Source organism: Anolis carolinensis, chromosome 2, assembly GCF_035594765.1.
Source record: "Anolis carolinensis isolate JA03-04 chromosome 2, rAnoCar3.1.pri, whole genome shotgun sequence".
NCBI classification, from domain to species: Eukaryota; Metazoa; Chordata; class Lepidosauria; order Squamata; family Dactyloidae; genus Anolis; species Anolis carolinensis.
Genome location: NC_085842.1, coordinates 21850894 through 21921767, shown reverse-complemented (window position 1 = coordinate 21921767; position 70874 = coordinate 21850894). Strand labels below are relative to the sequence as shown.

The window sequence follows — 70874 nt, the reverse complement described above, 5'->3', positions numbered from 1 at the left end:
GGAAGTGAGCGAGAGAAGTCATGTGTTCACTGTGGCAAAGACTTCCAACTCAAGTGCAACCTTCAAGCTCACGAGAGAACCCACACGGGTGAAAAACCCTACAAGTGCTCAGTGTGTGCAAAGGGTTTCAGCACAAGAGCTTATCTGATCACCCACGAACGCATCCACACAGGGGAGAAGCCCTACCAGTGTTCGGACTGCGGAAAGAGCTTTTGTGACAATTCGAATTTAATAGTCCATAAGCGGACCCACACCGGGGAGCGGCCCTACAAGTGCACGGATTGCGGGAAGAGTTTTCGGGAGAGGCCGGTCCTTATCAGACACCAGAGGATCCACACAGGGGAGAAACCCTATAAATGTCGGGACTGCGGGAAAAGCTTCAGCCAGAGCTCAGGGCTCCTGGTGCACGAACGGACCCACACACGGGAGAAGCCCTACACCTGCACCGACTGCGGGAAGAGCTTTGGTGGCAACTCAAATCTGAGGGTACACATGAGAATCCACACTGGGGAGAAGCCGTTCCGATGTTCGGACTGTGGGAAGATTTTCAGTGACAGGTCGCTTCTTGTTAGGCATCAAATAACCCACCAGGAGGAGAAATGTTAAGAAAAACAATAACCACAGACTTATTATCTTAGTAGAAACTGTGAAGGTTTGTCTAGAGTATTGCTTCCTAAACTGTGGGTTCCAAACCCTAATGGGCTCCTCTTAGCTCAATGTTGAGGTCATGAAAAATTTGGCAACAGTAAAAGGTTTCGGAACATCACCCATTTACATGTATCTGTTAGCAACAACATGCAGTGTTTACAATGGACTCTGCAGAAGATGCTTCAGCTGTACTCCATAAAAAGGAAAATCACCCTGTTTAGCAAATCTTGCAAAAGCTGATTCATTATCAGTAAATGTTTAATTTTTATTCCTATTTGATATAGCAATATACCTAGGGCCACGTAAAAATTTCTCAAGCGGAAAGGGGTTGCAAATGGAAAAGTTTTACAAGCCCTGATCTAGGGAGCTAACAACCACGGACTTGTTATCAATAAGCAGAAGCTGTGATGGTATTTCTGTGTTGTCTAAAATGTTAAGATACTGATATACAGTTGGCCCTCTACATTTGCAAGTTTCACTTTGGGGGGATCTCTGGTCCTCTAGCATGATTCTATGGTCAACATTTACTGGACGTTAGCCACAAAGTTATCTGGAACACGTAGCGAGAACACTTCTCTGGGCACTTACAGGTCCTCCAGCATGATTTTCTGGTTCCGAAGAGGTTGCCCATAGAGCTGTATGGGAGGGCCTAGGGATTTCTAGAGAAATGTTATCACAGGTTTTAAAAAACTGTATTTTTAATTTGCATTTTTCCACTTTTGTGAAGCAGTCCTGTGCTCCCAACCGCAGCAAATATGGAGGGATGGCTGTAGAGTACAACATGTCTGTCCATGGTTTCTCTTACCCACACTCTAAATCATATCTTTTCCTGGAAGTGATTGTGGACCTCTCTAGGTCCTTCAGTGTGATTCTGTCCAGGCCAAGGATATACAAAATATAGGGTTCACTATTAGCCACAATTTTAGATATCTGCAGGGATCTTGAGGTATGTTCTTCATGGATAGGTAAAGGTAAAGGTTTTCTTCTGACATTAAGTCTAGTGTCAAACTCTGGGGGTTGGTGCTCATCTCCATTTCTAAGCTGAAGAGCCAGAGTTGTCCGTAGACAAAGTCATGTGGCCGGCATGACTGCACGGAGTGCCCTTACCTTCCTTCTGGAGCGGTACCTATTGATCTATTCACATTTGCATGTTTTCAAACTGCTAGGTTGGCAGAAGCTGGGGCTAACAGTGGGCGCTGACCCTGCTCCCCGGATTTGAACCACCGACCTTTCAGTCAGCAAGTTCAACAGCTCAGTGGTTTAATCCGCTGCGCGATTGGTGGTTCCCTCTTCATGGAGACAGGGGTCATATTTTACACATGTTATGGTCCCCAATTCCATGGGGAATGCGTAATCTCTATTCAGTATTATCCACAATGTTAGGAATCCAAGGTGGGTTTTGGAATGTATGTCAATGACTATTAGAGTTCTAATGTACACAATATGGTATAATCCTATGCATCTCTATTCAAAAGTAAGTCCCATAGTTTTAAGTAGGATTTAGACCACACTAAGCAGGAGTGTCAAAGTCATTTTCATGGAGGGCCACATCCGCCTTCAAAGGGCCATTGAATCAATGGATGGAGAACCCGTAGGTATAGAAAACTAACTATAATTTTTTCACATAGTGCTTGGTGCTTTTACCCAGTTTAGGTCTCCAGATGTTATTGAATGACAACTCCCATCACTTTAGATTATCTGCCATGCAAACTGGGAATAATGGGAATTGCAACCCAATAGCACTTGGGGAAAAGTTAAGAGATATTTTAAAGTCAGGCATCATATCTACAAGCCTTATATCTAAATTCATACCCTAATCTGACTAAACAGAGCAAACTTCAGCCTTCCAGATATTATTGCATCACAACTCTCAGCAGCTGTAGTCCTCACATCTAATGATAAGGAATAAAGAAATTGCAGAAGTTAGCTGCCATTTCATACATACATGCAATGTCCGGAAATGTATTTATTAGTTATTTATTTAGAGTATTTATACCCACCTCTTCGGCCCCAAAGGCTTTCAGGGCAGCTTATGGGACAGAGAAGGAAAAGGGAATGGCAGTAAGCAAGGGGATGCAAATGCACTATAGAATGAATGCGGTTTGATCCCTGTTTTAACTACCGTGGCACAATACTAAAGGAATTGTAGTTTTGCAAGGTCTTTAGCCTCCTTTGCCCATGGGTCCTGTGCCTTGCTAAACTACAGTTCCCAGGTTTCCACAGCATTGCTCCATGGCAGTTCAAGTGGTGTCAAACTGTGCTCATTCCACAGTGTAGACACACTATTTTTTATTTGAAATCCACTCCTTTCAAGGAGGAGGCTGCTATTTTGTCCTTTGCCTCAGGCAGCAAAATGTTTAACTAGTTCTGCCATATGGCACTATAATATCTGCAGAGAAAGTTCATTTAATTTTCTAGTAGGGTGAAAACGTCTAGGATGTTAAACTGTACTTTCTATAACTCCCTTGCCACTTTTTGGGGTGCAAGTGGATAAGGTCTGTAATAATAAACGATGACTTGTATATATGTGTGTGTAGGTTTATTTAAAACTAGGAATGATTCTCTCTCCATTCTTAGACTTCAGCTGCTCTTCCAACAGTATTTTATTTTTGTATTAGTTTTGCCTTCCAAGACATGAGGACTAGCCCTGTTACGAGGCTTGGTTGCATCTACATTGTAGAATTAATACAGTTTGACACCATGGTTCCAATGCTATGGAATGATGGGAACTGTAGTTTTGCAAATTCTTTGGTCTTTTCTGCCAAGGAGTGCTGGTACACCACCAAACTCCAGTTCCCAGGATTCCATAGAATTGAGTCATAGTGGTAAAGTGGTGTCAAGCTACATTAATTTAGCACTGCTGATGCAGAGTGGGGCAACTGACAGAACGGATATTAGGTTGCTTTGAGTTTTCCAGGCTGTATGGCTGTGTTCCAGAAGCATTCTTTCCTGATGTTTCGCCCACATCTATGGCAGGCATCCTCACAAACTCTGAGGATGCATGCCATAGATGTAGGTGAAATGTCAGGAGAGAATGCTTCTGGAACATGACAATAATAATAATAATAATAATAATAATAATAATAATAATTATTATTATTATTATTATTATTATTATTATTATTTTATTCTTATACCCCGCCCCATCTCCCCAAAGGGACTCGGGGCGGCTTACACGGGGCCATGCCCAAACACAACAGTATAATAACAACAGCAAGACAATAAAACAAATTACTCAACAATAACACATCAGCATCAATAAAACAGTCATAAAAGGTCAACATACAAATTAAAATGTTAAAAAACAGGAGATGAATACACGGATCTGGGCCAAAGTGCAGAATATTTCAGACAGCCGGAAAACTCACAGCAACCCAGTGATTCCAGCCATGAAAGCCTTCAACAACAGAATAGATCTTGAGTTATGTATCCCACCATTTGTCATCTGTCTTCTTCCCTCCAGATCCTCATGTGTTTTAAAGAAAAAGTTCGTATTCGCAATCCTTCAAACATAGGAGCTCCAGCTTCATCTGTAGTCAGGGATTCTGGGACCTGCAGTCCAAAAACACTTGGAGGACCCAAGTTTGAAATCCACTCTAATGGAAGACAGTGTCCTTTTGAAATAAAATCCAACAGCCAGTCTAGTTGGCGTTTGTAACATAGAAGCAAGTAGCGGATGGAAATAGGAACCAATGTATACTTTGCCTCGGGCAGCCAAATGTTTTGGGTTAGCCCTGAATGTAAATTTGTAATTAAAAAAATCTAACAAAAGCTTATTATTATTGGTGTTGTTCTGGCTAGCTAACAAAATCTTGCACACAGTATAAGGCACAAAGGTGTTTATATTGGATAAGTGAGACTCTACTGTATCTTTATTCAGGTTCAAGAGTCTATATATATAAAAGGTTAATGAAATTTCGGCCTAGGACAAAACAACAAAACTGCACATCCCATAAACACTAAACTTGGCAGCACAACCCCTCATCCATGCCTCTACGTTCATACAACAAAAAGAAAAGAAAAATAAAGTCTTAATTAGAGGGAGAGGAATAATTGTTTTTATCCAATTGCTGCCAGTTAGAAGGCTAAGCTCCGCCCACTTGGTCTCCTAGCAACCCACTCAGCCCAGGAGACAGGCAGAGTTAGGCCTCACTTAGGCCTCTTCCACACTGCCTATAAAATACAGATTATCTGATTTTAACTGGATTATATGGCAGTGTAGACTCAAGGCCCTCCCACACAGCTATATAACCCATTTATAATGGACTTAATGTCAGGGGAAAAGCTTTACCCTTTACCTTAACTACCACCAATTCCTCAATACTTTATTTCCCATACTACCATACTTCACCACAGCAATGCGTGTCCGGGCACAGCTAGTTCACATATATAGGGCAACAATATGTAACAGTCCTTTTAAATATGCCTCATCTCTTCTTCAAATAGTCAAACTTTGGAGAGCATGACAGCCATTACATTCCTGACCAAAAATTCCTGTCAGCTTCTTTTCTCCACTCTCCAGAAGAAGCAAAATATGAACTGTTAATGTCAGTTAGAAAAACCGTTGGTTTGCCTCTGCTAAGCCAGAGGCAGCAACCAATCAGAATGCTGGCTGGGTGAGCCAAGCAGCTGTCGCCATAGCAACCCTTTCCGGTGAACTCATCGCAATATGGAGTCTTTATTTCATATTCCCTCACAATTTGTATTACTCATTATTGCACTGAGATATCAGCTGTTGTATTGGGAATCACTGGGTAAATTCTTGGTCCTGTTGTCGACCGCGTTTTAGGGGATCGGGCCCTTAAGGAGAGACCCGACCCGGTCCTGAGGGAACGGACCTTGGCGAAGCCAAAAGGAGAATATAAGCCGCAATACAACCTGAAGCCGAAATGAAGAAGGTCCGCCAAAGTTGAAGGAAAATCCGCCAAGGAGTCTTTATTGAGCGATTCAGCTGAAAAGGACACTAGTAGCGATCATTCAGTCTACTAGCGTACCATATATCCAAAATAAAGCCATATTTATACAATGTTTCAGTCTGACAGCCCCTTGAATTTCCCGCCCCGCTCCCCCGCCCATCTGATCGCGGATAGGCTAGAAGGTTGAACGAGGCGGGCTTTCGTTTCCCGCCTTGCTCTGCTGGCCCAATGGGGAGCCGCTTTTTGTCCCCACTCGGGCCAATCAGAGAGGAGGAGGCGGGAGCTATTGAAACAATGAAGTGACAGGGCAGGAAATATCAGATTAGTCCTTGCCCGGCCGATTTCTAAAGGGATTAATGACAGTCATCAGGGGTTCCTGTCATGTACACTGATTTCAGATATGCCTTAAGGTGTCAGGGGGGAAGTAAGGATGGGTGGCAATGGGCGCAGCAGGGCGTCTTCCTGAGACGTCCTGGAATTTCCTGAGATATGACAATGTTTGCCCTGGGGGCTGAATCACCTTTAGGACTATACTCCGAATTTGGTGACTCAAGCCTTATATTGTCCATGCAATCTGAATTAGATTGGGTTAAGCTGTAGCAGATTATCCTTTTGTTTTTGGGAAGGGAGGCCTGGGTCATAGGGGCTAGGGTTCATGTTGGGGTCAAAATATTTCCCATTTGATTTCATGATTTGACAATTATATGAGATAGAATGAAAATTAAAATAAAGTTGGAACATAAACCCAGCTGGGAAAAACACATATTTTCCGGGGATCCCAAAGAGTACAAATACATATAGGCAGATAGATAGATTTCATGGAAATAAGGGAGAATCCATAAAAGTGAGTTACATTGCATAAAGGGGAATCATGAATGATATAAACAATTGAAAATATCTGATAAGAACGAAGTTCATAACATCTGGGGAACCCAATATGGAAATTCATAAAAGTGGAGTTTTAGCAGCATGATTTTACAATTCATGAAGTTGTTATCTCTTGCCTCAGAGTGCAGGGATAATCCACAGTAAACTCCAGTAAAAAGTCTCAATCACCTTCTACTATAAATATATGGAATATAGAACATAAAGTCTTGGTTTTTGAACTATCTTTTACAAAGTCCTGGGGGGGAGGGTGGTCACCTCGATCACAGTCCCACCACCAAGATTTAATTTTCTTCCTGAAGGTCAGGAAAGAGGGGGCTGAGGTAATTTCCCTGGGGAGGGAGTGCCATAGCTGAGGGGCCACCACTGAGAAGGCCCTGTCTCTTGTTCCCACCAGTCGCGAAGGTGGGACTGAGAGCAGGGCCTCCCTGGACGATCATAACCTCCGAGATGGTTCATAGAGAGAGATACGTTCGGACAGGTAAGCTGGGCTGGAACTGTTTAGGGCTTTTTATAGGCTAAAGCCAGCACTTTGAAATGTGCTCGGTAGCAGACTGGCAGCCAGTGGAGCTGACATAACAAGGGGGTTGTGTGCTCCCTGTATGCCGCTCTAGTTAGAAATCTGGCTGCCTCCCATTGGTCTACTTGGAGCTTCCGAACAGTCTACAAAGGCAACCCTACTTATATAGAAGAACTCACTAGACAGCAAAGAAAACAAATGGGAAAGTGAGGATCATGGAATATTTCCTGATCCCTTGAAGCATGGAGGTCTTTCAGAAAATTGTCCTTCTTTCTGGCTGGCTGAATAGGGTCATAGAAACCCTTGCCTTCCCCCATACTGAGTATGGGGTGCTTTACTCCCAGACAGTGAGCGTTCTAGAACACTTTTAAAATTCCCCTTTCCATCTTGGAATGCATCTACACTGTAGAATGAATGAAGTTTGGTTCCACTTTAACTGCTATGGGATCCTGGGCCATCAATACCTCTAGGAGAAAAATCTCAAGACCTAAATGGAGTACAGTAGAGTCTCACTTATCCAACATAAACGGGCCGGCAGAACGTTGGATATGCGAATATGTTGGATAATAAAGAGAGATTAAGGAGAAGCCTATTAAACATCAAATTAGGTTATGATTTTACAAATTAAGCACAAAAACATCATGTTATACAACAAATTTGACAGAAAAAGTAGTTCAGTACGCAGTAATGCTACATAGTAATTACTCTATTTACGAATTTAGCACCAAAATATCACGATGTATTGAAAACATTGACAACAAAAATGCCTTGGATAATCCAGAACGTTGGATAAGTGAATGTTGGATAAGTGAGACTCTACTGGTCTGACTTGGCCACGGTGGTCCACGCTCTGGTTACAGCTCGTTTGGATTACTGCAAAGCTCTCTACGTGGGGTTGCCTTTGAAGACGGCCCGGAAGCTCCAACTAGTACAACGGGCGGCAGCCAGATTAATAACTGAGGCGGTATACAGGGAGCGTACCACCCCCCTGCTAAGCCAGCTCCACTGGCTGCCGATATGCTACCGAGCCCAATTCAAAGTGCTGGTCTTGACCTATAAAGCCCTAAACGGTTCTGGCCCAATTTACTTATCCGAACGTATCTCCTCATATGAGCCAGCTAGATCCCTAAGATCATCTGGAGAGGCCCTGCTCTCGGTCCCACCTGCCTCGCAGGCGCGGCTGGTGGGAACGAGGGACAGGGCCTTCTCGGTGGTGGCTCCCCGGCTGTGGAACACCCTCCCCACAAATATCCGACAAGCCCCAACTCTTCTGGGTTTCAGAAAGGCTGTGAAAACATGGCTGTGTGCACAAGCTTTTAACGAGTAATATGATAACGTCGACATGGTCCGATTGAAGGCTGAAGCATGAGGTTTTTAGACAAATGGATCTAATTTACATATGTTTTAATTTTTATAATGTATTTTAATGACGTATTTTTATAGTTTTAATTGATTATATGTACTGTTTTTTGTTTTATTATTATGTTCTTGGCATTAAATGTTGCCAACTGTGTAAGCCGCCCTGAGTCCCCCCGGGTGAGAAGGGCGGGGTATAAATTCTGGAAATAAATAAATAAATACTGTAGCTTGCATTTGTCCCTGTTCAACTTCATTTTGTTAGTTTTGGGCAATCACCTCTAATTGTTAAGACCATTCTGGATTCTGCTCCTGTCTTCTGGAGTATTGCTTATCCCTCCCAGTTTGGTGCAAACTTGATGATCATGCCTTCTAAACCTTCATCTAAGTCAACGGTTCTCAACATGTGAGTCCCCAGGTTTTTGGCCACAATTCCCAGAAATCCCAGCCAGTTTACAAGCTGTTGGGATTTCTGGGAGTTGAAGGCAAAACATCTGGGGACCCACAGGTTGAGAAACATTGATCTAAGTCATTAATAAAAATGTTGAACATAACCGGGCCCAGGACAGAACCCTGCTGATGGCACTCCACTCGTCACTTCTTTCCAGGATGAAAAGGAAGCATTGGTGAGCGCCTGTTGGATTTGTTCGCTTAACCAATTGCAGATCCACCTAATCATAGTTTTGCCTAGCTCACATTTGACTAGTTTGTTTGCCAGATCATGTGGGACCTTGTCAACTATAGCTATGCTACATCCACGGTGTTCCCTGCATCTACCCAACATGTAACTCTATCGAAAAAAGAGATCAGATTAGTCTGGCATGTCTTGCTTTTGATAAATCCATGTTTACTATTAGCGATGACTGCATTTGTTTCTAAGTCTTCGCAGACCACTTCCTTAATGATCTTTTCCAGAATCTTGCCTGGTATCAACGTGAGGCTGACTGGACGGTAATTGTTTGGGTCGTCCTTTTTTCCCTTCTTGAAGATTGGGACCACATTTGCCCTCCTCCAATCTGCTGGGACTTGTCCCGTTTTCCAAGAGCTCTCAAAGATGATTGCTAGTGGTTCCAAAATTACTTCCTCTAGTTCCTTCAATACTCTTGGATATAGTTGATTTGACCCTGAGGACTTGAATTCGTTTAGAGCAGCCAGGTATTCCTGGATGACTTGTTTCCCTATTTGGGGTTGGATTTCCCCTAATCCTTCGTCCAATCCATGTTCCTGAGGTCGAAGTTATTCATTTCAATTGGGTTTGCTATTTTTTTAGTTTCCTGTTGCTATGGTAAATACAGAAACACATCTCTTGTGTATCTGGGGGTCAGACTACAGTATATGACTAATTCATAGCAAACAGACAAAGCAGTGAGGTGCTTAATGTTTCTATAGTGCATAATTAATTAATTTTTGGTATAAATTTTTATTGTGATATGAGAAAAAAATAACAACATACAATCAAAATATATGTATTATTTTCCTTGTCCCGCCACCTCCCCATTTCCACCTGTGATTTCTGACACCACATCATACGGAACTAACAAAAACCTGTCATCATTACACTAATAAATCCCCTGTTCAGTTATTTCGAAATCTATTTTTGTCTTCTTTTTTAAATACCCAAAGACCATTATCTATTTTCTAGCAAATTCTTCTTTGTTTCCTCCCCTTATGACATTAGAGATCATGGCCATTTGGATATACTCTATGACTTTTCTTCTCCAGTCGCCAATAAGTGGTTCTTTTTCACTCTTCCAATATTTTGCTATAAAGATTCTCACTGCCACATAACTATAGTGGCAAATAATGAATTATTTTTAATTGGATTCTCTCAAGTCTGTAAATCTATCAAAAGGTGTAGTGGAATGGCTCATGTCACTTTGGACTGCAGACGGGAGAGGATATCTTATTTTTAAATGTATTTCCTTGCAAAATTAATTTCTCAAGTTTAAAACTAAGCAACAGGCTTGGGTTTCTCCCTAATTGGCTCATTTGAAGGAGAAGGAAAAAAACAAGTAACCAAGACAGGAATGATTTCCTGTCATCGTGACCACTACCCATGAGACAGCATTAACAGTGAACATGAATGATGAGAACTGTAGTCTCACATTGGGAAGAAGATGGCTTCCATTTCTTGTTCTTTTACCTTGGTCGACAGGTAAACCAAATCAACTTGAGAGTAAGGAAAGAAATAGCATGCACTCCACTTTGAAACATCTTTTTTATTATTTATTTCATAGATAATTTACAAGTTGACCTTTACCAATAGGGAGTTGGGAGACAAGGGAGAGTTTACTAATACCTTCACCAGCACACCTTCAAACATAGGTAGGTCAGGCCATGATCCATTATAAGTTAATGTTTGTGTTTTTAATATCGGGCTGGGCCCAGCACAGAAAAACCAAAATTACATTAGGGGGTCGATCAATCCATTCCCATCCCACCCCACTACAAGGAGAGGCTAACACACAGGGAAGACTAAGTGAAAGTGTGCTACAAAATTCATTATGAATGGTATGGAGGAAGTGGACAGAGTTCATCTCTCTGTGTAAAATAAGAACTTTAGTTCATCCGAACGAAACATTCAATAGGTTCAGCCCGGACAAGGAAAAACAAAAGACAGTCCTTCATACTGCACATTATTAACTTCTGGAACTCATTACCACAAGACGTGGTAGTTGATGGCTTCCAAGGAGGATAAGACTGGCGTTTGCTGTCACGTCTGCACCCGATACAAAAATCTCAGGCTGCTTTTGTTGGGGCAGCCCTGAGCATCCCTTCTCCAAGGGGTAACATGAATGCATGTTGAGTGGGAAAAAAATCCCACTTCAAGTTGGCACGTTTATTACAGGGCCTTTCCCGCATGGCACCTCTTGTGTTTATTCAGCTGGATTTGATACATGAAGCTTTTCCCGCAATGTTCGCACTTATGTGGCTTCTCACCCGTGTGGGTGGTCTTATGCCTCTTGCAGGAGGTGCTGTCGTTGAAGCGCTTCCCGCACTCGGAGCACTGATAGGGCTTCTCACCTGTGTGGATCCTCTTATGCCTCCTCAAGGAGGTCCGGTCGCCGAAGGTTTTCTCGCAATCCGAGCATTTGTAGGGTTTCTCGCCAGTATGAGTCCGCCAATGGACCACCAAGTTGGTTTGCTGACTGAAGCTCTTGCCACACTCTGAGCACCGGAAGGTCCTCCCCCCTTCCATGCGCATTGCGGCGCATTTCGGAATTGGGACCCTAATCCCGTCAGATCCCTCTGAGGAAACGACCCCTTGGTTTTCAGTAGGAAAGCCCTTAATGTGCTGCTGGTGCTCCCGCTGCTCCCGAACATGGACGATCCCATGTCGAAAAAGGTACAGCGGCTTACTGAAGCTCTGTGCGCAGACTGAACACCCATACGGCTTTTCCCTGGGGTGCCTTTTCTCGTGTTTCATAAGCTCCGAACGGTGCAGGAAGCTCTTCCCACAATCCTCACATTTGTGGGGCTTCTTGGCCATGTGGGCAATCATGTGCCGCTTGATGCCCGTGGTGTCGCGGAAACACCGCCCGCAGTCCGCACACTCGTAGGGCTTCTCTCCTGTGTGGATCCTCTGGTGCCGCTTGAAGGACGTCCCGTCGCTGAAGCTCCTCCCGCAGTCAACACACTTGTAGGGCCTCTCCCCTGTGTGGGTCCTTTGGTGTCCGTTGAGGTGCGCCTGCTGGTTGAAACGCTTCCCGCAGTACGAGCACACAAAGGGCTTCTCCCCCGTATGGGTCCTTTCATGGATGATGAGCTTGGCTTTGGTGGAGATGGTCTTCCCACAGACCGAGCACCGGTGGGGCTTTTCTCCCGTCATTTTGGTGGGGCTCCTCACAAGAACTGGGCTCCAGCCAAAGTTCTGCAGACTTTCATAGCCATCCTCTTCCACCTCAGTCTTGATGATGCCCTGCTGGGCCAGGTAGTCCTCAGCCTCAACGTATCCTCCCGAAGAATTAATGAATTGGACTTTGGTTTCCTTCAGGTGATCACCAGGTGGCCGTTCGGAACCTTCTTCGGAATCGCTACCAAGTGTGGCCATCACTTTGGCTCTTCTCAGTAATGTCTCAAGAGTGTTCTGGCGGAGCGCTCCCTTCCCAATATCTGTGCATGTAATCTGTCAGAGGAAACAGAATCATAGCATTGGTTTTGTCCTTTACCTTTGGACAGAAAAGACAAGTCACATTTAAGAGAAATAATACAATATGACCCCCCAATATCCGTGGGATGGTACCCATGATTTTACTTACCCATGTCCAAAATAAATAGAAAGAAACAGAATCATAAAATCAGAGACCACATGGCTCATGCAGTCCAACCCGCTTTTGCATTGCAGGAAAAGTACAATCAAAGTACTCCTGACAGAAGGCCTTCCAGCCTCTGATTAGAAGCCTCCAAAGAAGGAGCCTTCTCCACACTGTGAGGCAGTGAGTTCCACTCTTGAACAGCTCTTAAAGTCAGGAAGTTCAGATGGAATCTTTTTTTCCTGCAATTCCAATCTATTGCATCATGTCCTAGTTTCTAGATCAGCAGAAAACAAGCTTGTCCCCTCCTCAGTGTGATATCCTTTGAAATATTTAAACATATTTCCTTCCTCTCAACCTTCCTTTCTCCAAGCTAAACATAACCCAACTCCCTCCACTTGGTTTCATCACTTCTTACCAGTTTGGTTGGTTTTCTCTGGACACATTCCAACTTGTCCACATCTCTCTTGAATTGTGAACTGGACACAGGGTTATTCCAGATGAGGTCTGACCAAAGCAAAATAGAGTGGGTTTATGACTTCCCTCCATCTAGACACCATACGACTATTGATGTAGCCACATTTTCTAGGTCCTCCAGGATGATTCTATAGTATTTCCACAGGAGGTTGCCCACAGAATCATGTTTCAGGACCAAGAAACGCTGTATCTAGGCATTTTCTAGGCATTCCAGCAATATTCTATGATATGCTTCGAATGGAAGATGAACATACAGTCACAGCGGAAAACCAAGAAATGCTAGAAGTATGTTTTTCTAGTCATTTTCTACATCTTCCAGTGGGAGTCTACGATATGCTTCCACAGGAAGTGGCTCATTTCTATACGGTTTGCTGTGTTCTGACGAGTGTAGAAATGTTTATTTCGGGGAATATCCTTTGCCTAAGAAACCCTACAAAATATGGGGTTGCCATAAGGTGACTTGAAAATATACACACAAACTTCTCCGGTGCTTTTGCTGGAGGGCACAGTGTAAAGACCCTACATAAACTAAATAATGTAGCAGGCTTTAATTTGAGTGCAGTTTTAGTTTTAGCATTATTCTGCTGTGTGTGACAGCTTCAAGTGAATAAATGATGCAGATTTCATGAAACAGGTGTAAACGAATACAGCAGAGTCTTGCTTATCCAACGTTCTGTATTATCCAACGCAGTCTGCCTTTTAGTAGTCAATGTTTTTGTAGTCAATGTTTTTAATACATTATGATGTTTTGCTGCTAAATTCGTAAATACAGTAATTACTACAAAACATTACCATGTATCGAACTGCTTTTTTCTGTCGATTTGTTGTAAAACATGATGTTTTGGTGCTTAATTTGTAAAATCAAAATGTAATTTGACGTTTAATAGGCTTTTCCTTAATCCCTCCTTATTATCCAACATTTTCGCTTATCCAACGTTCTGCTGGCCCATTTATGTTGGATAAGCGAGACTCCACTGTAATGAAAAAAAATGTGAGGAAAGGGCTAGGAAAATTCCTTCATAATGATGCAAAATATAATTGGGTCTTATATGAAAGACAAATATGAGACATTCAGGGCATCCAGTGCATGGTCTCCTTTACATAACACAGTGAAAACCTCTTGTTTTAGGTTTGCCAAATCATTAATTATGCTTTTTGTCTGATGAAATCATTTTTTTCACTGTGCAATCAATTGGTGAAATCAATTTCCTGCTAATCTAAGATCTTTAGATATAAAGGTGGGATTTAAATATTCATCACAAATGAAAATAAAATAAATAACTAAAACAGAGGACTTTACTGCCACAAAAGGAGTCTCCTTCTCTGGAGGTTTTTTAATAGTGAATGGACGGTCATTTGTCAGAAGTGCTTTGACTTTGTCTTCCTGCATGGCAAAATTGGGTCGGACTAGATGGCCCCTTGGGTGTCCCCTCCAACTATACGATTTTAAGTTAGCAACAGTACCTAAACAAGACAGATTTAAAGGGGGCAGGTCACATGTGTGGAAGATATCTGACTAACAATAGCTGCTTCTCATCTATACTACTGTCTCTCTGCATCCTCAGGTTCAAGCAACCATAACTAAAAAATATTCCAGGACAAAAAAATCCAAAGCAAACCTTGATTTCACCATTTCATATACATGATGTCATGTTACTACATACACTCATATAAATATGTGGGTTTTATACATATGCATATGCTATATAGATATGTGTATAGATAGATATAAATGTATTCATACGTGTGTTTATATAGATATAGATAGATATGCATATATGTGTGTATCTATACATACTGCATATGTATGCATACTATGTATGTATAGATATGAGTGCATATCTACACCTTATGTTTTATATATTTGCACATATATATATGTGCAATTATATACATATTTGCACATATATTTGCACCCTGCCTATTGATGGCATGTTGGCTTGCTGTCATTCTATGGACACAAACTTTGTAGTATGCTCATGACAACATCATCCTCATTGTTCTTATTTGTATCGATGTGCAAAGTGTTCATCGATATAATAGTGGATCCTGCTAAAGGCATACAATTATATATACATTAGCTGTTTTGAGTCTCCTTGTGGAGAGAAAATGGAGGGTATAAATAAACAGAAGAAAAAGAATAGTAATAAGAAATGTATATATCCATATGTACACACTACATATAGAGGCATATTATTTATATGTACATAGATATGTGTGTGTGTATATACACACACACACACACACACACATACAAATATATATTTGTTATTATTTATATATGCTATAGGCCCTCGGGGAGAAGGGCGGGGTATAAATGCATGTAATAAAATAAATAAATAAATAAATAAATATTATGCACATGTGCAGATATTATCATCATATTTATTTATATCCTGCTTTTTTACTAAAAGAGACTCATAGCGGTGGATTGTGGTAAGAACAATACTCATGTGAGCTATATATGCTTATATTTATGCATATTATGGATATATATCTTTATATATACACACACGTGTTGTATGTGTATATGTGAACATATGTTTAAATGTACTTATGTGTTCTCTCTTTCTCTCTCTCTCTCTAGACATATGTCTGTGCATGAATGTATATAGTCATGTTTTATATATGAATACATGTATGCATATTATGTCTATGCATAATTATGCATATACAGTACTCATAAGTTTCATATGTATATATGTGCATAAAGGTATGCATATTATACCTATGTGCATACACATACACAAATATTTGTTATAGTCTTATATTTGCATATACTGTATGTGATATATGTATGTGCATATATGCATGCACATTATGTTTATGCATAAACATAGTCAGATGTTTTATATGTGCATATATGTATGCATATTAGGTAGATATATAATGATAGGTAGATAGATAGATAGATAGATAGATAGATAGATAGATAGATAGATATACAGTTATAGGATTGTATGTCATATATGAATACAAATTATCTTCATGTATAACTATATAAATTTTCATGTTTTCTATAGGAATATATGTGCATATATGTTGGTACATTAACCACTACATAGATGTATAACTACATATATATTCATAGGTATATATGTGCATATATATGTGTTCATAGATATGCATATATGCATGCACATAAATGTGCTCATACATATTATACATACACATGCATTCATATAAGCTCATATGTGAGATATATATATATATATATATATATACATATATAGGCATATTATTATGTGCTCATATACATGTATATTTACAAGTACATATGTATTATATGTACACACATGCATTCATATATATATATATATATATACATATTCATATGAGAGTTGTGTGTGTGTGTATATATATATGCATATTATGTGCTCACATATATGCACATACACACGTACATAAATGTGCTTATACATATTATATGTACACATGCATTCTCGCATATGTGCTCATGAATGTTATATGTATACATGCATTCTTATATACTCATATGTGTCATGTATATATGCATGCATATTATGTCAATGCATTGATAAAAATATCCATAGACACACTGACACAGAAAGGTATATACAGATACATATGTGCACATATCTACATCTATCTATATGCATACATCTCTGTGCATACGTATATCATATGTATATAGATGCATTTAGATATAGATATGTGTGTGCTTCTCTCTTCCCACTTGCAGCCCCTTCCCTCCCTTTATGGCACCCCCTTCCCATTGACAACCATTGACACCCATAGCTTTCCTCCCTTACTCACCCATCCGCCCTGCAGCACCGAGGGCGGCCTCCCTGCCTCCCCTGCGGCCGCTCTCGCCCTCGCCCTCTCGCTGGTCAATTGTTAGAACTCCTGGCATTTCCGAGGGCTCAAGCTCAGCCGGAAGTGGCTTTCTCCTCCCAGGGTCTTCCTGTTTCCGGGGCTTTTCTAGCAACCAGAGCTCACTGGATTTAACCCTTGGAAGGGGGATAGAAAGTTAGTCCAAGTGGAGTGCTTCAAACCCTGGCTTTTCCAGACCTGTTGGACTTTATCTCCCAGAAGCCTAATCTGCTTTGGCAGTGATAAGGAATTCTGGGATATGAAGTCCAAAACCTCTACAAAGGCCAGAGTTTGGGGAACACACTGTCTACTGATGGCAGCTTGGCTTCCTGTGGTTCTTTGGACACAAGACTTTTGGCGGCAAACAATTAAATAGCCATGAAATCTGCAGTCAATCAGTGAGGGTATCTGCATAGAGGTCGCCTGGTTGTTGTTGCCTGGAGGCATCCTCTGTTTGGGAGGTGTTAGCTGGTACATTCTAAACAGAGGATGCCTCCAGGCAACAGAGGCCAGGCTACCTCTATGCAGATGCCCTGACTGATTGACTTTGCAGTTTCATGGCTACTCAATGCTATTCAAGCCTGCTCATTGCAACATTCACATTTGCTTTAAACAGACAAGTGTTCTTTTTCCCACCCTGGATATTACATATCCAGCCAGCACTACTAGGAGGTGGGGTTGGATTTTTGCCAGCCTGGGGCTCCCGGTAGCACAGCGGGTTAAACCGCTGAGCTGCTGAACTTGCTGACCGAAAAGTCACATGTTCAAATCCAGAGTGTGGGGTGAGCTCCCGCTGTTAACCCCAGCTTCTGCCAACCTAGCAGTTTGAAAACATGCAAATGTGAGTAGATCAATAGGTACCGCTCCAGCAGGAAGGTAATGGGGCTCCATGCAGTCATGCTGGCCACATGATCTTGGAGGTGTCTACGGACAACGCCAGCTCGTCAGCTTAGAAATGGAGATGAGCATCAACCCACAGAGTCGGACACAACTAGACTTAATGTCAGGGGAAAACCTTTACCTTTATCTATATCTATCTATCTATCTATCTATCTATCTATCTATCTATCTATCTATCTATCCACACACACACTCCACTTGCCTCACTGCTAACAAACCTCAGAGGATGCCAACCATAGATGCAGGTAAAACGTCAGGAAGGAATGCTACTGGAACATGGCCAAACAGCCCAAAAAACTCACAGCAATCCAATGATTCCGGCCATGAAATCTTTCAACAACACATTATTCTTATTTGTATAGCGCCATCAACATGCATGGTGCTCCACAAGTAAAACAACCTAAAATATCCTCTGTGTGTGTGTGTATGTATATGTGTGTGTGTGTGTATACACACACACACACACACACGCATACCCCATACATTTGTGGAGATAAACATTAGAAATAGTCATTGTTTGGTATTGGTTTTATAAATGTACTCATTGGGAAAGTCATAAGGATGTGGGTAAACTACTACCCCTGTCATCACCTGTAATTGCCTCCAAACTGCACCAGACCTTAAAATTGGTCATGATGGGTATGCATGGCAAGTTTAGCCCAGATCCATTGTCAGTGGGATTCAGAGTGCTCCTTAATAGTGGGTGTCCTGCAGTTCCCATAATCTGGGGTCCCTCCCCCCCCCATTCCACTAATATTTAAAGTTGGTTATGGGGTGCCTGTGTGCCATGCTTAGTCCAGATTAATTGTTGTTGGGGTTTAGAGTCGTCTTTAAATGTTGGTAAACTATAACTCCCAGAATCTAAGGTCTTATCTCCCCAAACCATTTCAGTGTTTTCTGTTGGACATGTGGGTCTGTGTGCCAGGTTTAGTCCAGATCAATTGTTGGCGGAGATCATGGCATTCTCTGAATATGGGACCCATCTTGAAAATTGCATACAAACATAGATATATACATATATAGAAACTTTTATTATATAGAGAGATTTTAGATTGTGTGTGTATATATATTTATTAATTAATTTATTATTTACAGTATTATACTCCGCCCTTCTCACCCCGAAGGACTCACTGCGGCTTACAGAACACATATACGGCAAACATTCAATGCCTGATTATACAATTAACAAGGACAGACAACACAGACAGTTGTAAAAGCAGTTTTTCCCATCTTATTTCCAGCATCTTGGAAGCTGTGGTCAACCCTGGCCATATTGGGGGGAGGGGGGGGGGCTGTTGCTCCATCTTCCATGTCGAGGAGCTTCCTCCCTACTAATGTCTTTAAGGGCACTTTCTTATTACCTCCCCGCTAAAAGCGGTTCCTATTTATCTATTCGCATTTCTGCTTTCGACCTGCTAGGTGGGCAGGCGAGCTGGGGCTAACGACGGTTGCTCACCCTGACCCGGGCTTGAACTCACAACATTTCAATCAGCAGGATTTTTCTGTAGCATAGCGGTTTAGCCCACTGGGATAAGCCCGTATGTGTGTATGCATATAAAATTGTGTGTATATATAAAACATACATACAAAAACATTTTTGTGTATGCCTGCATATGTGTGTGTGTGTGTGCATGCATATAAAGTCTTCACAATCACTTATGGAACCACTACCAAGATTTTCCTTTTCGCCCTCCATTCACGCCTCTTTGAATTTGGGGCTGTGCGGTGGTGGTTGGAGTGTTGGGGGATGGGTGTGTTGTCTGTCATGTGTGCTGGGGAAAGCATTAAATTCCAATGTACATTGATAATAAAGTTATTCTATTCTGTTCTGTTCTATTCTATTTTATTCTATTCTATCTTGGTCTCTCTACAAATGTCCCAGTCCTCAAACACTTGCTGCTTCATTCGAAAAAGGATGTGTGTCCCATAGATGTGAAAGTTAAAATGTAGTATGCAATCTTAGGGTTTGTAGCTTGGTGAGGCTAAGATCTCAATGATGGTTATAGCACTATAATTGTGCAGTATGGAAAGGCATTGGGTTTAGCCTACACTTGAATAGGAGAACTGTCCAAGGTGCTGAATGCATTTCTAGGCTGGGGTTCAAGTTGTGCTTTCCGGCTTCATCTACAGTGTCATTATAATGAAGGCTGAACTGCATTCTAGGGTTAGTGTGCTGTTGTTTATTTGTTCAGTCTCTTCCGACTCCCATGTCAGAGTTCCCTGTCGACCCCCAGCTCCTTCAAGGTCAAGCCAGTCACTTCAAGGATACCATCCATCCATCTTGCCCTTGGTCTGCCCTTATTCCTTTTTCCTTCCTTTTTTGCCAGCATCACTGTCTTCTCCAATCTTTGCTGTCTTCTCATCATGTGGCCAAAATACATCAGCTTTGCCTCTACTATCCTTCCCTCCAGTGAGCAGCCGGGCATTATTTCCTGGAGGGTGGACTGGTTGGATCTTCTTGCGGTCCAAGGCACTCTCAGGATTTTCCTCCAGCACCAGAGTTCAAAAGCGTCTATCTTCCTTCGCTCAGCCTTCCTTATGGTCCAGCTCTCCCATCCATAGGTCACTATGAGGAATACCATTGCTTTCACTATGCGGACCTTCGTTGCCAGTGTGATGTCTCTACTCTTCACTATTTTATCCAGGTTGTTCATTGCTCTCCTCCCAAGAAGTAAACGTTTTCTGATTTCCTGGCTGCAGTCTGCATCTGCAGTGATCTTCGCACCTAGAAATATAAAGTCTGTCACTGCCTCCACGTTTCTCCCTCTATTTGCCAGTTATCAATAGGTGTAGTTGCCATGATCTTGGTTTTCTTGACGTTTAACTGCAACCCAGCTTTTGCACTTTCTTCTTTCACTTTGGTTATAAGGTTGCTCAGCTCCTCCTCGCTTTCAGCCATCAGAGTGGTATCATCTGCATATCTAAGGTTGTTAATGTTTCTTTCCACAATTGTAACTCCAGCCTTGGATTCCTCAAGCCCCGCATGTCACATGATGTGTTCTGCATACAAGTTGAATAGGGAGGGTGAAAGTATTCAGCCCTGCTGCACTTCTTTCCCAAACTTGAACCAGTCTGTTGTTCCGTGGTCTGTTCTTGCTGTGCCTACTTGGTTGTGATACAGATTCGTCAGGATACAGACATGGTGACTTGGTATCCCCTTACCACCAAGAACATGCCATAGTTTATTATGATCCACACAGTCGAAGGCTTTAGAATAGTCAATGAAGCAGAAATAGATGTTTTTCTGAAACTTCCTACCTTCCACCATTATCCAGCGGATATTAGCAATTTGGTCTCTCATTCCTTTGCCTTTTCTAAACCCAGCTTGTACATCTGGCAACTCTCACTCCATGTATTGCTGGAGTCTACCTTGTAGTATCTTGAGCATTCCCTTATTGGCATGTGAAATAAGTGCTACTGTGTGAAGATTTGAGCATTCTTTAACCTTTTTTGGTAGGGGGATATAAATTGATTATTTCCAATCGGATGGCCATTCTTGTATTTTCCATATTTGCTGGCATATGGCATGCTTCACCTTGACAGCACCAGTAGAGTTGTCATCAGAATACTTCTTTATGTTTATAAAACCGTACGGCACTTTACCACTGTTACTCATTTCCATGATATAGCACTTTATCAAACCTGTTCCCACTGGTTTGCTTTTAATTACTCTGTTTTTTTCTGCTTCGATTTTAATGTATTGTCCATTATATTATTTTGTGTATCGTTGAAATGCTTTAAGTTTTGTCAAATATGTTGTGTCGTTGTTCGGGCTTGTCCCTGTTGTGAGCCGCCCCGAGTCCCTTCGAGCAGATGGGGCGGGATATAAAAATAAAGATTATTATTATTATTATTATTATTATTATTATTATTATTATTATTATTTATCTTTCAAGATTTCAATTACTCTGGTTTTATCTGCTTGGATTTTAATGTATTGTCCATTATATTATTTTGTGTATCGTTGAAATGTTTTAGGTTTTGTCAAATATGTTGTGTCGTTGTTCGGGCTTGTCCCTGTTGTGAGCCGCCCCGAGTCCCTTCGGGCAGATGGGGTGGGATATAAAAATAAAGATGATGATGATGATGATGATGATTATTATTATTATTAATCTTTCAAGATTTCAAACATCGTCTCCTGCTGCCTTGTTATTAGCAATGCTTGTTAAGACCCACTCAACCTCACTTCTCAGAATGTCTGGTTCTAATTCCCTCACTACACCGTAAAAGCTATCCTCAATATCATTTTCATTCCTAAACAGGTCTTCTGTATAGTCTTGCCACCTTCTCTTGATCTCTTAAGTTAGTGTAGAGACATATAATGCGAATTTAGTACTGGATTATATCGCAATGTAGATGGCTTCAAACTAGAAAAACTCACTGTATTACTCACACACCTTGTAAACAAGCTATGGGCAAACTTGGGCCCTCCAGGTGTTTTGGACTTCAACTCCCACAACTCCTAACAGCCTACCGGCTGTTAGGAGTTGTGGGAGTTGAAGTCCAAAACACCTGGAGGGCCCAAGTTTGCCCATGGCTGTTGTAAACACTGGAGGGATTTTCATTCTACTGCAGCCACAAGTCCGCCAGGGCTTCCTGGCACAAGAAGGGTTAAGGGAAGGAAGTGCCTTTTCCTAGAAGGGTCCGGATGCTGCTGGGGCTGAGCAGAGGGGAGGATGTAAACAGTCTGCGTCACTTCCGGCCCCGCCTCCCGTGGGAAGGTGGCCTTTGAAATTCCCAGGCTCCGGTTCAGAAGGCGAAGGACTCTCCTGGAGGGAAGTCAGGTGAGAGAGGAGGAGAGAAAAAAGAGAGTGAGTTTGGCCCTGTGGAAAGTTAGAGGCTGGAGCACCGTCTTTCTTTGGCAGAGGAGGCTAGAGACCTTGTGAAACTACAATTCCAAGGGTTGCAAAGCATTGAGCCAGGGCAGTTCAGGTGATCTCAAACTGAGTTATTTATACGTTGTAGATGCATCCCAAAACTATAGGAGACCCTCCTATAGTCTCCAAGTCTGGTTTTGGCCTCTGTTTCCCCCCCAAAAAAACTGTTTAAGTTAGATGGGAGGCAGGCAAGTTGTTATTAACTTTGCCTATTTGTACATACAAGTTTATCATACTTTTCCCAGGTTTCCAAAATACTCCTGAATCGTCCACCTGGGTGGCAGAGATACTAATACCTATGCTTTTTGATGGGCGGCTGGTGGTGGCGCAGTGTGTTAAAGACCTGAGCTGCTGAACTTGCAGACCGAAAGGTCCCAGGTTCAAATCCTGGGAGCGGAATGAGCGCCCGCTGTTAGCCCCAGCTCCTGCCAACCTAGTAGTTCAAAAACATGCAAATGTAAGTAGATCAATAGGTACCGCTCCGGTGGGAAGATAACGGCGCTCCATGTAGTCATGCCGGCCACATGACCTTGGAGGTGTCTACAGACAATGCCGGCTCTTCGGCTTAGAAATGGAGATGAGCATCAACCCCCAGAGTCAGTCACGACTGGACTTAACGTCAGGGGAAAACCTTTACCTTTTAACTATGCTTTTTGATAGATCAAGGTTCACAAGGTTTGTTTCTTGCAAAAAATGAGCGTAAATACTATGTAAAATGACCTTGGGGCTGTGTGTATAAGGTAACCATAAAACAGTGAAAACATCTGGCCTTGTGCTTTGCTGCTCTGCTGCTGAGCATTGCAGCACACCAAAATACCTGGGAGTCAGTCCGGACCAGGCATGGGCAAACTTTGGCCCTTCAGGTGTTTTAGACATCAACTCCCATAATTCCTAACAGCCAGTAGGCTAATAGGAATTGTTGGAGTTGAAATCCAAAACACCTGGAGGGCCAAAGTGTGCCCATGCCTAGTCTGGACCATTCTCTGACTTATAAGAAGCATTGTTGAGTATCAAGCAAAAAGTGGGTGCCAGAAATAATATCATACGAAAGCTGACTGGTAGAACCTGGGGATCACAACCAGATACAGTGAAGACATCTGCCCTTGCACTTTGCTACTCTGCTGCTGAATACGCATGCCCAGTTTGAAACACATCTCACCATGTTAAAACAGTGGATGTGGCTCTTAATGAGACATGCCACATTATCACAGGATGTCTACGCCCAACACTGCTGGAGAAATTATACTGTTTAGCCAGTATTGCACCATCTGATATCTGCTGGGAAGTAGCAGCCAGCAATAAAAGGACCAAGGCAGTGACATCTCCGGCCCATCTTCTACTGGGATATCAGCCAGCGTGCCAACGTTTTAAATCAAGAAATAGACTCCTAAAATCTGCAGAGATACTCACAGGAACTCCTCAGCAAGTGAGAGTCCAAAAGTGTCAGGCTAAAACCCAGAACCTGAATTAGTGGCTGAGACCTGATGAGAAACCCCCTCCTGGGCACACAGAAGACTGGGTGACTTGGAGGGCACTGAACAGACTGCGCTCTGGCACCACGAGATGCAGAGCCAATCTTTAAAAATGGGGCTACAAAGTGGAGTCCCCGACATGTGGGTACAGAGAAGATTAACCTAGAGACCATTTACTACAATGCGGTTTGAGCCCTGCCACATGCTCAAAGGAGGACCTTCTTACAGCAAAACCAGAGGCATCTGAAGTGGCCAGTTTCTGTTCAAAGGAAATTTAGCATAATGCCAAGTTTTTAACTTTGTCATTTTTTATACATGATAACTGTATTTTCAGTTTGCTTCTGGCGCAATAAACAAACCATGAAACATGAGTGTGTAAATAGAAATAGTCATTACATATCTATAGTTTTGACTGGCTGCACCCCACTTAACATTCTAGCTTCCAGAGGAGTCCAATCCAATTATTTTGGCCCAAGTCTAACAAGTGAATTTTATGCCTTCGATTTGGATACTATTTCCAAGGCATGCTATTACGTATGTAATAGCAAATATACCCTGCATTGTCTAGGTGTCTTTGAGAGTGCTATCGGCCTGCTTTCTCCCTTCTCCAGCTTTGAGAAGGCCTGCCTCACAATATCTTCATGGCAACACTCGCAATTGGGTTGCTGTGAGTTTTCCGGGCTGTAGGGCCATGTTCCAGAAGCATTCTCTCTTGACGTTTCACCTATATCTGTGGAATGTCCAGGGTGGGAGAAAAAACTCTTGTCTGTTGGAGGCAAGTGTGAATGTTTCAGTTGGCCACATTGATTAGCACTGAATGGCCTTGCAACTTCAAAGCCTGACTGCTTCCTGCCTAGGGGAATCTTTTGTTGAGAGGTATTAGACGGCCCTGATTGTTTTCTGCCTGGAATTCCCCTGTCTTCTGAGTGTTGTTCTTTATTTACTGTAGTGGTTATAGAATTTTTTAATACTGAGAGCCAGATTTTGTTCATTTTCTGGCAATTCTTTGAGCAGGTTTTCTTTCTTTCCCTCAGATATCTTTCTCTTCCACTTATTTCTTTCTTTCCTTTCTCTTTCTTCCTTCCTTTCTCTTCCCTTCTTTTTCTCGCTTTCATCCCTTCCTTTATACTTCTTCCCTTCCTTTCTTTTCTTTTTCCCATTTCCTTTCTTCTTTGTTTCCATCCTTGTTCTTTTTCCCCCTCCCTTCCTTTTTTCCTTCCCTTTCCTTTCCTTTCTTTTTCTTTCTCTTTCCTTCCTACTCCTCCCTCATACACATGTGACCTAGCAGCAGCCAAGCCCTTTCACTCCTTTTCTTTTCCAGTCATATCACAGAGGGCCACTTCACCTAGCCACAGCCAACCCACTTTGATTCTTTTCTTTCCTTCTGCTCTGGGCCCGAAAGAAGTGGGGATTTTTTAGCCCCCACCCTCTCGATTATTTTAAGTTGGATTATAAGGCCATGTGTGCCAAGTTTGGTCCAAATCCATCAAGCCAAGTACAAATGGACAAACCAACACACATACTACTTTGGCTTTTATATGTACAGACATGGAAATATAGCTATTCAAAAATCAGACCCAATTGCACTTCTGGTCTCAAATGTTTCTAATAAGAGATACTCATACTATGCTTTCAGTGGGAGAGGTGAATTTTTTTTGTTCCTGGTTTGAAAGTGTTGCTTCCTGTTTAATTGTGCAGTACTTACTTTAAAAGTAGTTGTTGTACTCCAGAAACTTCATCTTTGTGACTGCCACAAACCGTGTTGATTTGTTGAATGAGATATTCATTGAAAAACTATAGCAAAATGTGCTGCTGGATGTCCTGCAAAACCAAAGTTTTTGCAGTTTAATTATTTTTTTCCACGTTCTTGGGAGGACTCAATGATAATATCCACCTTAATATTGCTTAGGATGCATCTAGTATAGAATGAATGGAACTTGACATCACTTTAACTACCATGGCGTAATGCTGTGGTTGTAGTTTCGTAAGGTCTGTAAACTTCTCCACCAAAAAGTGCTGATGCCTCACCAACCAACATCTCCTGATTCCATAGCATGGAGCCATGACAGTTAAAGTGGTGTCCAACTGCTTTACTTCTGCAGTGTAGCTGCACCCAAAGAAATTGCATTCTTGGCTTGAAGGTATGGGTCTGTCAGTTTCAGGTTCTCCCAAATTGATTTCTTTAAGTCTTCAAGATAGTTTCACTCTTCATAAGAAGAATTTCAGGTAGATTCACATCAAAAATGAACCGAAACCCCAATTTTCAGCCACCCCTACCACCAACCACCACATTTTCTCTGGTTTTGGCTGATTGTAGGACACAAAATAATGGATTCAAATTACAGGAAAAGAGATTCCATGAAAACATTAGGAAGATCGTGATGAGGCTTTTGGCACTGGAATAGGTTGCCTCGAGTGTGATGGAGTCGGTTTCTCTGACGTTATTTGAGCAAAGGCCAGATGGTCATCTGTCAGGAGTGCTTTGATTGTCTTATTTCTGCATGGCAGAAGGTGGTTTGGCTGGATAGCCCTTGGGGGTCTCTTCCAACTTTATGATTCTATAATGATTTATCTTTTTTTCCAGAACGAAACTGTTTACGTATTCCTGAGACCACCTAAATTGCCACTGGCCCGCTAGTTTCTTTGCTTCTGGAGTACCATAGCTGGGCCCTGAGAAAGAAGAAATGGAATCAAGAGATACTTCATTTGCAAGACAAGAGAAAAGGACAACAAGAGAAGAGCAAAACATAGCAGGATCTGAGGCAGTGAAAGAAGAGATAAGGGTCCCTAACGACCTCCCCATGGAGAGCATCCGGGACTTTTGGGAAAGAGCCGTCCCAGAGGACTTGACCCGGGAACCACGTAAAGGCCTGCAACAGCGATGGGAGTCTCAGCTTCAAGAATTTCTCAAAGCCCTCGAGTCTCCTCATGCGGAAGGGCGCAGCCCACAGCTCCTGGGACCCCGACCAAGGAACCACGCTCGGCCCATCATGACCCCCTTCAAAGGGACCACCAACTCCAGCTTGCAGCTTAAAGCAGAGAGGGTTTCCCAGCATATGCCCAGCTCAAGTAGAGGTAGCCTCCAAGCTGTGGCCAAAAGCAAGGCAGAAGATTCAAAAGCCAAGTGCTTGGTCCTAGGACAGGCGGCCAGCAATCTGCATGAAGAATGCCGGCTGTTCAGGCGGTTTGGCTACCAGGAAACTGATGGGCCTCGTGAGGCCTGCCGGCATCTCCGGAAGCTCTGCCACCAGTGGCTGAAACCCGAGAGCCACACCAAGGAGCAGATCGTGGAGCTGGTGATCCTGGAGCAGTTCCTGGCTGTCCTGCCCTCGGAGATGAAGAGCTGGGTCCGGGAATGTAGCCCCCAGACCTGTACCCAAGCTGTGATCCTGGCTGAAGATTTCCTACTGAGGCAGCAAGAGAATCAGATGCAGAAAGATGAGGTGGGAAACACAGACTAATCCTTTTGTAGTTTGTGGGGGGGGGGGGTGTTGAGGTTATGGTAAGTGTTGTGGGTATCGCTACTATAAGAATGGAAGATAGTACTTTGGAATGGTGTGGCCCTAAGAAGCTGTGACCCACCTGGAAATCCTTTTGAAAACTGGAGGACCACTGTCCACTTCCAGATTTTGAAGAGCAGGGGTGAAGTCTCTCAAGTCCTAGTATTGTATGCCCCTCTTATCCATGAGTTCGATAGCTACAGTTTCAGTTACCCACATCACAAAAATATTCCTGCCAATAAGTGTTTATGGGCCTCTATAGCAATGGTTCTCAACCTGTGGGTCCTCAGATGTTTTGGCCTTCACCTCCCAGAAATCCTAACAGCTGGTAAACTGGCCAGGATTTCTGGGAGTTGTAGGCCAAAATACCTGGGGACGCACAGATTGAGAACCATTGCTCTAGAGGTTCTTCAGTGCAATTCTATGATATGCCTTCAGTCTAACTATATGAAAGTACTGTATCATGTATACTATTATCCACAGTTTGAGCTCACTATAGGGCTTCTGAGGATCACACATTCCAGCAAACCACCATTTTCCATTCTTATAATAGGTATTCATGGATAAGGGTTTCGTACGTCAGCCTTGGAGAATTGTGCTCTTTTGGATTGATACTGTGGGATGCGACATAATTATTCCTGAATTTTGGAAGAAGCCTTCTACTGACCGGTAGGAGGTTTCAAATATTTCCTGAACTTGGTTATCTCCTTGAAAGTTTAGACTAAAACCTACAGCAGATTCACTGTGCCACTGATATAGAAACTGCCATTGGTGATAGAAGTGATTGGCTGATAAAGTGGGCCTTCTGTATACACTGAGGTTTGGTTCCAGGACTCGCTTTCCATGGATACTAAAATCCATTAATGCTCAGGTCCCATTAAATACAGCAGCACAGTAAAATGAGGTCCCTTACAAAATAGCAAAATCAAAAATTCCTTTGTGGAATGTTAATACAGTAGAGTCTCACTTATCCAACACTCGCTTATCCAACGTTCTGGATTATCCAACGCAGTTTTTGTAGTCAATGTTTTCAATACATCATGATATATTGGTGCTAAATTCGTAAATACAGTAATTACTACGTAGCATTACTGCATATTGAACTACTTTTTCTGTCAAATTTGTTGTATAACATGATGTTTTGGTGCTTAATTTGTAAAAGCATAACCTAATTTGATGTTTAATAGGCTTCTCCTTAATCTCTCCTTATTATCCAACATATTCGCTTATCCAACATTCTGCCGGCCCATTTATGTTGGATAAGTGAGACTCTACTGTAAGTATTTTCAATGCATGGATGTGGAATCTATGCCCGACCCGTTTTTATCCATAGTGGTTGATGTTTGTATCATTATTTTATTCTGCTTGGTCATTATATGTTTTATTGTATGTTATGTTTTTAACCGATTATTTTATTTGATTATTGTTTCATTGCTTTTAGTTATTTATATGTGTTTTAAATTGTTATACTTTGTTTCTGTTTTGGGCTCCGCCCCATGTTAGCTGCCCCGAGTCGTTTCGGGGAGATGGTGGCGGGATAGAAAAATAAAGTATTATTGTTATTATTGTTGTTATTATTATTATCTATGCATGCAAAAGCCATAGACCGAGGGGGCTGGTAAAGACTTGAGAATTGTTGTCACTTTCTTTTCTATCCCTGGTTGGTTCAACTATATATTTGAGGTTTCACCACCCCCAAATCTAGGTCTGAATAGAGTTTGGGGAGGTTTCACAAACTGAAACAACTAGGCTTTCATTTCACACCCTCCAGCAACAGCAAGGGTGTCCCTCTGGGCAGATAAACCAGGCAATTCCAACTGGATGCCCCCCACGAGGGTCTTCCTCCTGGGGCAAACTCAAGAATGGGCAACTTGGAAGTCCCTGAACAGACTCAGAAGCGGAGTGGGCAGATCTAAAGACAACTTGGCGAGGTGGCACTACCTGGAGGAATCCTCCACCTTGTGTGACTGTGGAGCAGAACAAACAACTCCGCATATGTATGCTTACCCACAATGTCCTGCCTCATGCACGGAGGAGGAGTTGTTTAAAGCTACGGACAATGCGGTTGCTGTTGCCCGCTTTTGGTCAAAAACTATTTAGTTGTTTGTGATTTCCTCTATTTTTTTCATCATTTTTTAAATGTATTTGTTATGCAATGCTTTTGACACAAAATAAATAAATTTCACACCCATTTTCTCTAAATCTAGGTTTTCGGAGAGCTGAGCTGAGCACATATCAGAAGTTTGAGGGATTGCATTAGCCTCCTGGGAACCTTGGAGGGCTGATTGCTCCCCAAGGGGCTCTAAATGCCCTAAAACACCATAAAGGTGGTATATGGAGCAGGTAGCTTTGCTATGTTTACCCACGTACCTTATGACATTTAGACTCACTAAATGTCTTTTATAAAACAGTCATCTTCTGGACCATATTCCATTTTTACAAAAAGCCCTCTACTGGGCCCTATTCCATTTGAAGGGGTGGCTAAAAATAAATCAGAGTTCTTCTCTCCATGTTTCCCAGAATACAAAAAATTACAGGCCTCAAAATTGGCTTGGGAAGAATGGGGGCATGTACAGCCCTGCAGGCTCTGGTTCCCTCTTTCTTTCTTGGTCTTCCCCATTTTCCATCCTGCTGATCTGCTGCCAGGAAAGTTGTGGAAGTGGGGATGGTGGAAGAAGGAATTGCGTCCATCTCACTTCCTACATCCACTGCCACCATTTGAGTCCCCTTCATTATTTCTCTGCTCTTTCAGACAATTAGCCCATTTGAGGAGGAGGAGGATAACTTGATGGAGGAGGCTGCCTTGGACACTTGGAAGAGGCCACATTTTAAGCAAGAGGATCAGAGGGACATTGACCAGTTGGGTAAGGATCTCTGGGTGTCACAACATGCGGCTATTTTAACACTAAAAAAACCAAATGTCTAATGGTTCGCAATATCTACGTGTTTGGGACTTTAACTCTCAGAAGCTCCAGACAGCTTAGCCAGTTCCTAGAAATTATGGGAGCTAGAGTCCAAAACACCTGGAGGACCAAAAGTTGGAAACCACTGTCTTACCATATCGGATGACATTCTGGTCACTATACCTGAAAAAGACATTTTGTAAAAGCTGAGAGAGAAACAGAAAAAGGCCACTCCAACAATGAAGGGACTGGAATAGTTTCCCTGTCAGGAAAAGCTATGAAGTTTGGAGGTTTTTACCTTTTTCAGGGGGTGATATGATAGAGGAGAGTCATATATTTAGGCAATGTGGGGATACATTGTTGAATGATATCCCAGAATACTAGTATACTTGTAAAGGTGAAGAAACTGGACCTCTTTACTCCTTGTGTGACTTATCATTTCTTCCCCTTTACTACTTTTGGAAGAATTCACTGTCGAACTTGGACCCCTGAAGCTTATAGAGTGTGAGACCTTGGGATTATATTAAATTTAGATATTTTCTGTTGGAGAGCATATGCTCCCCATTGTATTCTTATGGCACTGTATTGAGTTTCGTATTGGGGATACATGATAATATTATTTGGTCATTACATGTTCTGTTGTGCATAGACTATTGTGTTTGTTTGCATACTCTACAATGTGGGGATACATGACTAAAATAATTCTAAACGATCAACCAATCTTTTTTTCAAACTATAAGTAAAGGTTAGGTAAGTCTAGTAATGTCTGACTCTTTGGGGGGGGGGGTGCTCAGTCCATTTCTAAGCCAAAGAGCCGGCGTTGTCCGTAGGCACCTCCAAGGTCATGTGACTGGCATGGCTGCATGGAGAGCCGTTACCTTCCTGCCAAAAGCGGCACCTGTTGATCTACTCACATTTGAATGTTTTCGAACTGCTAGGTGAAATTTTGTTTTTTTAGCCATACACGCAAACTGAAGGTAGACTCCAGAAGCTCAAAATATGTATTCCCACAGATAACAAATTGACAGTGAATCAAATGCTATGCAATTATAATGCTATTATTCCACTATTAACTACAATAATGGAATCCTAGGTTTAATAGTTTGGGAAAGTAAGAGTATGCCTCAATGTTCCTTTCCATTTTGAGGTGACCATTTGGCCATTGTGTGAACAGAGTGCTGAGCTAGCTAGACTTTTGGTCTAATCCAGTGGTTCCCAAACTTTGCTCCTGCAGGTGTTTTGGACTTCAACTCCCAGAGGCCACAACCAGCTTGGGGAACAGTCAGGAAGCTAAAGTCCAAAAATGGAGAACCAGATTTGGGGAGCTTCTTAAGCTTTTTTGACCCGTGACCCATTTTTCCCTGAGAAATGTTTAAGTGGCCCCAGGATTGAGGAAGGGGAGATGGGGAGAAGGGTAAAGAGATGAGAGATTAGAGAGAGAGAAGGAAGGCAGGCAGAGAAATGTGCATGAGTGCAAAAGGGGGAAAGGAAGGCAGAGAGATATGTGTGTGCACAAAAGAGAAAAGGAAAGGTGGAGAGAGACACTACAGAGAAAGGGGGAAGCAACAAGGGAGAGAAAAGGGGGAAAGCAGAAAGTGATGTGTGCAAGAAATAAGAGAAAGCAGAGAATGATGCAAGAGACGCGAGGTGGAGAAGCAGAATGAGATGAGAATAGAAAGCAAAGAGGTGCAAGGGAGAGAGAAAGGGGGAAGCTCTGATCCAACATTATTAATTTTTTACTTAATATTTTGTTTATATCCTCTAAGGGAATGTGTGTTGGAAGTAGGAACCTCCCAAGCCTCTCACTATTTATTTGTTAATGTATATATTTGCTAACCTGTAGTCTATGCGTATGTTGATTTGCCAGTTTGTACCTCTTTGGTGTGGGAGGGGTTACAGACATGTGATTGTACTGAGCATGTGCAGACTCAGCATTCCAATTTGTATTCAGACTGCTTTAGACCTCAGTGGAGGTGGATGCATGTATGTTTTATGGACTTCAGTGAGTGCAACTATAGTAAAAAGTATGGGCTATTGATAAAGAATAATACCCTGTGTATTCAACACAGAAGAAGCTATATCCTATCTGTTACTGAACTTTAATAAGAAATGTGCCTGTTTGGTGAATTATGAGTTGTTTATGAGTAAACAAGATATGTTATTTTTCAAAGAAGAAGATTTTTTTCATCTCTGAGTGCAAACTAAGAGGTTTCAGGGAAGTGTACCTCTTTTGGGCAACTACAATTGCAAAACAATCTTTAAAACTCTGCTAACCAAATATATTTTTGTAGTGGCATGTCTTTATCCTTGGCAATTTAAATACATGGTTCTTCAGTTTAACAGCTGAGTTGCCTGTGTGCTATTACATGAATGCTTATGAATAGCACTTGTTCAAAGAGTTGACTTCTAACAAGGTTATGCTTTCCTTGACTAGTGGTTTCAAAAAGTGGTCTACACATATTCATGAAGATTTACATTTGCCAAAATGATATGTGCCCAGAGACTGGGTGCAGCTATTTTCCAATAGGTTATGCAATAATATGCCATTGTGGTTCATTAGTATCTCCCCTTTTTCATTTGCTTATCCCAACAGCTGACAAGAAACAGTATAGGCCAGAGAAGAACAACCCAGGAAATTCTGCTGAGCCAGATTCCCGTTGGATGTTGTCAGGGAGAGTAGAGCAGAACATCCTCCCCTATGCCAATAGAGAGGAGATTTCTGAGATCCTGTATGGAAGCTGCCTTGAGAGAGAAAGTGGGAAATTCATTAATTCCCAGGGTGCATATGAGGACCTGGACGAAAGCATCCTGCACCAGGCAATGCTCCCTAGTGGCGAGAGGGACAATGCTTGCCACATGTGCGGAAAAGTCTTCCGTCGCCGGTCCAACCTTATCGCGCACGAGAGAACCCACTCTGGCGAGAGGTGGTACAACTGCTCAGACTGCGGGAAATGCTTTGTCAGCCGCGCTGCCTTCCTCATCCACCAAAGGGTGCACACCGGCGAGAAGCCCTACAAGTGCTCTTACTGCGGGAAGGGCTTCAACACCGGGTCCAGCCTCACTCGGCATAAGAGGATCCACACGGGCGAGAAGCCCTACGAGTGCCCGGCCTGCGGGAAGCGCTTCAACGATTACTCCAACTTCATTGTCCACAAGAGGATCCACACGGGCGAGAAGCCGTACGAGTGCTCCATCTGTGGAAAGCGGTTCAGCGACAACTCAAACTTCATCAAGCACCATCACTGAGAGGCCACAGGGCCTTGTTTTGTTTGTTTTGAAGGAAAACAAGAAAGTGGGGTTAAAATGCCTATAACCTAACCTCCTAGGGCATTATAGAAGTATCACCTGCTGAGATGGGGATTCTGTGTGAGGGTCATGGCAAAACTAAGTTCCCCGCAGTTTCTTTTGCCTTGGCAAGCAAGTGTGTTTTTTTCCCAGAGACCTGATCCAAAGAGGCAGAAGGGAGGTAGTGGGTAGAGTTCTTCCAATCCAACTTCTGTTAAAGTAGCCTGCTTATAATAATTTTTCTCCTCTTCATATAAACACAGAGACACTGAAACTCTGTTCATTTCTTATAGTGTTGTCTGTTAGACTTACAGCCTCTTAACTCTTTTCTGGTCACATTTGCACGAATCCTTCCACATTTCCTGGGGGTACAAAACTCCTGCAAAATTGAGAAAATCAAACTTTTAAAAACTTTTTAGGAAACTTGTGTCCTTCAGCACAACCCCTGCCAGATGTTGCCCATGGAATCACACTGGAGGACCTACAAATTCTAGAGAAGTAGTCTCTCTACACATCTAGATTGTACAGTGCAAATATGTGGCAGAAGTTGACATGTTGGAGGACCTAGGGATTCCTAGAAAGGGTGTATTAGTCAAAGTGTAACCTACAAACGTGGAGAGCTAGCTATACCATCCTGATTGTAAATGTCTCCACTTTAAAATCCAGTCCACTACATAAAGGGATGAATTTTTCTGGTGCTGGAGAGCACGGTACAGAGATATTACTTTCTCCTCCTGCCAACAATCAATGGTGTGTAAAGTAGTTGTGACAAGGACTTTTAGGGGACTCTACTACTGCTCTTTGCTGTGTAATCTGTCTTTCAACTGAAGCTTTTAATCTACAGGAAGAGAAATTCACCTAAAATTCGGCAGAACTTTCTGATAACAAGAGTTGTTCAACACTGGGATATGCTGCCTGGGAGTGTGGCGGAGTCTCCTTCTATGGAAACTTCTAAACCAGTGGTTCTCAACCTGTGGGTCCCCAGGTATTTTGGCCTACAATTCCCAGAAATCCCAGCCAGTTTACCAGTGGTTAGGATTTCTGGGAGTTGAAGGCCAAAGTATTTGGGGACCCACAGGTTGAGAACCACTGTAATCTAAACAGAGTTAGGATGACCATTTGTTGTGCATACTTCGATTGTTTTGAATAGGACAGAAATATCAGCCCTACTGTATCCTCCCAGGTGGGACACAAAGATAGGTTGAGCCTTGAAACTGAGCAGGAAGGCAGACAGACAACAAACAAAGTATTTGCAGATTGTATTAATACTCACTAGGAATTTCTAGGTCAATGGATCTCAACCGGTGGGTCCACAAATGTTTTGGCCTTCAACTCCCAGAAATCCTAACAACTGGTAAACTGGCTGGGATTTCTGCGAGTTGTAGGCCAAAACACTTGGGGACCCACAGGTTGAAAACCACTGGTCTAGGTCTTCCAGTGTGGCTCTGCCAGATGTTGACCATAGAATTGTGCTGGAGGAAACTTCTCAGGATATTTGAATGTCCTCCCAGCATAATTCTGTGATCAAAACCTGTTGGAGGTTGACCACAGAGTCACGCTGGAGGATCTAGAGATGACTCAAGGTTTTTCATGGAGGAGGAAAGCTTTTTTAGCATTTGTGCTTCTTCCACTTTTGTGGGAGTTCTGTGCCCAAACTTTTATGAATGAGCAGTATATACTGCACAACTCAAGCACTCCTGTGAAATGCCCATATAGCCTTTGTTTAAAGACCTCCAACAGAGAGTATCGTCCTCTGAAGCGATCCAATTATCTGTTACCACTGTTTCTGTCAAGATGGTCTTCCTTGAGTTTTAGTGGAATCCCTTGTCCTGTGAATCCATTGGTTCATGTTCTGGTCCATGGAGCACCAGAAAACAAGCTTGCTCCATCTTCTATGTAACTTCCCATTGGATATTTAAAGATGACCACACTATCACTTCTCAATTTTCTCTTCTCTCAGTTATGCCTGTCCCCATAAGACTTGGGTTACCGATCATAATAGTGACCTCTGCCTTTATTTTGATCTTACTGGGCCAATTAGCTTTCCATAGAATAACACTGGAGGAGCTAGAAAAACCCACAATCTTCCAGAAGTTGTGGGTTTTTGGGGGATTTTTTTGGAGTTTGCTTAAGTGAAGTTGTGAATATTGAAACTGAGGATAATGGAGTTGTCCTGCACTATCCGAAGGTCAAAACTGCCTGTCTGTTGTTACAATCTTTTCAAATCAAATGCCTTCCAGAGTAGTGATTGTAGCATAATGGGGTTTGTAGTCCAACAGATATAGCATGCATGAGAGTGGGGAAAGTTGCAATACATGCCTTAAATACATGTGTCAAACCCAAGGCCCGCAGGCCAAATCCAGCCCTCCATATCATTGCATGTAGCCCTCCAGATGCTGGATTACAACTCCTGTATTCCTTATCATTTGACATTGTGGCTCGAGCTGATAGGAGTTAGGCTACAGTAACATCTGAAGGGATGCAGTGTGTTTTATTTAGTCAGGACAGTGGAGTTAAACTTTAGATGCAAAGCTTATGGAGATGATGTCTAACTTCACAATGTTCTTTAATGTTTCCTCAACCTCAAGAGTCATAAGTGCTGTTGGGTTGCCATTCTGTTTATCTTAGCAAAACTTGAGTAAGGCGATGTGAAGTCAGATCAATAAGATGGGCAATGGTCAACCTCTCTATGAGTGGATGCTCTGGTCTTATAGAAGCCATGAATCTGTGGGTTTCTAATTCAAATGCCCACTGGCCCCAGGTAGCATAACCAGTTGTGAATGATAATGAGATTTCTGTTCCAGACACACCAAGAGGACTACGTAGTTTTCCCATTTTGCTATTCACTTTTATTTCTCACAATAGGATTTAGGGGAAACACTTAAAGCTGGGGTGGAAAATGTGACTCCGGGTGCATTTATGCTGTAGAATTAATGCAGTTTAACACCACATTAACTGCCATGGCTCCATGCTAGGGGATCATGAGAGTTGTTAGATGCGGTGCCAGCACTCTGGCAGAAAAGGCAAAAGGCCTTGTCAAAACTATACCTCCCATAGCACTGAGCCATGACAGTTCAAGTGGTGTCAAACTACATTAATTCTACAGTGTAGACACATCTTTAGAGGTCATATTGTTTTTGTGTCTCCACCTCTACCCCTCAAATTCCAAAAAGGAAAGCTTGATTTTGGTTTTTTATATAAGGGATGCTATTTTACTGCACTGTTGCTCATTGTGGGATTTGAGCATTCACAGATTTAAGTATCCATAGGGGCCCTGGAAGCAAATCCTAGTGAATTTAAATGATCCACTGTACTTCCAAACATGTTTTTCAGGATGGAGATACGTTTTGTCACATGTTGGGGAAGCAAATCCTAGTGAATTTAAAAGATCCACTGTACTTCTCAACATGTTTTTCAGGATGGAGATACGTTTTGTCACATTTTGGGGACTCTTGGGCCATTGAAGATTGAGAAATGGCTATTTTTTAAACAAATTAAGTCCTTTCCTAGCGCTAAAATTATCAGGAGGTCCAAAATCAAGACCCCCTTCACACCTTCCAAAATATATCTAAGGTTAAAGGCAACCCACTTCTGTGTTTGTTGAATTTCTTTGACTACTCAACTCCTCTTTCTAATATAGTTTTCACATCTAAGCTAAACCTGTAGTAGCTCTCCCCATAAAATAACTTGATCTTCCTTGGATGTTTTGGTTGTTTGTGACATGGTTGTTCTGATCCTTCAAAACAATATTGTTTTACTGATTGTTAATTCACAAGCAATACTTTAACCAAGTCTTAAGCTTCAGGGCAAATATGTCCCACCTTTTGGGCAGCAATAAAGAAACGGAACGAGTGGGAATTTATTTTTCTGAACTTTTAAAATCGTCGCAGCAGAGTTCTGGGAGAGATGCCAACAGAACCACCTCAGATTTTAAAGTATTCCCTCTTTTGTTTCATTAAAGTTAAAAGTTTTCCCTTGACATTAAGTCTAGTCGTGTCCGACTGGGGTTTGGTGCTCATCTTCATTTCTAAGCTGAAGAGCCAGTGTTGTCCATAGACACATCCTGGGTCATGTAACTGGCATGACTGCATGGAGTGCTGCTACCTTCCTGCCGAAGCGGTACCTCTTAATCTACTCACATTTGCAGTTTTTTGAACTGCTAGGTTAGCAAAAGCTGGAGCTAACAATGGGAGCTCACCCCATCATGCGGATTTGAACCGCCAATCTTCTGGTCAGCAAGTTCTGCAGCTTCTATAGTGCTGTGGATTTTGAAGAGGCATGTACAGGCTCATCACCAGGACTCTACCCTTGAAAGACAACCATATTTGGCCATGAGGGATCACCTATCGTTCTGTAGTAGTATTTTAGGTTTTTAATTTGCAATGCCATATTCAGTATATATTGATACACATAATAAAAGTGAAAATGTGTATGTGGCAGGGGTGTCCGCTTGCACAGACATAGTCCCGCCTCCATAAAAAGGCTATAGTTCCCACTGAGCAGGAAACACCCATGGCCCTCCCAAAACTGACATTGCAGGTTATAGAGAGTGCCATGAACATGTCCAAGAGCCTTGCCAATGTCCTCCACAAACACCATACTGCCCATTACACAAGTGAAGGGGGGACAATTTCATCCTAGATTTTTTGTTTTTCCTCCACCAAAAAATACCCCTCAATTGGTGTGAAATTTGCATGACCCAGCCAACTCCCTCTCCCTTAACCCTTTCCTATGGCACACAGCAAACAGAGGGATTTATTAGCAACTAAACATTCTGTAGGAGGTTGGGAGACCAACTCCACCGGGTGGAAGTTGTAGTTCACCCTGCATCAAGACAGAACACTGTGACCCCCGCTGACAATGGACCTGGACCACATTTTGCACAAAGAACTCCCATGACTAACACAACATACTGAAGGGATTTGAGGGGGGCGAGGAATTCACCTATATTTATAACTGTTGTAGATGCTGGGATTTATAGTTCACCTGCAGTTAAGAGGACTCTGGACCCTACCAATGATGGATCTGGAAATAACTTGGGACACAGAACCCTCATGACCAAGAAAAAACACTAGGTCTATGGAGGGATTTATAGGAGTTGTAGTTCACCTACATCCAGTGCACTATGAACGCAAACAATGATGAATCTGGACCAAACTTGGCGCACAGACCCAAAATGGCCAACTTTGAGGACTGACCCATGATTCTGGGAATTATAGTTCACCCATACCAAACTGAGAATACCTAACATACAAAAACAAACAATGCCTTTTTGAAATAACCCGGGCATCGCCGGGTCCCCAAGCTAGTAGGAAATAAATTTACATTAGTAAAGGTAAAGGTTTCCCCTGACGTTAAGTCCAGTCGTGTCTGACTCTGGGGTTTGGTGCTCATCTACATTTCTAAGCCGAAGAGCCAGCGTTGTCCATAGACACCTCCAAGGTCATGTGGCCAGCATGACTGCATGGAGCGCTGTTACCTTCCAGCTGGAGCGGTACCTATTGATCTATTCACATTGGCATGTTTTTGAACTGCTAGATTGGCGGAAGCTGGGGCTAACAGCAGGTGCTCATTCCACTCCCCAGATTCAAACCTGTGACCTTTAGGTCCACAAGTTCTGCAGCTCAGCGCTTTAATACGCTGCACCACCAGGGGTATTACATTACATGTGAAAAATTACATCTTGTAAATGGCATCCAATACTATAGCATCATATACAGCAGTGGTTCCCAACCTTTTTGTAACCAGGGACTACTTGCCCAAGGACCACTTTGACCAGGGAACCACTCTCTAACATTACTACCAAAAGGGTTATGAAAGAATTTTTGTTCTACTTTAAATTTGGTTTGACTATTTGGGGTGCTGATTCAGAAAATTGCATTGGATAGGCCACATCAGCTCTAGTTTCTGATACAGAGCATAGGCCATCGAGTAGTTGCCACCTGCTTGCCCACAGAAAACCATATTTAATAATCTAGAGCTGATATGGTCTATCTAATGCAATTTAGATGGCAATGTAATGGATTTTATTTACTGTTATGTTTAATTATGTGTCAGCATCGAATTGTTGCCAATTGTGTACACCGCCCTGAGTCCCTTCGGGTGAGAAGGGAGGGATATACATACTGGAAATAATAATTTTCTCAATCGGCACCGCAAATAATCCCAGGAACAGGCCTAAAAATTAAGACACCAAGGCCCCCCAGCTTCCTGGCACCACATGGAACAGCTCCGTTCTGAGGGAGGGAGGAGGAGAAGCAACAGTCAGGAGGCTTGTCGCGCCTTTCGTGGGTAGCCAACCTCTCTCCTCCCAATATTCCCATTGCCGTGGCACTATAAGAGGGTTTCGTGAGACCAATCTCTCTCGCTGCAACGGTGAGTAACGGTGAGGTTGTGGACCATACTTTAGTTTTTGGGGACCACTGGTGGTCCATGGACCACAGCTTGGGAACCACTGGTATGCAGTATATATTCCCTTGTAACTTTCCCCCCACCCTGTACTTTCAGATACTGGGCACCACAATTCAAGACTGACGTTGACTTTCTAACTTTTTACGTCAGAATCCAGGAGACATGTGGCCAAGTGACAGCAAAGTGTGATCGAAAAAGTATTTTATTTCATTAAGACCTGAATGTGATCAAGATGGCAAAAGGTTAACAGCAAGGCAGAAGACACACATTGGGAAAGGGTGCAGCAGTTTGGTTTTACACGAACCCATTTGAGAAGGGCACGAGTCTTCCCTCCTCTCTGCTCCTCCTGGTCGAGAAAACTTAAGTTCAAATTAGCTTGAAATTGGTTTGCTGTAAAAGAGATAAACTGTGGACAAAAGGGGAAAGCAGGAGGAGAAAGAAACTGGGACGTGAGATGACATTTCTAAAAGTAGCTGAAAAAGTGGGACGATAGAGGATTAATAAAGACTGCCCTTGCCAAATCTGAACAGTTGGAAGATATGCCACAATCCTATGCATCTGTTTTCTTTCATCTTATTCCAAAAATCTGCTCTAAAATTTGCATTTCATTTGTACTGTTGTGTAATTTTTAAAAAAAAAAAAAGATTTAAAAGGTATTTCAATGTCTGGGTTGCTGAGAGTTTTCTGGGCTGTCTGGCCGTGATCCAGAAGCATTTTCTCCTGATGTTTCACCCACATCTATAGCAGGCATCCTCAGAGGTGGTGAGGTCTGTTGATCCAACATTTCTGTGTTTTCAAAGGCACTGCAAACTAATTCAATCTGAAAAGTCAGCCATAGCAGAGCACTTGATGAACCAACCTGGACACAGCATATTATTTGAGAACACAGAAATGCTGGACCACGCTCACAACCACCATGTCAGACTAGACAGAGAAGGCACTGAAGTCTACAAGTATGTGGACAATTTCAACAGAAAGGAGGAAACCATGAAAATGAACAAAATCTGGCTACCAGTATTAAAAACCTCTAAAACCAGAACAACAAATAAAGAACAACATTCAGAAAACAAGGGAATTCCAGACATGATTCAATCAGGGCCAGCTAATACCTCCCAACAAAGGATTCCCCCAGGCAGGAAGCAGCCAGGCTTTGAAGCTGCAAGGCTATCCGATGCTAATCAAGGTGCCCAATTGCAACATTCACACTTGCCTCAAACAGACAAGAGTTCTTTATTTTATTTATTTATTTATTACAATATTTATATCCCACCCTTCTCACCCAACAGGGGACTCAGGGTGGCTTACAATAAAACACATATATAAAAATTATACAGTGCAATATAAATCAGTTAAAAATTATTAACTTACATTTCTCCCACCCTGGACTTTCCACAGATATATAAACCCCACTTGCCTAGTTTCCGACAGACCTCACAACCTCTGAGGATGCCTGCCATAGATGTGGGCGAAATGTCAGGAAGGAATGCTTCTGGAACAAGGCCATACAGCCCGGAAAACTCACAGCAACCAGTAATTCCAGCCATGAAAGCCTTTAACAACACATATTTAAATGCCTTCTAAGTGGTGGTTTCTATAGCACAAAGTCTTCTCCAAAGGGAGGCTCAGTTGGCTCCTCTTCTTAGTCTTTAACCAACTGACACAGACTTTTCAACTCAGCCAAGATTTTGGAAACTGGCCAACGGATGAAAAAGTCTCATGAGATGCCTTTTTATTGATGTGCTTTCAAATAGTTTTCATTCCAATTTATTTTTTTAACATCACAATTGGATAGACGATTGGATAGACAATGGGTGATCTCTTGTGCTTTTGTTTGTACCCACTTTGCCTCCCTGAAAAACTGTGAATTCCCATTTTGGGAGAAAGCAAATACCCAAATAAACACATATAAAATAAACACCAACTTCAAAATTGGTTTTAAAACACAAAGGAAAAAAAACAGGCACATGATGATTTAAATATGTCAAAGAAATGCCCTGTAAAATGCAAGTCCACAACAAAAAGGCAGGAACGAAAACAGCGATTCTGGTTTTGGATATTTTAGGGTGCACCGACACTGCAGAATTAATGTTGACACCACTTTAAGTGCAAGGGCTCAATGCTATGGAATCACAGGAGTTGTAGTTTGGCAAGGCACCAGCAATCTTTGCCAGAGAAGGCTAAAGATCTTGTAAAACCACAACTCCCAGGAATCTATAACACTGAGACATGGCAGTTTAAGTGGTATCAAACTGCATTGATTCTACAGTGTAGGTGCACTTTTAGTCATAAGAAGAGTTTTACTAGAATAGTTCAGAAGCCTACTTAATCCAGAATTAACAGTCAACTAGTCACATGCAGAAAAGTTGGGAAGCAGGGCATTGGTGTCACAGCACTGACTAGTTTAATCGAGTAAGTGATATACAGAGGACACCAAGGCGGGACTGACATAGTGACTGACATGGCTATTTGCCACTGGTGGTCCCAACCACAAGTCTACCCAATTCCCTTTGAAAGCCTTCCATGTTGGCAACCCTCTTTGCCTCCTGAGGCAGGAAGTTCCACAGTTTAATCTATGCACTGTGTGAAAAAGCATTTTCTTTGGGTTGCTTTGAATTTCCCGGGCTGTAAGGCCATGTTTCAGCAGCATTCTCTCCTGACGTTTCACCCACATCTATGGCAGGCATCCTTAGAGGTTGTGAGGTTTGTTGGAAATGAGGCAAGTGGGGTTTATATATCTATGGAATGTCCAGCTAACACCTCCCAACAAAGGATTCCCCCAGGTAGGAAGCAGCCTGGCTTTGAAGCTGCAAAGCTATTCGATGCTAATCAAGCTGGCCAATTGCAACAGTCACACTTGCCTCCAACAGACAGGAGTTATTTCTCCCACTCTAGACTTTCCACAGATATATAAACCCCACTTGCCTAGTTTCCAACAGACCTCACAATCTCTGAGGATGCCTACCATAGATGCAGGCGAAACGTCAGGAGAGAATGCTTCTGGAACATGGCCATACAGCCCAGAAAACTCACAGCAACCCAGTAATTCCGGCCATGAAAGCCTTTGACAACATAGCATTTACTTTCTCTGTACGCTGTGATTCCACTACAGTGGATCAATTAAGGATCTAAAGGGTGTCCCAAAAGTCTCCATACATAGGGAAACAGGTGTAAACAAATACAGTAGAGTCTCACTTATCCAAGCTTCACTTATCCAATGTTCTTTATTATCCAACGCAGTCTGCCTTTTAGTAGTCAATGTTTTTGTAGTAAATGTTGCAACGTTTTGGCGCTAAATTCGTAAATACAGTAATTACTACATAACATTACTGTGTATTGAACTGCTTTTTCACTTATCCAACGTTCTGGATTATCCAACGCAGTCTGCCTTTAAGTAGTCAATGTTTTTGTAGTCAATGTTTTCAATACATTGTGATGTTTTGGTGCTAAATTCGTACACTAATTACTACATAACATTACTGCGTATTAAACTACTTTTTCCTGTCAATTTCTGGTAAAACATGATGTTTTGGTGCTTAATTTGTAAAATCATAACGTAATTTTATGTTTAATAGGCATTTTTCTTAATCCCTCCTTATTATCCAACATATTCGCTTATCCAACATTCTGCCGGCCCGTTTATATTGGATAAGTGAGACTCTACTGTAGTAATATTTAAGTACATTTAGTTACAATTTATCATTTTCCTTGTGTATGGTGACTTTTGGGACACCCTGCATTAACCAAAGGAAGCATAATTTCCTTGCCCGCTTTTTTTACACCATGCATAACTTTATACAACTCTACCATGCCTTCCCCTTTTACTAGCCTTTGTCCTACACTAAATTCCCCCCTAAAAATGCAAACACACACACATACAAGTCTTAGAGACATGTTGCTATGGCCTCCTAATCACTGGGAAAGTTACTTTTCACACTACGAGTTCCACATTCACCCAGGTTGCATGGCCCATCTTCAAAGCCAAGTGGTTGGCTCAGGTTTTTTCTTCTTCTTCTGTGTTTTTTCTTTCTAAACCATGTCCTTTCCGATGCTGTGATTTGTTACAGTAAAGCGAATAAAGTCAGGGCACTTTTACGAATGGAGTTCTGTTGCGGACAAACACTTTCCTCATGGCTGGAGTAATAAAGTCCACAAGTAGTAAAGATCAAGCCTTTGTGCTTCTCTCCTGTGTGGAATCTCTTTATGTTTATCAAGGAGTACCCTATAGACTCATGTATAGGCTGACTTCATGTATAAATCAAGGACACGTTTTGGGGGCACCCCGACAGATGGCCATCCAGCCTCTGTTTCAAAGCCTCTAAAGGAGCCTCCACCACAACTCCGTGGCAGAGAGTTCCACTGCTGAACAGCTCTCTCTCACAGTGAGGAAGTTTTTCCTAATGTTCAGGTGGAATCTCCTTTCCTGTAATTTGAAGTCATGCCATAAATGTCAACATGACACATTGTGTATAGGCTATGTAGATACATACAAGGTTTAGAGCAGGCATGGCATGGCCTACCGGCTATTAGGAATTGTAGGAAATAATAGGAACGCCTGAAATAGCACTGTTGGCATTTATGGATAATATTCAAATATCAAAAGAGTTAAAGGAACTAATTGCCAACTTGGTAACAGCAGCAAGATTGTTAATAGCCAAAAGGAAGGGAGGAGTGCCAATTGGAAGAATGGTATAAGGAGATTTGGGATATTGCGATAAATTATAAATTGACATGTAATATTAAAATTAAAAGAGGGTTATTAAAAACGGATGATTTTGGGAAGATATGGGGAAAATTTATAGCGTTTGTATACGTAGAAGGAAAGGGGGAAAAACCTGTAAAAGAAACAATGGAATTTTGGAAATAAATATTGTAATTGGCTGGTCTGGGGTGAAGGGATAGCACTAGGTGAAGGGTAACAAAAGGTAAATAATATGTGTATGTAATATAGTTAGAGAGTGAAAATACCATAAGAGCTATGATATACATAACTCTGTATTGCAATTTGTTAAAGAATGTATAAGTTTTAAGTACTGAATATGTAAAATTCAAATTTTTTCAATCATTTAAATAAAAAACTGGGGAAAAAAAGGAATTGTAGGATTTGAAACCCAAAACACCCAGAGGGCCGAGGTTTGTCCATGCCCGGTTTAGAGGAAACCTTTTGTCTAAAACATTTGGTTAGGGATATCCAGTAAGCAATAAAATATATTTTAGGACAGATGAGAGATTCAACCTATTATGATACAGACATGATTAATGAACCAATGAACAATTTGGATGTTTGGGTTGCTGTGAGTTTTCCGGGATATATGGCCTTGTTCTAGAAGCATTATTTCCTGACATTTCGCCTGCATCTATGGCAGGCATCCTCAGAGGTTGTGAGATCTATTGAAAACTAGGAAAGTGGGGTTTATATACCCGTGGAAGGTCCAGGGTGGGAGAAAGAACTCTTGTCTGTTTGAGGCAAGTGTGAATGTCGTAACGGACCACCTTGATTAGCATTGACTAGCCTTACAGCTTCACGGTCTGGCTGCTTACTGCCTGGGGGAATCCTTTGTTGGGAGGTGTTAGCTGGCCCTGATTGATTCATATCTGGAATTCTTCTGTTTTCTGAATGTTGTTCTTTATTTATTGTTCTGATTTGAGAAATAATGCTTCTGGAACATGGCCATACAGCCTGGAAAACTCACAACAATCCAGTGATTCCAGCCATGAAAGCCTTCGACAACGCAATTTGAATGTTTGTTTTTGATGACCGGTAGTTTTGCATGCAGGATCGTTAATGAAGCTGGTATTGTCACAATTGCTCAGTTCTGCCAATGAATGTCACATGTAGGTTGTTTCTATTGTTTGTTAACAAATGAAGTACCATCTGCAAGACAGTGTGACTTTTCTTTGAATGAAACTGTTAAGACTTTATTAAAACATCACGAAGGGTTGAGATAGTACGCTCACACTGACCCATCCAAGTTTTGGGGGTTGATTTTTTTAACTAAAATTTCTCGACTTATACATGAGTATATAGGGTATATATAAGGTAAGCATTTATACTTTTCTCCTGCCTGGGTTCTCTTATTTGTAATAAGGAGCAAGCATTTGCACTTCTCTCCTGTATAGATATTTCTTATGTGTAAAAAGGAGTAAGTATCTTGTCTATCTGGATTCTCTTATGTGTAATAAGGAGCGAGCTGCGAGCAAAGTCTCTCCCCAACGTGGATCCTCTCGTGAGCCACAAGAACCGACCGATCGTTGAAGCTCTCCCCGCAATCTGAGCAGTGGTAGGGCTTTCCCCCCGCGTGGCTTCTCTCGTGGACGATGAGGGCGGACCGCTTGCTGAAGGTTTTCTCACATTGGGAACACTTGTGCGGCTTCTCCCCGCGGTGGGTGCGCTTGTGGTCTGTGAGCGCCGACCGCTGCTTGAAGCTCTTCCCACAGTCGGTACATTCGTGGGGCTTCTCCTCCAGGTGGACCGGCTTGTGGGCGTTGAGGTGGGAGAGGTGCTCAAAGCGTTCGCCGCACTCCACGCACTGGTACAGCGCCCCGGCCGCGTGGACCGTCTCGTGAGCAATCAGGTTGGAGCGGTGGCCAAAGCTCTTCCCGCAATCCAGGCACTTGTAGGGCTTCTCGCCCGTGTGGGTTCTCTCGTGAACAATAAGGTTGGACCGGTGCATGAAGCTTTTCTCGCAATGCGAGCAAGTATAAGGCCGCTCTCCCGTATGGGTTCTCTGGTGGACCGTCAGCGTGGACCGGTGCTTAAAGCTCTTCTCACAGAAGGTGCACTGATACCGCCTGTCCGCCAAACGGGTGGTTTTATTTTCCGGAAGGCCACGCTTACCTATTCGAACCCATGCCTTCTCGGGACCAGTTCCTTTTCTGCTATTGGAAGCTGCTTCAGCAAAGTGGGATGCATCCTCTCCAGGAAAAATCTCATAGGCTTTCACTTCCCCGGGATTTTCTGTCCGACTTGCCTTTGCCCTGCGGAGCCTCTTGTCACCTCCTGTAACAGAGAATCACAGGGTTAGACGAGACCCAACAGCCATCCAGTCTAACCCCATTCTGCCATGCAGAAATCCATGAGGAAAAGGGTTCAAAGCAATATATTTCTCAATGGCAACATCTAACAATTACACAACAAGTTCGTAAAGGTAAAGGTTTCCCCTGACGTTAAGTCCGGTCGTGTCCGACTCTGGGGGATTGGTTCTCATCTCCATTTCTAAACCAAAGAGCCAGCGTTGTCCGTAGACACCTCTTAGATCATGTGGCCGGCATGACTGCATGGAGTGCCGTTACCTTCCCGCTGGAGCAGTACCTATTGATCTACTCACATTGGCATGTTTTCGAACTGCTAGGTTGGCAGAAGCTGGAGCTAACAGTGGGTGCTCACTCTACTCCCCGGGTTTGAATCTGGGACCTTTTGGTCTGCAAGTTCAGCAGCTTAGTGCTTTAACACACTGAGCCACCGGAGGCTCCTACAACAAGTTTGTAACAACAAGTTACAAACAGTTTAATGAATTATGACGTTATCAAGTTTACTAACTATTTTGAGTCTGAAACAAATCTAAAAAAAACCCAACTCTGCAAATGCAGAATATATAATTAGGCCTTGTGTTGCGGGGTCGCCATCTTGAAAATGACTGAGGCTGGGGGCTGTTTGTGTGCCAGGAGAGGCATCCAAAGATAATAATAGGAAACTCCATGCTCACCGTTTCACAACGGAAATAGTTTCATTCATGGGCAATACAACGTTGCAGGTATTGTTAGGATTTTCTTGGTGTTAGTTAGGGAAAACTACCCAAAACAGCAGAGCATCCAAAAATATGCAGACACTTAATATGCAAATACCTAAAGTTGAGCATTCAGCTCACAGCAAGCAGAACATGAAGTGCCATGTGGCTGTAAAGAATTTAGAGCTTAGGAGGCAAACATGTGGAGTTCTGTCTTTAAAATCACAAAAGGTTTATTTACAATAATAATATCTACATTTCTTAATAGTAAAGAACTGTATCCTAGCTACTCTAAACCCCATCTCTTCTAGAGTTCAAAAGAGATGGAAATAATTCCAGGCATTAACCTCTCCTGACACACAGGCAGAGAGAGATCTCAATAGACACAGCACGCACCAAGATGTAAAAGTAGAAAGTCAAAGACAAAAGGCATGCATCTGCAAAGTATCCATTCTACACAACCAATCGGAATTGGAACAGAAACAGAGAGAAGAAATAGATACATTTCAAACTGTCATTTAGGAGATGGGGGGGAATGGATTTCCCCCAGCCTGTTCTAAATTAACTCACTACTCCTCATTGAGGACTGCAGACTTGGGCAGTGTGGGGTTGAACTCCAACAGATATAGCAATTTCACATCAGGTCCATCTTTTTGAAATACCCTGTACTTCCAAACGCCCCATAAATGACATTCCCAGAAAGCGGACCCCAAATATTACCAAAAAGAGTGACCTCTCCCTCATTTTCTTGTTTGATTGAACTGAGAGACATCCTCTTCCAGGCATCTGGTAGACCCATCTCTGCACTGGGAGAATTGCTGCCATCTTCCTTGAATGTCCCTGGCACCTGAAAAAGAAGAGAAGATCAAAGGAGAAGGCTCACTGCTTGGTCGTTTGAGTATTTTCTTACCCACGAGAACCAAGACCCAGTTTGATAGTGGCATAGCACACAGTTCTGTAAAACACATTGTAAGGATGTTATGAGTTAATGGGAATTATTGATATGATTTTATTTGTTTATTAAAAGGAAAAAGGGGAGTTATGTATTGATGAAGACAGGTCTCACATGGAAGCCAGCTGTGTTCAGCGGGTTGCCATGGCAACGTAACCTCTCTCTGGAGGAAAAAGGGGCGTGGCTAAGATGACAGTTGGAGCAGATTCCCTTTTTTAAAAAGTTCAGTTGCTGTGAGGGTTTAAAAAAGGACAGTTGCGGTTAGGTTTTGGAAAGATTAGGAGCTGTGGAAATCAGCTAAGGACGGCAGCTTATGGTCACTCAGGGGAAAGGCTGGGAATATAAGCTGACCGGGGGAGTTTAGTATACTGTGTTGAAGAGAAGTTATTTAAGAAATATCCATTCAAGAAAGACTACATTGTAACTTAAGATCCGGAATGTTTACTGATTGAAACCATACGCTTATGTACCAAAAATAAACTTGAATTTTGTTATTGTTCATAAAGATAAGTCTCCTTGCCTCTCTGTAAGCCTGTTACCTCACGTTGGTGGCAGTTACCGTACTTTTCTATATAAGTTACCATCTTTACTCATTTAAACCCATCAGTTCTGTTATCCTTCCTTATCCACTAAATCCTCCCTGTCATACATTCACACATCCTCCACCCCTCCCTCTCATACGCGCGCACATCTCCTCAATTGGAGGCAGCAGTGGGATTTAAAAAAAAGATTTCCCCTGCCTGAGTTGAGTACCACAAATTGGGCTCTCCTCAATTGGAGGCACCGGTGGGATATTTCAAAAGGATTCCATCCCTGTCACCTCAGTCCTCCTCACACATCTTCCCAAGTCTGTGACAGAAAAGGCAGATAGGTGAAGTTATGTAGAAAGCTTTTCCCATACACTTCCCAATAACTAATCTTTGGCCCTTTTAATTAGAGGAAAGAGCTTCACTCAGTAGCTATAAAGCTGTTGTGTGGGGAGATTGCACCAGGAGATACTTAGATCTCAGTTTCCACAACACCAGGACAAAAAGAAGTTATGCTCTCATAAGCCCTGGTTATGCGAGCATATATCACCAAGAGGTTAGAAGATTCTCCAGGTCAAGTACTGACATCCTATTTTACACAAAACCTGTAACAAGCAATGGGAAAGGTGTTGTCGAAGGCTTTTCATGGCCGGAATCACTGGCCTTCTGTGAGTTTTCTGGGCTGTATGGCCATGTTCCAGAAGCATTCTCTCATGACGTTTCGCCCACATCTATGGCAGGCATCCTCAGGGGTTGTGAGGTCTGTTGGAAACTAGGCAAGTGGGGTTTATATATCTGTGGATTGTCCAGGGTGGGAGAAAGAACTCTTGTTTGTTGGAGGCAAGCGTAATGTTGCAATTTGCCAGCTTGATTAGCATTGGATAGCCCTGCAGCTTCAAGGTCTGGGGAATCCTTTGTTGGGAGGAGTTAGCTGTCCCTGATTGTTTCCTGTCTGGAATTCCCCCATTTTCTGAGTATTGTTCTTTACTTACTTATTTATTTATTTACAGTATTTATATTCCGCCCTTCTCACCCCGAAGGGGACTCAGGGCGGATCACATTACACATATAATGCAAACATTCAATGCCTTGACACAGAACAAAGACAAAGACAAACGCAGGCTCCGAGCTGGCCTCGAACTCATGACCTCTTGGTCAGAGTGACTGGTCTCAGCCGGCTGCAGCCGGCTGCCCTCCAGCTTGCGCCACAGCCTGGGCTGTCCTTACTGTCCAAAGTCAGGACAGTAAATAAAGAACAACAGCCAGGCAGATGTGGGCGAAACGTCAGGAGAGAATGCTTCTGGAACATGGCCACACAGCCCAGAAAATTCACAGCACCCCAATTTTTACAATGTTTATGTGTTTTAATTATGCTGTAACCCATCTCAAGCCATGAGGAGATGCGGGTAAGAAATAAAATTATTATTATTGTTATTGTTTTCCTTTGTCTGAGAAGGGAGCATTATAATATATTTTATATGCATATAATATTAATATTATTTTGTAATACAATATAATACTAATAATACAATATAATAATATTAATTATATATTATATATTATATATTACATATTTATTTATTTACAGTATTTATATTCTGCCCTTCTCACCCTGAAGGGGACTCAGGGAGGATCACATTATATACATATAGGGCAAACATTCAATGCCCATATACACATAGAACCGAGACAGAGACAGACAGAGACAGATGCAGAGGTAATTTAACCTTCTCCTGAGGGGATGTTCGATTCTGGCCACAGGGGGAGCAGTTGCTTCATCATCCAGTATGATGGCACTTCCTCATTCCAACGGTGTAAATTAGTTAAATTTGCCTCCCCACTTTATAAGTGGTACCTTATTTCCTAATTGATAGATGCAACTATCTTTCTGGTTGCTAGGTCAGCAACGAGCTGGGGCAATTTTTTATTTTTTAATTGACGGGTGCTCACCCCGCCACGGGCTGGCCTCAAACTCATGACCTCATGATCAGAGTGATTTATTGCAGCAGGCTGCTCACCAGCCTGCGCCACAGCCCGGTAATTTATTGCCAGTATTGTGCTATGCTAATAATAATAATATCGTATGTAAATTTAATTTGTAAGCCGCTCTGAGTCCCCTTCAGGGTGAGAAGGGTGGGATATAAATGTATTAAATAAATAAATAAGGCTTCCCTTCCCTTCATGATGCCTCACACAAAAAATGTGAGTCTCACCATTAGGAACTCTTTTACAGAAGTTAAGTGACTTTTTACTGTCTCATCTGAGATGTATTACCCGCAACAATAACTGTAAGGTTTTTAGCCTGGTTTTCAACCTTACCAGAGCATCCTGCGTATTTCCTCTTGTTTCCTAACATAAGTTCACATTGGCTATGCTGCACTCGGTTACAGATACCAAGTGTTCCTATACTATAATGCCAGGAGCCTCCAGCTCTCTCACCTGCTCCTCTGTCGGTTCCAGCAGGAAACCCTCTGCCAGGGCTACAGCCTGGGCACAGTTCTCTGGCCCGCCTTCCTGGACCCGGTGCCGGATCCTCCAAGGCAGGACGGCCAGGAACTGCTCCAGGACCACCAGCTCCAGAATCTGCTCCTTGGTGCGCCTCTCGGGCTCCAGCCACCCTTGGCAAAGCTCCCAGAGGCGATGGCAAGCTCTCCGAGGACCATCACCCTCTTGGAAGCAGAACTGCCGGAAGAGCTGGCGATGGGCTTCCGGACCGTCGGCCTTCAGGAGGTCCTCGTCTTCCTCTTCCTCTGCATCTCGGATGCTTCCCAGTGTGTTGGTGTCACTGGTCTCCCGGGCCTCGTCCCTTAAGTTTGGCACAAAGTGAGCTAACGTCTCTCCTTTGCGTTGGTGGCCTAAGTGAGACAGAAAAACCATGCTGTAACCCTGCGAAGCCTCCATCTGTGTCCTGTAGATTTGACTCTACGTCCTTCAAGAAATGCGGCTACTGTGCTTCCCAACACTATCTGCATTGATAACCTGAATTATATGGCAGTGTAGTAGAATGGGCCTACTAAGCAACATATTCCACTACTGAAGAGCTCTTATTCTCAGGAAGTCCTTCTTAATGTTTACTCCCCTTTCCTGCAATTTGAATCAATCGCCCCTGTAATGAAGTACGAATTTTTGGTATACATATACATATGTTATGTTTAATTGTGGGTTTGTATTTTAAAAGGGTAAGTATTACAGTTGCTGCATCTCAGCACTCGGAGGCTGGTTGCCATGGAGAAGTGGGCGGAGCCAACTGCTGTTTTGCTAAAGAAGTGCAGAGTTAAAAAAAAAAAAAAGGAGAGCCAGTCTGTGCTCTGTTGAGGCACAGGGAAGATTGATCCTGGTTGAGAGGATCAAGGGAGACTCAAATGGTTATTTTGAGTCAGTTTAAAATAAGTTTGGTGACTTATTTGACATAATCTGTGTCCTGGTAGGGAACAGAGAGTCTGTGATAGCATATCACAGGGGTGACTGTGGTATAAAAGTAGAAGAGGAATAAGGTTTAACCACCTTAAGTAAAAGAAGTAATATTTTAGAGAGTTGATTCATCTTATTCTGAAATTGTAACTGTTAATAAGAAAACCTCTTCGTGAGAAACAATACTGTAACCACTAAGCTCTGTGCCTGAATACACTTATTCTTGTTTTTCCAACATCGAAGCCTCTGTCATATATATATATATTCTGAACCAAGTACGCTACCATCTGAAGTGAAGTAGAAGAAGAAGTAAAAGGTCTCCTCCCTGATCTGTGGTGGTTGCATCTTCCCAAATTGGTGGCAGTCACAATAATTAGTTCTTTACAAATTGGTGACAAGTGTTATTAAGCTCCTTCACATTTGGTGGCAGTAATAATTAGATTCCCCCTTGCCTGAAGGAACCTCGGTTGTTCATTACCTCTTCACAGCCCCATTGTGTCCTAGTCTCCAGAGCAGCAGAAAACAAACCTGCCCTCTCCCTCAATATGACATTGGCTGGATGTACACTGCCATATAATCCAGACTATCAATTTAGATAATCCACATTATCTGCTTTGAACTTGATTATATGAGCCTACACTGCCATATAATCCATTTCAAAGCAGATCATTTGGATATTAAATCACAGTGTAGATCGAGCTATCCCTTCCAATATTTACACATGGCTCTCGTGTCCTCTCATAGCCTTCTGTTCTCTAGGCTAAAGGTACCCAGCTCCCTAAGCCATAATTCATACGATTAGGCCTCCAAACCTTTGATCCTTTTGGTTGTCCTTCTCTGGACACATTCCAGCTTAGTGTTAATAGTAAAAGGTAAAGGTTTCCCTTGACATTAAGTCCAGTCGTGACCGACTCTGGGGGTTGGTGCTCATCTCCATTTCTAAGCTGAAAAGCCGGCGTTGTCCATAGACACCTCCAGGTCATGTGGCCAGCATGACTGCATGGAGCGCTGTTACCTTCCTGCCGGAGAGGTACCTATTGATCTACTCACATTTGCATGTTTTCGAACTGCTAGGTTGGCAGGAGCTGGGGCAAACAGCGGGTGCTCATTCCGCTCCCGGGATTTGAACCTGGGACCTTTTGGTCCGCAAGTTCAGCAGCTCAGTGCTTTAACACACTGTGCCACCAGGGGCCCCTTAGTGTTAATATCCTTCTTGAATTGTGATGCCTAGAATTGGACACAGGGTTATTCTAGGTGAGGTCTGACCAAAGAGTGGGGTTATGATTTTCCTTGATCCAGACACTATATTCCTATTGATGCCGCTAAGAATGACTATTTAAACTTTCGGATCACACTGTTGACTCATGCTCAGCTTGTGATCCACTAACACTCCTAGATCCCTTTCCTTTTTTTTGTTTTCATCATACCCAATCTGCCGGGTCCCTCCCACTCCATGGTGCCCTCACCTAAAACAGTGGAAGACGTGCCCTGTCCAAGTTCGGAACCTAACCGACCCATCCTCTCCGTCTTCATTTCTTTTTCCTGGAGTCCTTCTGGCGACTCCCTTCCATCCTCCATAGTGGCCATTTCTTTCAGCAGCAAGTTGGGCTACACTGCAAAAGTAGATTCATTTGGATTATATAAGAACAAAACAAGTTCAAACTAAAATAAGAATTTTTTACACACACACATATACATATAATGTGAAATCGGTCAGCTGCCATGGGATGCATCTATAAATCCCAGGATACCATAATAGCCATAGCAGTTCAAGTGGTGTCAAACTGCATTAATTCTACAGTCCAGATGCACCAAGAGACAGTAATGGGCTCGTGCTCAAACAAAATAAACTACTGTGTTGTCGAAGGCTTTCATGGGCGGAAGCCTGTGAGTTTTCTGGCCTCTATGGCCATGTTCCAGACGCATTCTCTCCTGACGTTTTACCCACATTTATGGCAGGCAACCTCTGAGGATGCCTGCCATAGATATGGGAGAAACGTCAGGAGAGAATGCTTCTGAACATGGGCATACAATCCGGAAAAACTACACTCCAAAAATAAACAATTTATGCCCTTACATGACTGAAAAATTGAGAGCCATGAAACACTTTTTTTAAATGCATGCTGGTCTTATAGAAACGTAGCTCTCTAAACCCTCAAATGACCAAACTATTGCTATAGAGTAGAGTCTCACTTATCCAACGTTCTGGATTATCCAACGCATTTTTGTAGTCAATGTTTTCAATATGTCATGATATTTTGGTGCTAAATTTGTAAATACAGTAGAGTCTCACTTATCCAACATAAATGGGCCGGCAGAACGTTGGATAAGCAAATATGTTGGATAATAAGGAGGCATTAAGGAAAAGCCTATTAAACATCAAATTAGTTTATGATTTTACAAATTAAGCACCAAAACATCATGTTAGACAACAAATTTGACAGAAAAAGTAGTTCAATACGCAGTAATACTATGTAGTAATTACTGTATTTACGAATTTAGCACCAAAATATCATGACATATTGAAAACATTGACTACAAAAATGCGTTGGATAATCCAGAACGTTGGATAAGCGAGTGTTGGATAAGTGAGACTCTACTGTACAGTAATTACTACATAGCATTACTGTGTACTGAACTACTTTTTTCTGTCAAATTTGTTGTTAAACATGATGTTTTGGTGCTTAATTTGTAAAATCATAACCTAATTCAATGTGTAATAGGCTTTTCCTTAATCCCTCCTTATTATCCAACACATTCACTTATCCAACGTTCTGCTGGCCCGTTTATGTTGGATAAGTGAGACTCTACTGTATTACATTTAGAGCTTGCTTTGATTATTATTATTATTATTATTATTATTATTATTATTATTATTATTATGGCTTTGATATTTCCATGTTGTAGTATGTGACTGAAATGCGTAATTATGTGGACAACTTAACTGCTCTGTTGAAAGAAAAGTCTATAGGTGGGAACATTTCATAAATTATTTTTTAAAAAGAAAACATAAAGACACTTGTGGGACAAAATACTAAGGCTATAAGCTAGAAACAGAAATGGACCTAATCCTAATAGCAAGAAAATAATTACTGGATTGGGGTAAAAGATTTTGGAAGAAGTGGAAAGACAATTTAAATTTCCCCAATGATTCACCCAGGCAGGAAGCCAGGCTTTGAAGCTGCAAGGCCATTCAGTGCTAATCAAGGTGGCCAATTGCAATATCCACTCTTTACTCAAAGAGACAAGAGTTGTTTCTCCCAACCTGGACATTATTCCATAGATATATAAACCCCACTTGCCTAGTTTCCAACAGATCTCACAAGCTCTGAGGATACCTGCCATAGATGTGGGAGAAACGTCAGGAGAGAATGCTTCTGGAACATGGCCATACAGCCCGGAAAACTCACCGCAACCCCAAACTAAGGGGATATCTACACTCTGTAGTTATTGCAGTTTCGCACCATTTTAAGTGCCAGAGCTCAATACTATGGAACCCTGGGATTTGGACTTTGGTGAGGCACTTTGGCAGAGAAGGTGAAAGACATTGTGAAATTACCACGCCAATGAACCCATCGCACCAAAGTGGTGTCAAACTGCATTAATCCTACAGTGTGAATGCACTCTAAAAGAATTTGGGCCCCTTTATCGAATCTCCAATGGGTTGCCTTGGGAAAGTCGCACTGTCTCAGACCCCTTCTATACTGCCATTATTAAATCCAGATTATCAGATTATTTGAACTGGATTATATGGCATTATAGACTCATATAATCCAGTTCAGAATAAATTAAAGTAGTCTCACTTTTCCAACACTCACTTATCCAACGTTCTGGATATCCAACGCATTTTTGTAGTCAATGTTTTCAATACATAGTGATATTTTGGTGCTAAATTTGTAAATACAGTAATTACTACATAGCATTACTGCGTACTGAACTACAGTAGAGTCTCACTTATCCAACATAAACGGGCCGGCAGAATGTTGGATAAGCGAATATGTTGGATAATAAGGAGGCATTAAGGAAAAGCCTATTAAACATCAAATTAGGTTATGATTTTACAAATTAAGCACCAAAATATCATGTTATACAACAAATTTGACAGAAAAAGTAGTTCAATACACAGTAATGCTGTGTACTAATTACTGTATTTACAAATTTAGCACCAAAACATCACGATGTATTGAAAACATTGACTACAAAAATGCGTTGGATAATCCAGAACGTTGGATAAGCGAGTGTTGGATAAGTGAGACTCTACTGTACTTATTCTGTCAAATTTGTTGTCTAACATGATGTTTTGATGCTTAATTTGTAAAATCATAACCTAATTTGATGTGTGATAGGCTTTTCCTGAATCCCTCCTTATTATCCAACATATTCGCTTATCCAACGTACTGCCGGCCCGTTTATGTTGGATAAGTGAGACTCTACTGTATGTGGATTATCTGCTTTGATAATCTGGATTATTTGGCAGTGTAGAAGTGGCTTCAGCCTCAGAAGGAGGCAAAGGCAAACCCTCTTTTGAACAACAACAACGATACTACCCTGTTTCCCCGAAAATAAGACAGTGTTTTATATTAATTTTTGCTCCCAAAGTTGTGCTAGGTCTTATTTTCAGGGGCTGTCTTATTTTTCCATGAAGAAGAATTTACATTTATTGTTGAACACAAATTGTACATTTATTATATACTGTACAATAGTTGTCATCTCAAACCAGCATAACCAGACAAACTGTGAATCCCATCAAGAATTTATTACTACCATTATTTCCATGTTCTACGATCTATGGTACGTATGCTTCCAAACAAAAACTTTGCTAGGTCTTACTTTTGGGGGAGGCCTTATATTTAGCAATTCAGCAAAACCTCTACTAGGTCTTATTTTCTGGGGATGTCTTATTTTCGGGGAAACAGGGTATGAGGCCTCTAAAGTCCTATGATCCACAATTTAGGGATTTTAGCCATCCTGAACTGTATTGTAGCAAAAAGATTTAATTCGGTGCAACATTAATTGAATTGCATCCTGGTCTCTCTCTTATTTTTTATTCCTACCTTTGTCTGGATGTGCTTTCTTCCTCTCCCCTTCCTCTGACTCACCTGAAGGCACTGGCAGCAAGGCTTCTCCAAATCTGCTCAGCCTGGAAAAACCAGATGGCCTTCCCTGGAGGAGAGGGTAATAAAGGCAAGGAAAGGAAGCCTTTCAAGCCACCCTCTTCCCCTCCATAAAGGCTGGTCTAGGAAGAGGCTCGTTTATTTTAACTCGTTAGGCGCAGGTGGGGAAAGAGTCACGCCTCCTTGCAGGGGCTGCTGGGAGATGTAGTCCAAACAAAGGAATATTTGAAGGCTGTTGGGAAAGAAAGGGGCAGAAGTTCCTATTTTATTCCACTAGAGGGCGCCTTAATAGAAAGAGTGTTACCAAAGCTGCCTTTTATTTATTTCGTGTCAAAAGCATTGTACAACCAATACATTTCAAATAATGGAAATTAAAAAAAAGAAGAAATCACAAGCAACTAAATAGTTTTGGACCAAAAGCGGGCAACAGCAACTGCATTGTCTGTAGCTTTAAACAACTCCTCCTCCGTACATGAGGCAGGGCATTGTGGGCAAGCATACATATCAGGAGTTGTTTGTTCTGCTCCACAGTCACACAAGGTGGAGGATTCCTCCAGGTAGTGCCACTTTGCCAAGTTGTCTTTTGATCTGCCCACTCCGCTTCTGAGTCTGTTCAAGGACTTCCAAGTTGCCCATTCCTGGTTTGCCCCTGGAGGAAGACCCTCATGAGGGGCCATCCAGTTAGAATTGCCAGGTTTAGCTGCCCAGAGAGACACCTTTGCTGCTGCTGGAGGAACATCAAGAGGAGTGGTGGTTCTCATGAAGCCCTTCCTTGATTTGAGTCTGGTGGGAGGAGGGTGATAATCATGCAATGGGTGGCTTTCACAATGTTCGACCTTTTTTTGCTCACCGTTGGCAGCAACTTCCCGTCGCACGTCAGGAGGGGCAATGCCAGCTAACTTGTAGAGTTTATCAACAGGTGTAGGTTTAAGGCATCCTGTGATGATTCTGCATGTTTCATTCAGTGCTATGTCCACCTGCTTTGCATGGGCAGACTTGTGCCAAACAGGACAGGCATACTCTGCAGTTGAGAAAGACAAGGCCAGGGCTGAGGTTCTTATTACTTGTGGGTCTGCTCCCCATGCGCTGCCAGTCAGTTTCCGCAGGATGTTATTGCGTGCAGGTACTTTGTGCTTGGTGTTCATGCAGTGTTTCCTGTATGTTACTGTTCGATCTAAAGTGACACCAAGGTATTTAGGATGGAAACAGTGTTCGAGCTCTTGGCCTTCCCAAGTAACTTTCAGTTTCCTGTTGGCTTCGCGGTTACGTAGGTGGAAAGCACACACTTGTGTCTTGGCAGGGTTGGGCTTCAGGTGGTTCTCTTTGTAGTAGCTGGAGAGGTCTTTCAAGGCATTAGTGAGTTGCCTCTGATGTCGGTTTAAGAAGGTCCTCCATTGTGCATGTCGCAGGGATTAGGCTGCATTGTAGTAAGCGGTCTGTGGTTTGCTCTTCTCCACAGGCTTTTCTGTAATCCCTCCTTATTATTCAAGATATTTGCTTATCCAACGTTCTGTCGGCCCGTTTATGTTGGATAAGCGAGACTCTACTGTATTATTATTATTATCATCTGATTTGATAATCTGGATTAAATGGAAGTGTCGATTCAGCCTAGGACTCAGAGCAATGGGTTCAAATTACAGGAAAGGAGATTCCATCTGAACATTAAGAAGAACTTCCTGACTGTACAGGCAGTTCAACAATGGAACTCTCTGCCTTGGAGTGCGGTGGAAGCTCCTTCATTGGAGGCTTTTAAACAGAGGATGGATGGCCATCTGTTTTGGGTGGTTTGATTGTACTTTTCCTGCTTGGCAGAAGAGGGTCGGAGTGGATGGCCCTTTTGGTCTCTTCCACCTCTTATGATTTACCCACCATTAATGTGGTATAATAAAACAGAACAATACAATCTCTAAAATCAGAACACTAAATAAAGAACAACACTCTGAAAACAGGGGAATTCCACACAGGAAACAATCAGGGCCAGCTAACACCTCCCAACAAAGTATTCTGTGTGCACAACTACACACAGAGAGCTGCTGGTGTGCGTTTCACAACCAGTCTGTGCACTGGAAGGCCTTCTCTCGGGTGTGCAGCTTCTGGTGCGTCATGAGGATGTCCCTCCTGCCGAAGCTCTTCCCGCACACGAGACACTGGAAGGGCTTCTCCCCGGTGTGGGCTCTCTCGTGGATGACCAGGCAAGTCCGCTGGCTGAAGCTCTTTCCGCACTCAGAGCACTTGTAGGGCTTCTCCCCGGTGTGGGTCCGCCGGTGGGTCACCAGGAACTGTTTCCGGCTGAAGCTCCTCCCGCAGTCGGGGCACAGATAGGGTTTCTCCCCCGTGTGGGTTCTTTCATGTTTAATCAGGTCCGACTTGGAGATGAAGCCTTTGCCGCAGTGGGAGCAGATGTAGGGCTTCTCCCCTGTGTGGATCCTCTCGTGCTTAATAATGTACGACTTGCGGCTGAAGCTCTTCCCGCAGTAGGAGCAGGAGTAGGGCCTCTCCCCCGTGTGGGATCTTTGGTGCTCGATAAGCTCCGACCGCCACACAAAACTTTTCCCACATTCGGGGCATTTTTTCAAGCGCTCGTCTTGGATTATCGACTGGACTCCGACTCCTGCTGCGACTTGGGAATGACAACTCAATTCTCCCTTCTCCAGGCAGCTCTCTGAAGCTTCTCCTGAATTAGGGCTGTGGGAAACATTCCACACAACCCTTCCAAGCAGTATTTTGTGGGCTTCTGCTACTCCAGAATTGTCCGGATCCGTGTCATATGTTTGTTCGTCACCTGGCGGAAAGGGAGAAATCCAAACGCCAAAATCATTCTTGGACACAGATGAGAAGGAAAGACAATAAGGAAGGAAGGAATTCAAATCAGGTTGAAACAGCATCACTAGTTACCTGTCTATTTCCATGAAGAATTTATTTGCTTTTATTGTTGAAAAAGAAGCACAATCAGCCCTCACCATTCGCTGGGGTTATGGGCACAGGACTCCCATGAAAGAGAAAAAACTATGAATAAATTGATAGCTTCTAGGTCTCCCAGCATGGGTCAATTTCCACTAGAAAATGACCATAATAATTGCATTGGAGGAACTAGAGATGTCTAGGTAGGTGTCTTTTACAGAAATTTCTAAAGCCTCCAGCATTACTAGAGGTAGCTGACCACAGAATCATACTGAAAAGAACATTTAAAATCAAATCCATGAAAAACCTAATCCACAAAAGATTTAAATCCACAAATATGGAGGAATGAACAACTGTATCTTATTACATAGAGGATATGCATAGTCCTATATATATTCACACCGTGTTTCCCCGAAAATAAGACAGTGTCTTATATTAATTTTTGCTCCCAAAGATGCTCTAGGTCTTATTTTCAGGGGATGTCTTATTTTTCCATGAAAAAGAATTCACAGTTATTGTTGAACAAAAAAAAAGAACATTTATTATATACTATACAGTAGTTGTCATCACAAACCAGCATAACCAGACAAACTGAATCCTATCAAGAATTTCTTGTTACTACCATTATTTCCATGTACAACACTCTATGGTACGTACATTTACTGATCCTGCATGCTCTGGTGTTCTGTTCGGTGGGCATGCTTCCAAACAAAACCTTTGCTAGGTCTTACTTTCGGGGGAGGCCTTATATTCAGCAAAACTTCTACTAGGTCTTATTTTCTGGAGATGTCTTATTTTAGGGGAAACAGGATATTGCTGTAAAAGAAGCACAATCAGGCCTCCACATTCGCTGGGGTTATGGGCACAGGACTCCCATGAAAGTGAAAAAACTATGAATAAATTGATCGCTTCTAGGTCTTTCAGCATGGGTCAACTTCCACTAGAAAATGACCATATAATTGTATTGGAGGAACTAGAGATGTCTAGTAGGTGTCTTCTACAGAAATTTCTAAATCTCCAGCATTACAGGAGGTAGCTGACCACAGAATCATAATGAAAAGAACATTTTAAATCAAATTCATGAAAAACCTAATCCACAAAGATTTAAATCCACAAATATGGAGGAACGAATAACTGTATCTTATTACACAGAGGATATGCATAGTATACACACACACACACACACACATACATACATACATACATACATACACACAGTAGAGTCTCACTTATCCAAGCCTCGCTTATCCAAGCCTCTGGATAATCCAAGCCATTTTTGTAGTCAATGTTTTCAATATATCATGATATTTTGGTGCTAAATTCGTAAATACAGTAATTACTACATAACGTTACTGTGTATTGAACTACTTTTTCTGTCAAATTTGTTGTATAACATGAAGTTTAATTTGTAAAATCATAACCTAATTTGATGTTTAATAGGCTTTTCCTTAATCCCTCCTTATTATCCAAGATATTTGCTTATCCAAGTTTCTGCCGGCCCATTTAGCTTGGATAAGTGAGACTCTACTGTATGTGTGTGTGTATATATATATATATATATATATATATATATATATATAGAGAGAGAGAGAGAGAGAGAGAGAGAGAGAGAGAGAGAGAGAGAGAGAGAGAGAGAGAGAGAGTGACACTTTCTATATCAGGGGTCCCCAAACTAAGTCCGTGGGCCAGATGCGGCCCTCCAAATTCATTTACCTGGCCCCCGCTCTCATTTTTAGTCACAGGCTTGCCCAAAGTCTAAAATGACTTGAAGGCACACAACAACAACAATCTTAATTAACTTGACTATCTCATTAGCCAGAAGCAGGCCCACACATCCCATTGAAATCCTGATAGGTTTATGTCAGTTAAAATTGGGTTGTTGTATGTTTTCCGGGCTGTATGGCCATGTTCTAGAAGTATCCTCTCCTGACGTTTCACCCACATGTATGGCAGGCATCCTCAGAGGTTGTGTGTAGGTCAGTGTGAGCTCCCACCATCAGCCCTAGCTTCTGTTTCCTAGCAGTTCGAAAACAGCAATGTGAGTAGATAAGTAGATACTGCTTTAGCGGGGATGTAAAAAGCACCCAATGAAAAACATGCAGGCAAATTGATCAGGAAGTCATCCATAGATAACAGGCTCCTCAGTGTGGAAAATTGAACAACAACACCTCCCCATCGCCAAGTTTAACACAGCCTCCAGATGCCAAAGATGAAAAAAAGTGGGAATCCTTGCCACCGTCTATGTACTGTCTGTCTTTGATGTTAATTGTGTGATGGCAATGAATGTTTATTATGTATGTTTCTGTAATCTGCTCTGAGTCCTCCTGGGGAGATAGACTGGAATATAAAATATATTATTATTACAGTAGAGTCTCACTTATCCAACGTAAATGAGTGGGCAGAATGTTGGATAAGTGAATATGTTGGATAATGAGAGATTAAGGAAAAGCCTATTAAACATTAAATTAGGTTATGATTTTACAAATTAAGCACCAAAACATCATGTTATACAACAAATTTGACAGAAAAAGTAGTTCAATACACAGCAATGCTATGTAGTAATTACTGTATTTACGAATTTAGCACCAAAATATCATGATGTATTGAATACATTGACTACAAAAATGCGTTGGATAATCCAGAACGTTGGATAAGCGAGACTCTACTGTATTGTCGTCATCATCATTATTATATGATACGGAATAATAAAATCAAACTTACACCTTTTTCATCTGAAATCCTCTTTCCCTCCCACAAAAAAGGTAACAATAATAATTAAAAATTAAATAAAAATAAAAATTAAATGGACTTCCTATCTTCCCAACTGAAGACATTTAAATGTGAAGTTAATTATCTCACAATTGAACTAATACTAAATAAACTCTCCATTATTATCTTATAATTCAATTACTATTATACTTCATATTCAAATTCTGCAAGTAGCTTCACATTTTCTTTCTTTTGAATAAAAATCAGAAACAGTTACTGAGCCTCTAAAAATTATCTATAGATAATCCTTTTTATCATATCTGATAACCTATCTGTTTCTGCTATATTTAGCATCTCTCTATTTTCTCTGTATTTCCCCCTTTTTGGGTGTTCAGTGTTCCCGCTGCTGGAATCATATAATGTAATATTTTGAGATTCAAAGTTTTGGTCAGTTGCATTGCCAGACTCAAAAGCCGGAACTAGTTCTACTTTGGTTTTTAAATATTTCTTGAATTGATCCCTGAATTATCTTCCAGGCAGAAATTAAACAGCGGCGTCAAGCTTATCAAAAAGATGGTATCCTCATTATGAGACTGTCCATTCTAAGATCTGTTTTCCTTTGGCCATAACACCAAGGTGAAAACACGGGAAATGTCCAACGGAGATTATCTATGTTCTCCGTAGACTCACATTGCAGAGCCTAGAAATTCCGACAAGGAACCTTTTAATCACATACACAGAAGTCAAACCCACATATGTAAAAAGTTTGCCAGAACATCGTTTGAATCCTAAAAAACAAGGAAACAGGGACTGACCCATTGAGGCAGCAACTCTATCCTCGTCTTCCTCCTCCTCCTGTTTGATCTCCCCTAAGATGACCCTCTGCCAGGAGTCTGACGAAGCTTCATCTGTGTTCTGGAAACTGTCCCGCTCCTCTTTGAATGCTCCCAGCACCTGAAATGACAAACCAGGTCTCAGAAAGAAGAATGAACTGTCAGAGTAATTTGCAGCGCAGCAGTAGATGGAGTCAGTGGAACGCAGAACGAAGTGACATCCAGAGACTTTGGTAAAACTATATACAAAGTTTTACTGTACAAGACAAACAAACTTGCCGACAATAGACATAGGACTCTCACTCTAGGCAGACAGCATTCAACTGATGTAATCAGTAATGCACAAACACTTGTGTCTGGACACTCCCCAGTTCCAGCCACACATCAAGGTCAACACAGCTTCTTAGTAATTAACTCTTTCCAGACTATGTTACACTCTGGATGATGCAATCAGTATGCAATACAAACCAAGACACAAATTGCATTTAAACACTATCAATACACAAATCCCACATTAACATGAACTTTGCTGAGTGTGAAGGATTGGAAAAGAGATATTATCAGACCTAACGTCTCATCATCCTATCCCAGACTGGCTGGGGCTGATGGGAAATGGAGTCCAACCTCTATCAGAAGGAACACAAGGATGCAGGAGGGACTGGACACATAACCCCTAAACGGCCTTGAAGGGATAGGTTTCACTGTGCGATCCCCACTATTCATTTTATGGGCTAAAATTAAACTGAGACATGTTGGGTATCACAAAATCAAACTTCAAAGTCTACAGAATACACAATTCTTTGATTTTTGTAGGGAGGACCATTTATTTTGATTACCAATAATACCAATAATAATATATAATATATAATGGGGCCCCTGGTGGTGCAGTGTGTTAAAGCTCTGAGCTGCTGAACTTGTGGACCAACTTGTGGTTCAAATCCTGGGAGCGGAATGAGTGCCCACTGTTATCCCCAGCTCCTGCCAACCTAGCAGTTTGAAAACATGCAAATGCGAGTAGATCAATAGGTACCGCTCCAGCGGGAAGGTAACAGTGCTCCATGCAGTCATGCCGGCCACATGACCCTGGCGATGTCTACGGACAACGCCGGCTCTTCAGCTTAGGATCCAGGGTGTGGCAAGAGTCCTTTGTCACTGGGAAGCCAGCATTAATGTTTCAGTTAATCACCCTAATTAGCATTGGAAAGGTTTTGTCTCTTGCCACACCCTGGACTCTACACAGATATATATTCTTTCCTTTCCTTACTTAGTTTATCCATACCTCACAACCTCTGAGGATGCCTGCCATAGATGTAAGCCGCTCCGAGCCCTAGGGGAGTGGCGGCATATAAGTTTGAAAAATAATAATAATAATAAATTGAATAAATAAATAAATTTGACAGAAAAAGTAGTTCAATACGCAGTAATGCTATGTAGTAATTACTGTATTTAAAAATTTAGCACCAAAATATCACAATGTATTGAAAACATTGACTACAAAAATGCGTTGGATAATCCAGAACGTTGGATAAGTAAGTCTTGGATAAGTGAGACTCTACTGTAACTGTAACTGCAACATTAAGTGCTCAGGTCCAGCAATCAGATGTCATATACTAAGCTACATTCAGTGCCAGATCTCAAGAACTTCCCTTTAAACAACAAACAATCCCTGGCTATACCTCAAAACCTCTGAGGGTGCCTGCCATAGATGTGGGTGAAACGTCAGGAGAAAATAGTTCTGGAACATGGCCATACAGCCCGGAAAACACACAACAACCTCAGATCTGATACTGATCACCCGGCCATCTGGTGGGAGGGTTTTAATGGTGTCTTCTTGCACAGCCAAATGAGGTTGGGCTGAATGGCCCATGGGGTCTTTTCCAATTCTAAATGATCACACCCCGGTCTTGCAGCAGGAAACACCACCATCTCAGCCACTTTGGGTCTCCTTTCTGGGCTATACATAAACATGATACTAAAGAGCAGTGACAATCAATCTTCTCACCAGTTTTCCCTGCCCATCGTCCTCTTGGTGCCTCCGCAGAAAGTCCTCCGCCAGGGCCACGGCCTGGGAGCAGTGCTCCGGTCCCATCCTTCGGACCCAGCCCTGGACCTCGGCGGGCAGGGCAGCCAGGAACTGCTCCAGCACCACCAGTTCCACCATCTGCTCCTTGCTGTGCTTCTCGGGTCGCAACCAGAGGCGGCACAGCTCCCACAGGCAATTGCACACCTCTCGTGGGCTCTGGTCCTCCGTGAAGCCGAACTGCCGGAAACGCTGTCGCTGCCTCTCTGGGCTGGAAGCAATTGCCTCCTCCTCCAGGACCTCTTCCTTCACCTGGAAGGACTTGCTTTTCTCAGTGGCTCGGCTGTAGTCAGTCAACGGAGCTTCTTTGCAGACATCCGGCAGAAGACAGGCCATCTTCTTGCCTTTAAACCAATGGTCGGACTCCTAGATAAGAGAAACATGTTGCTGTAGCGCAGCTGGCTAGAAACCAGCTGCAATAAATCACTACTGACTGAGAGGTCATGAGTTCGAAGCCCGGGTCAGGTTAACCCCCCGACCATTAAATAGCCCGGCTTGCTGTTGACCTATGCAGCCCCGAAAGACAGTTGCATCTGTCAAGTAGGGAAATTTAGGTACGCTTTATGCAGGAGGCTAATTTAACTAATTTACAACATCATAAAACTGCCAGCAAAACACGACGAAAGGAATGAGGAAGTACAGCCACTAGTGGACGGTGAAGCAACAGCTCCCCCTGTGGCCGGAATCGTGAAGCTGGAAAAAAATGTTAAATGCCTCTGTGTCTGTCTATACTGTATGTTGTTTGTCTGTTGGCATTGAATGTTTGCCATATATGTGTTCATTATAATCCGCCCTGAGTCCCCTTCGGTGTGAGAAGGGCGGAATATAAATACTGTAATAAGTAAATAAATAAATAAATAAATAAAATATTGAGTTTTTTAGAATAATGGAAGAAAAAACTGATTCAGGTCCGTTCTACATTTCCCTATATCCCAGATTCTCTAAACTGGATTATATGAGTCTCCACTGCCAGATAATATGGGATAAGAAGATAATTTGGGATCAGATCCTGGGATATAGGGCAGTGTGGAAGGGGCCTTTGGATGGATCTACACAACCGTATAAAATCCAGATTATCTGATGGATTATACGGCAGTATAGATGCAGACCCCTTCTACACTGCCATATAATCCAGTTCAAAGCAGATAATCTGGATTTGATATGGCAGTATAGAAGAGGTCTCATGAAATTCAATTCAAAGCAGATCATCTGCATTATATGGCAGTGTAAAAGGGGCCTCAGCCTTCCTTGCCCAAAATACTTGCAGCTACTAGTGTTTCGGATTTCTTTTTCTTTTTTTCCAGGAATGAAACATCATGGAGATGCGACCTAAATCTGAACATGAAATTCACTGATGTTTCATATGCACCTTATGTGTTTTAATGATCTAATGTTTTTAATCTATGTTGAGCCACACACATCCCAAGCCTTTGGGAAAGGAAGCTAATAAATATATTTCTACTATAGCTATTATTATGATCATGACTATTATTATTGCACATAGAATTCTAGTTGGAAGAGACTGCATGGACCATCCTGTCCAATCCACAATCAAAGCACCCCCAAAAGATGGCCAACCAGACTCCGTTTAAAAGCCTGAAAGCCATTTTACACAGTATCTTAATAATTTTGTGCATGAAACAAAAGTTGTGTGCATTGAACTACTGGAAAACGTGGAGAAGAAGTGCTTTGGATTTGAGATAATTCAAAATTCTGGAATACTTGAATATATATCATGGTAGACCTCGGAGAGGGAACCAGGTCTAGACACTATATTCATTTAGACCCTGTCCATCTTCCATAAAGAACTAAAAACATGGATGTTCTGCTGTGCATTTGACTAGACCAGGGGCCGGATGCGGCCCTCCAAGGTCATTTACCTGGCCCCTGCCCTCACTGTTATAATATAATATTTTCATATCATTTTAAATAATATATTGTATTTACATATAACATTGATAATAATATTATAATGTTATACAATATAATACTAATACAAATACCATATAATAATATTAATTATATGTTATATATTACCTATATTACAGTATAGTGGTATAGTTCAATATAGTAATACATAATGCTAATATTGTGCTATGCTGATAATATAATATATTGTATGTACATACAGCTGCTCTGAGTCCCCTTCAGGGTGAGAAGGGCGGGATATAAATGTAATAAATAAATGTAGTAAATGAATAAATAAATAATTTTAGATTTAGACTCGCCCAAAGTCTGAAATGACTTGAAGGCACACAACAACAACAATCCTAATTCACTGGACTATCTCATTGGCCAGAAACAGGCCCACACTTCCCATTGAAATCCTGATAGGTTTATGCTGGTTACAATTGTTTTCATTTTTAAATATTGTATTGTTCTTTCATTGTTGTTGTTGTTGTTTTGCACTACAAATAAGACATGTGCAGTGTGCAAAGGAATTTGTTCGGGTTTTTTTCCAAATGATAATTCGGCCCCTCCACAGTCTGAAGGGTAGTGGACCGGCCCTCTGCTTAAAAAGTTTGAGGACCCCTGGACTAGACAATCCCCTAAATAATCTGGCTACAATTCGGACTTGAAATCTGTCTTTGCACTTTGCTATTATGCTCTACCCAAATATATTATTCCCCATCTTACACAGCTCACCCCTACTCATTGGACTTATGCACTTTATCCATTAGCCCTATGGCAGGGTACAAAAATAAAGTTGTTGTTGTTATTGTTATTGTTATTATTATTATTTCCAGGTGCATCTACACCAGGGGTCCTCAAACTTTTTAAGTGGAGGGCCGGTTCACAGTCTCTCAGACTGTTGGGGGGCCAGACTATGATGAAATAGTCCAAAATTAGGATTGTTGTTGTTGTGTGCCTTCAAGTCATTTCAGACTTAGGTCAACCCCAAGTCTAAAGTTTAGGACAGAGAGCAGGTCAATGACCATGGGCCTTAGTTTGGGGACTCCTGATCTACACTGTGGAATTAACTCCCAGGAGCCCCTGGCATTGAACCTTTGCAGTTAAAAGTGGTGTCAAACTGCATTCATTCCACAGTGTAGATGCACCCTTACAGTTTCATATACAGTACCCACAACCAGAAGATTATTTTACCAAGCAGTGCCCCACCTTCCAGCTTCCTTCCCAGGCAGAGAGAGACACTCCTTTCCGCTCCTGATCTGGGCGCGTGGGAAAATTCAAAGGCCACTTTCCCACGGAAGTGGAACAGAAAAAGGACGCCCCCTTTTAGTCCTCCACGGCTCAGCGTTGCTGCCAGAAAGTCCTCCCTTCCTCCACTAGGAATCTGGACTCGATGGCTTTAACTCTTTGGAGGCTTTGAAGCATAGAGACTGCACCTTCTGTACCAGACATGTGCAAACTTGGGCCCTCCAGGTGTTTTGGACTTCAACTCCCACAATTCCTAACAGCCGGTAGGCTCTTAGGAATGGTGGGAGTTGAAGTCCAAAACACCTGGAGGGCCCAAGTTTGCCCAGGCCTGTTCTAGAGTGTAGAATGAATGCTGATGTGTTATTGCCCCTACCTTATTTTCCATCCTCATTGCTATGATACTTCATCTTGTTGATGGGAAGTTTCCCACCAGAGTGGAAATCATCTATCGGACAGAATGGCAAGCTATTCAATCTCAACAGACTGAAAGCCAAAACCCAGGTCACAACATCCGTTAAAGAATTCCAATACGCCAATGATAACATAGTCTGTGCGTATTCAGAAGACCTACAAGCCATTCTAAACATCTTTGCAGAAGCATATGAGAAGCTCAGCTTCTCACTGAACACCGAGAAAACCAAAGTGCTCTTCCAAGCAGTTGCTTAGCTAATTACAGATCCACCTAAACCGCAAAGGCGCTACTGAAATCTGGATACGCTACATCCACGGCATTTCCTGCATCTAGCCAGTTTGTAACTTTATCGAAAAAAAGAGATCAGATTAGACTGGCATGACTTGTTTTTGATAAATCCATGTTGACTATTAGCAATAACCACATTCGTTTCTAATGTTTGCACACCACTTGCTTAATTATCTTTTCCAGAATCTTTCTAGGTCCCCTAGCAAATGTTATCTTCTTTTAATTCATGTACAGTAGAGTCTCACTTATCCAACATAAACGGGCCGGCAGAACGCTGGATAAGCGAATATGTTGGATAATAAGGAGACATTAAGGAAAAGCCTATTAAACATCAAATTAGGTTATGATTTTACAAATTAAGCACCAAAACATCATGTTATACAACAAATTTGACAGAAGTAGTTCAATACGCAGTAATGCTATGTAGTAATTACTGTATTTACAAATTTAGCACCAAAATATCACGATGTATTGAAAACATTGACTACAAAAATGCATTGGATAATCCAGAACGTTGGATAAGTGAG

General features: G+C 42.1%; 5 protein-coding genes across 10 annotated transcripts in view; 2 read left to right on the top strand and 3 right to left on the bottom strand.

The window, feature by feature from the left end:
- Positions 1-5676, top strand: part of LOC103278101 (uncharacterized) — a 32545-nt gene extending 26869 nt beyond the window's left edge. The window contains exon 8 of the mRNA XM_062969303.1: positions 1-5676. This exon is cut by the window's left edge and continues 242 nt beyond it. Within this exon, the coding sequence (XP_062825373.1) occupies positions 1-606 (606 nt within the window). The 3' untranslated portion in view covers positions 607-5676.
- Positions 5677-10524: 4848 nt separating this feature from the next.
- Positions 10525-16983, bottom strand: LOC100566991 (zinc finger protein 852). Of its 2 annotated transcripts, XM_062973554.1 has the most exons (3): positions 16833-16983; positions 12997-13085; positions 10525-12451 (listed from the first exon to the last, which is right to left on the bottom strand). In XM_062973554.1, exons 1-3 carry the CDS (start codon positions 16927-16929, stop codon positions 11168-11170), a joined length of 1470 nt encoding a protein of 489 aa, XP_062829624.1. In that variant the 5' UTR covers positions 16930-16983; the 3' UTR covers positions 10525-11167. The 2 variants fall into 2 exon arrangements, with proteins under 2 accessions (XP_062829624.1, XP_062829625.1); XM_062973555.1 differs by lacking the exon at positions 12997-13085 and having other exon boundaries at positions 16833-16967.
- A 5486-nt stretch (positions 16984-22469) lies between these two features.
- LOC103278103 (zinc finger and SCAN domain-containing protein 23) lies at positions 22470-37688 on the top strand. Of its 2 annotated transcripts, none has more exons than XM_062973553.1 (4): positions 22470-22573; positions 26723-27581; positions 30391-30502; positions 33135-37688. In XM_062973553.1, exons 2-4 carry the CDS (start codon positions 26823-26825, stop codon positions 33785-33787), a joined length of 1524 nt encoding a protein of 507 aa, XP_062829623.1. In that variant the 5' UTR covers positions 22470-22573; positions 26723-26822; the 3' UTR covers positions 33788-37688. The 2 variants fall into 2 exon arrangements, with proteins under 2 accessions (XP_062829623.1, XP_062829622.1); XM_062973552.1 differs by having other exon boundaries at positions 22484-22600.
- Positions 37689-40421: 2733 nt separating this feature from the next.
- Positions 40422-58118, bottom strand: LOC103278099 (zinc finger and SCAN domain-containing protein 2). 3 transcript variants are annotated; one of them, XM_008105822.3, is made up of 5 exons: positions 57906-58118; positions 54318-54464; positions 51880-52295; positions 48682-48808; positions 40422-47234 (listed from the first exon to the last, which is right to left on the bottom strand). In XM_008105822.3, exons 2-5 carry the CDS (start codon positions 54436-54438, stop codon positions 46405-46407), a joined length of 1494 nt encoding a protein of 497 aa, XP_008104029.2. In that variant the 5' UTR covers positions 54439-54464; positions 57906-58118; the 3' UTR covers positions 40422-46404. The 3 variants fall into 3 exon arrangements, with proteins under 3 accessions (XP_008104029.2, XP_008104028.2, XP_008104030.2); XM_008105821.3 differs by having other exon boundaries at positions 57951-58118; XM_008105823.3 differs by having other exon boundaries at positions 54366-54464; positions 57951-58118.
- Positions 58119-58265: 147 nt separating this feature from the next.
- Positions 58266-69768, bottom strand: LOC107982512 (zinc finger and SCAN domain-containing protein 31). Of its 2 annotated transcripts, none has more exons than XM_062973557.1 (4): positions 69609-69768; positions 66411-66854; positions 64391-64529; positions 58266-60747 (listed from the first exon to the last, which is right to left on the bottom strand). In XM_062973557.1, the coding sequence occupies exons 2-4, from the start codon at positions 66822-66824 to the stop codon at positions 60011-60013; spliced, it is 1290 nt and encodes a 429-aa protein (XP_062829627.1). In that variant the 5' UTR covers positions 66825-66854; positions 69609-69768; the 3' UTR covers positions 58266-60010. The 2 variants fall into 2 exon arrangements, with proteins under 2 accessions (XP_062829627.1, XP_062829628.1); XM_062973558.1 differs by having other exon boundaries at positions 69594-69764.
- Between the last annotated feature and the right edge of the window lie 1106 nt (positions 69769-70874).

Excerpts from the sequence above, each read along its gene's own strand:
- LOC103278099 (XM_008105822.3), bottom strand. The coding sequence starts at position 54,438 with ATGGCCACTATGGAGGATGGAAGGGAGTCGCCAGAAGGACTCCAGGAA. Across the intron at positions 48,809-51,879 it reads TGGAACCGACAGAGGAGCAG|GTGCCAGGGACATTCAAGGA; the intron begins GTGAGAGAGCTG and ends CTTCTTTTTCAG. Across the intron at positions 47,235-48,681 it reads GGGAGAGGTCACTCTTTTTG|GAGGTGACAAGAGGCTCCGC; the intron begins GTAATATTTGGG and ends TCTCTGTTACAG.
- LOC103278103 (XM_062973553.1), top strand. The coding sequence starts at position 26,823 with ATGGAATCAAGAGATACTTCATTTGCAAGACAAGAGAAAAGGACAACA. Across the intron at positions 27,582-30,390 it reads ATCAGATGCAGAAAGATGAG|ACAATTAGCCCATTTGAGGA; the intron begins GTGGGAAACACA and ends CTGCTCTTTCAG. Across the intron at positions 30,503-33,134 it reads GAGGGACATTGACCAGTTGG|CTGACAAGAAACAGTATAGG; the intron begins GTAAGGATCTCT and ends TTATCCCAACAG.
- LOC107982512 (XM_062973557.1), bottom strand. The coding sequence starts at position 66,824 with ATGGCCTGTCTTCTGCCGGATGTCTGCAAAGAAGCTCCGTTGACTGAC. Across the intron at positions 64,530-66,410 it reads ACGATGGGCAGGGAAAACTG|GTGCTGGGAGCATTCAAAGA; the intron begins GTGAGAAGATTG and ends TTGTCATTTCAG. Across the intron at positions 60,748-64,390 it reads TAGAGTTGCTGCCTCAATGG|GTGACGAACAAACATATGAC; the intron begins GTCAGTCCCTGT and ends CCTTTCCGCCAG.
- LOC100566991 (XM_062973554.1), bottom strand. The coding sequence starts at position 16,929 with ATGCCAGGAGTTCTAACAATTGACCAGCGAGAGGGCGAGGGCGAGAGC. Across the intron at positions 13,086-16,832 it reads CGGTGCTGCAGGGCGGATGG|ACCTCATCTGGAATAACCCT; the intron begins GTGAGTAAGGGA and ends TGCTTTGGTCAG. Across the intron at positions 12,452-12,996 it reads AGAGAAAACCAACCAAACTG|ATTACATGCACAGATATTGG; the intron begins GTAAGAAGTGAT and ends TTCCTCTGACAG.